The following is a 72,089-nucleotide window of genomic DNA, read 5'->3' on the forward strand; positions in this document are numbered from 1 at the left end:
TATCTTCACCAGAGATTCTGCTTCATAGATAGTTAAGGCTTGTGTCAAGGAGTGAAGTGTGTTTCTCTGACCTGGATTTTCGCTTTATAAGTTCAAGGATATGATTCTAAAAACAGTTTAAGCTATCATATTATTTAACTGAATAATGTAATGCCTTTGGTTTTTGTTTCATTACCATCTACCAAAGTAATCAAACACATGTTTGATCCATATCTTTTAGAGGTATATCTTGCAAGTAGCAAGAGTCTCTCTTACTTTTGTTAACAAAATTTTCTAAGATTGCTTCTACAGTCTACTAGATGCTGAGAAATATCTTGTCCCCAAGCTTAATTCTCAGCAGTCTAAAGGAGCTTCAGCCCCTGAGCTCAGTGAGATTGTTTTGAAAGTTCCTACAATCTTGAGGAAGGAAAGGAAGGGGACAAAACTATCAGCAGATAACAGTTCCAAGTTAGAAAAGTCGTTAAAAGGTTATGCTTTGGGGCAGAAGATCTATGGGAATGTTCAAGAAGTGGCCTTCCTTTATGGACTAATCAAAGAGGAGATCCTCAGTATTCAAGAATTTTCCGCAATGCATTGGTGATTCAGAGCATAACTCCATAGAAACATTTCCAGAACTAGGATTCAGTAGAGATGATTTTCAAGCGCTATCCTCAGTGCACAGGATATTCTGCATTTGGTGAAGAACAAGAGAGATATTCTGCACAGGATATTCTGCATTTGGTGGAGAAAACGAAATGGCCACTAAGGTTGTGGTTTCAAACCCTGCATTACTCTGATACAGTTTGGAGAAGAGAACTATCCTAAAGTGTAAACTAATCAAACCTCTCATAGTGTCATGTCCAAAACTCCCTTCAATTGGGTCTTTTTGGTATGTACCAATGTGATGTTCGTAGCAATATTTTTAAGATAGTCGCAAATCTTGCTACATAGAGAATGCTTTTCCAATGGTAGCTTCTTTTCTGTCAATAACATATTGGGAAAATCTCGTAAACAGCAATTGTTTAGTTTTTGCCACCAAATAACATTTGAATGAGAAAAATCTCAATACTAAATTACCATACATCTTAAACCCTAAATCTAGTCTCTCTCACTGAATATTAATCTCTAGTCAGTAAACCCTAAACCCAAATATATAAATATTGGTTGTAGATATTTTTTAAATAAAACATGTGATTGAATGGGATGTTGGATTGCTGGAAAATTATGTGGTCTCTGAAGACATACTTCTCATAAGAAGTTTAGCCATAAGCTCTACTCATAGACGTGACACTTTCTGTTGGAATTACACGAAGAATGGTCTGTACACGGTTAAATCAGGATACTGGGTAGCTCGTAATTTATTGCGACGTGAGGAAGAGAAAGAGATATTAGAACCCAATATAACCAAGCTCCAGGCCTTTGCTTGGAAGATAAAAGCTCCACAGAAAATTCGCCATCTTATATGGCAATTGATAACATGTCATGTGGCAGTAACAAAAAACTTGATAAGACGTAACATGAGATGCGATAACTACTGTCCAAGATGTGGGGAACCAGAAGAATATGTTACTCATGCAATATTTGAGTGTCCGCCTGCTCTACAAGTTTGGGCCTTATCTTCAACGCCAACGAGTTCAGATATTTTCCCTGTCTCAAGTATCTATGCTAATCCTCTTCTGGAGGAAGAGCAGCATTGTCGGGCCAGAATTAGATATGGATCCATACCCCTGAATAATCTGGTTTATCTGGAAGGCCATGAATGATAAACTCTTTAGGGGCATAGACAGAGACCCTATGGAGTTAGTTCGCTATGCAGAGAGTGAGTGTCAAGCCTGGTTCGATGCAAACAAAATGACTCCACCGACTATACATGAGCGTAGTAGTGACCAATCTCAAGTCATACGCTTGAGTAATGTTTGTCTAATAGATGGATCATGGACATCTACATCACAGCTCAACGGGAGTGGATGGGTTTGGATGGACAATTTGGGGGAGGCTCAACTTATGGGGACACAGAATTATATTCGACGAGAGTCTCCTCTGCACACAAAAGTAGAAGCACTAAGATGGGCGATGGAGAGCATGCTACAATACCCGATATGTCAGAGCTTTGGAAAGACTGCAAGGATCTGATCGCCATGATTAAGGAACCACAAGCTTGGCCAAGTTTTGCAACATAATTGGAGAGGATAGAGACTTTGCAGATATGCTTCCCGGAATTCAATATTATCCATGTTCCACAAGCACAAAATCGGATCTTTGACTTCCTAGCCAGGACGGCAAGATCTTTCCATTGAGATCTTTATTTTGTTGGTTGTTCTATTCTGGTCTGGTTACCCAGACCATCTCAAGTTTGAGTAATAGAATTGTCTTTCGATGTTAAAAAAAAATGTGAGATATGTGATGTATATACAAAATAATTATTTTATATCAATTAAAAAAACTTTCTATTAATAATAAAAATATAAATAATCAAAAATTTATTATTATTTAATATAATATTAAAATGACATTTATGTTATTAAGAAATTAAATTTTATAATTTTGTTCAATAAAACATGTGAGATATGTGATGTATGTACAAAATAATTATGTATATCAATTAAAATACTTTATTAATAATAAATTTTAATATTATTTAATATAATATATAAATAAGATTTATGTTATTTAGAAATTAAAATTTCATTAATTTATTCAAAATTAAATAAATATTATGTATAAGTTTTTAAAAAATAATATAAAAAACGTTAATATCTATGTAATAATAAATTTTACTTACAATTCTATAACTTGTTTAATATTATACATAATTGTTTCATTTTATAGATCCTGAAATCTAAATGATTTTTGGCTAACATACATAAGGAAAATGTTTTCTTTATATTTTTTCTGTAGCTTTAGAAATAAAACTAAATCATGACTGACGAAAGTTAGTAAAGTTTTGATGTATAAACTTTAAAACTAAAGCTAAATCATGCTTGTTAAGAATTGATGATTTAAAAATAAATAAAGGAAAAAAGCGAGATAAAGTCCAACCAGTCACTCATTTTATCTCTAATTGTCTACTTTATATTTTATTCACAGAAATTTTTTAAATATATTCTATTTCTATTTTTGATTTTTATATATTATTTATAAAAATTACAACTTGATCGCATATATTTTATTTTTAACAAAATTTTAATAAATTATGTATTTTATATAACCATTTATTATATCAAAAATTACATTACATCATATTAAACGCATAATATATTTTAACCTAAGCATTATCATTAGTGTATCTTTTTCACACATGTTCAATTAATGCATTTTGAAGTGGAAATACGTTTCTTTTCTAATCTTTGATTTCTCTTAATCGACCAAGAACTCTTTAAACAGAATATTATCATTCTATGGTATTTGGACCTCTAGAGGTGGAGCTTTTCTTCCCACTAAAATTGGTTCTTTAAGATCACGTTTATCCCCAATTATTATATTATGTAAGATTATACATGTAGTCATTATGTAGTATAACACATTTTCCCGAAAATGAACTGATTTCCTTTCACAATAGCAAACGCGACTGGTGAACTTCGGATGAACGTTCTACATCTTTTTTACAAGCTTATTTTTGTGTAGCAAAATAGTTTTTCTACATCCTATATTATACTCTTTTTCTTGAATGATATAACGGACAGGAGAAGCAATATCTTGCTCGAGATTGGAGAAGAGGTGAGAAGATTCCAACACATTTATATAATTATTTGTGCATGACATTTTAAAATATGCATGCCATCGTAATCTATCATAGATTAAAGAATTATAGTAGGTGCAAACTACGACCAGCAAATCTATCCAAACAAGTATTCTTGGAAAAACTTGTTTTTCACCAATGCATAGATTCTCCTCCAAGAAGCCACGATTCAAACCGCAAGGAAGATGTCATAATAGGGTACCGTAATAAAGGATGTGGTACCTACCAATTACAGACATATTGAAAAGATTGTACCAATCTGAGCAGACTGCTGGAGGGATGAGATGGCATGCCGAGCATACTCAGACGGATGGTGAGATGACTCATCCATGCAAGAGCTTGGAAACATTTTACAAAGTACATCCAGATTTTGCTAGCAATAGCCGGAATGTATCTTGGATTAAGCACATATGGATTTAGTTTATTTGGAATGTCAGTGAGATAACATTCATTGTGGCCAGTCTTTCTTACGCCATACAACCTGCCACCGGAGATGTGCATGAAAAGGGAGTTTTTATTATTGACCATATTAATACCTGGTCCGAAAAATCCAAAAAGCTCTCTAGATGTTGTTCTACAACCACTGATAAAATAGTTGAAAGATTTGTGGTCAATAAGGGTGAGGACGTGTGATTGTTCAACGAAGACGAATTTTACGATGCGAGCGATGCTTTTGTGAACCATAAGTAACTTTCATGCTTATGTGATGTTGTCTGGATGAACTACACATGGGATATTATCTTGTCCATATTGTAATGAAATGACATATGCGTTTCAATTGAAAAATGGTAGGAAGACGAGTTGGTTCGATTGTCACCATCGATTTCTTCCCATTAACCATCCGTACTGAAGAAACAAGACATTGTTTAGGCACAAAAGGGTTGTGAGAGACAATCCTCCTCCATATTTAACAGGAGAACAAATTGAAGCGTAAATCGATTACTACGGAGCTCAAGAAACAGTTTGTCAAGGTGGTAATTGGCATGTTCCCGGTAATATGCCTGATTTTTATGGAGTTCATCACAACTAGCATAAGATGAGTATATTTTGGGAGTAGCCATATTGGAAGGATCTTCTTTTCCGCCACAACCTCGATGTGATGCATATAGAGAACAATGTTTTTGAGAACATCCTGAATACAATATTGAATGTCTCAGGGAAGACAAAAGACAGCAAAAAATCAAGGTTGGACTTACATGATATTTGCTAAAGAAGCGAGTTACATATAAAAAGCAATAGACAAGTTCCCGTTCTATCAGATTTTCATCAGAACAAAAGTAGGTGTTGTTCAACTGGGTGGCATCATAAAAGAAATTTCCCGATGGGTATATTTCAAATCTCTTTAGATGTGTTGAAAAAGGTCAAAAGTTCTCTGGGATGAAGAGTCATGATTGTCTTGTCTTTATGCAAAGACTACTTCCCTTTGCATTTGCGGAGCTACTTCCAACAAAAGTACATAAAGCACTTGCATGTAATATATTACACATTAATTTCTTTATTACTTTATAATATGCACAAATAAATAATATGACTACTAATGTGTTTAATTGTTTTTGGAATATACAAGGTATTGGAGTATTTTTTTAGGGATATGAGAACACGCACTCTTAAAGAGGATGTCGTAGAACAACTTCATGAGAACATTCTCATCTTATTGTACAACTTAGAGAAGATATTTCCCCTAGCATTTTTTTACGTCATAGAGCCTCTAGTTGTCCATCTCCCGTATGAAGCATTGCTTCATTGACATATACATTACGGATGGATGTATCAGTATGAGCGGTGTGGGAACCGAAATTCGCACTGTCGATTTCCGTTTAAATTAGGAAAGTAGGAGAACCCTAGTTTCCCAGAGGTCCCGGATATCTGCTAATACCACACACCAAGCAATCAGAACACGAGATAACAATGATAAAGTATAAGGAATCGTAAAAAGAGAGCAAAGAGAAGTCTTATTCCGAATTTGCGTATGAGCGTTTACAACAAGGTATTAGCCTGGGCTCAAGAGCTGTTGGCGAGATTCCCAGTTCTAAAAACCCTAAGGCGGCTAAACCTAATTGAGTCGCAGCTCGAAATAACAAAAATGGAAAGTTGCCTAATTGCTCTAAGTGCTAAGTTTTTTTTCCAAAAAAGTCCTCCCTTGTGCCTCTCGCCTAGGACTCCTTATATACTCGCTCCTAGGTCGGTTTACGCTTTTCCTCTTCTGCCCTTAAACCGTCATAGCTTAAAAATGGAGATATTCCGTTTTTCCTGATCTTCGTAATTATCTTCGAAAACTTCATATTTATCCGTGGAAACTTGACATTTATCTTTCCTTGCGAACCAAGCATAAACCGTCCTACAGGTTATAGGCTTTTGGTTAAGAAATCGTAAGTGGGTTTCAAGTCACGTCTTAGGTCTCTTTGGGCCGTCTTTTGACTCGAAACGTTTATTACGGCTTCTTTCGATAAAAATAAACTTTCCGCGGTTTTTATCGTAAAGTTCGATTGATGACTTCAAATGATGAGAAACATGAAATGGGTTTGCTATGGTCTTCGGGAGATAGCATTAAAGAGTAGACGAGAATGCATGGATTCGTGTCGTATCGATGTTTTAAGAAAGCACGGTTGCTACGTAGCGACCGAGCTCTCACGACCAGCTTGTGCGCTGGTTGCTACGCGGCAACCTTGTCTGAGTCTTTCTCCGATTTTTCGTGAATGTGTTTTCTCCGCAAGATTCTTCGTAAAAATAAATCTTTTTCGAAGATTTATTTTTCGTAAAAACGTTCTTGCTGATTTTACGGAGATTTGGATGTTAACTTCGTCGTGACCGTTTTTTTGATCCCAACAAGTGGGCCATGAAATATTTGAAGGGGAAAGCGAAAAACCTCGCAAAAGTTGAAGGTTCTATAACTGCTGCAAGTTTTACGGAAGAAACATCTCACTTCACATCGTACTATTTTGCACTCTAAGTACGTACTCGGAACAGAACTCCAAGAAGATATGATGATGGTGGCGCCAACGTACGTGGTTGATGGTGTTCCATACATCTTTAGCCAAATTGGGCGACTAGGTGAGAAATTGAAAGAGGTTTGGTGGTCGAGTGATGAAGACGTCCATAGTGCACACACTTATATTCTACTCAATTGCGAGGATGCATTGATGCGTTATTTTGAAAGGTAACATATATGTAAACTTCTGAACACATTCACACACACACACACACACAGATATATATATATATATATAAATTATATAATTTTCAATTGATTAATTAACAGAAAATGTGATTTTACAGCTTATTTGTTACTCAAGTCGAAAAAGCAATCCCATGTATAACCACAAGTGAGGTACATAGAAGGAAAAATCAACACTTTATTAAGTGGTTGAGGAGTCATGTATTAAGTTAAATTTTTATGGCATACATATCTATTCGCCGTTAGTATGATTAATTTCAATGTTCTCTTTATTTTTGTAGGTTGATTATGACGATCTAGATTACCCCACATGGTTTCACGAATTAGTTCAAGGTCCACTTGCAAAGATCACCACATCACCGATGTATTTCACACGAGACTTTATTTTTCATACATATGAGTATGGTAGACGGCATGCGACAAGTAAACTATGGAATATGTGTGAAAGGCGAAACAAATTTCTACGAGATCTTGCAGAAGATTATTGAAGTGGAATTCCCAGGGTTATTAAGGCTAAAATGCGTCCTCTTCAAATGTGACTGGTTCGACCCCGTCGTCAAAAGAAGTGTTCGGTTTAACAAATTCGGTATAGTTGATGTCAATGTTGGACGAAGCTACAAAAAATTCAAGCCTTTCATATTAGCTTCGCAAGCAGACCAAGTTAGCTTCATTCCATACCGTCGCATGAAAGACTCAGTAATAAATTGGTTAGCTGTTATCAAAGTTACACCTCGTGGACGAATAATCGGTGGAGAAGAACCACCTTTGCAAGAAGAACACATCAATGAAGTCGAGGAAGCTGAACAACAAACTGATGACATCCTTCTCATTGATTCGCATAATCGTGAATACAAAGATCTTCCCGACGATACCACAGACGAAGCTGTTGAAGACAAGTTTAATGAAAATGATGATGTTTCCAGTGATGACCAGAATGTCAATGATGTATCCGAATGATGATGTAATTTTTTTAATATGTTTGACTTTCAGATATAATGCATGTGTTTAGTTTGTTTAATTATGAATATTAAATTAATAAATTGATTTTGGGTTAGGCAAAATCAGTTTAGGGATTTGTGGATTGAGGGTTTAGGAAGTAGAGATTGAGGTTATAAGTTAAGGAACTTAGGGTTTCAGGTTTCGGGTTTGGGGTTTTAGAGATTTAAAATAGATTCTCGTTATTTCCCCGTAAAAGAGAAATACGGTTCTAAGATTTCATCGTAAACTACTCGTAAAAAGAAAATGCGGGCCTAGTTATTTCCATGTAAGCCATTTCGTCGTAAAGTACTTGTGGTTAAAAAACGCGGGCCTGGTTAATTTTTCGTAAATTATCAAGGATTTTACGAGAAAACCAAAATTCCTTAATATGTCCGAGCCATCTCATTTCTCATTTCGTAGCTGCTTCCTCTCATTCTCCAAACAAGGTACTCCTCTCTACTTCCTCTCTAGTTTAGCTTAGGTGGTTAGTTTAGGGTGATTAGGGTTGATTAGGTGGTTTAGTGTAGGGAATTTTTAGAAAAGTTTATGGAATTTATTGATAATATAGGATAATGATTTTAAATGTTAATAATATATTTATGTTTTTTTCAAATGGTTAATAATATAATTAATTTTTTTTAAAGATTGTTAGAAAGAACAAGCTTACTGCTCATTACCGAGACCTGTTCGGTGTGCCTGGTAGTCGAGCAGACGCATCATCTTCTTCAACTCCCGGTTCTTCGGTTCCGGATACTGTCCCCGACTCTCAGCCTTCTTAGAGAGTCTCCCAGTCACCTCCTTTTGCTGTACCACCGGTTCCTCCGTTTGCTGCACCACCCACACATCACGATCGTGTTCCAGAGGAGGTGCTTCCTGCTCATGCGGCCGGGATTCATCCCAATTTTCTGGTGACGTCGAGTGCTCCTTATGCTATGTATACTGTCAAGGACTTTCTCGCTCAGCCAGGCAGAGAAGATTTACCAGTTTTAGACCCCGGCCGACCGGAAAATACTTTCTGGTACGTTATATTTTTAAAAGTTTTTTATTTATAACAACATTCAATAATTTATACTTTTAATTTGTTTTTTCAGGTTTAGGGTTGACGGTTGTGTCGCTCGGACAGTAATCGAGGCGAACAAAGGCTTCTTCTCTGAGCCACATCCAAACTGGAAATGACGCCGGACCACTTCAAAAAGACGTGGTTCAAAATGTTTGTAGTAAGTTACTATTAAATATATAAATTTTATTTTTTTTTAGTATTAAGATTTTTTATTATTTTTAACTAATTATTAATCTAATATTTTTCTGTTACAACAAAAATGACTTTGGTCCATAGGGGTGAACTAGAAGGTGAAGAAAGCGTTTGTCGCAAAGGCGAAAGGTCGATTGTTGGCTTATTCTATTTCTCTTGTTCTTTTACTCCGGATACGTTTCACGTATCAGAAGACAACATTTCTATGTTCGTGGTTTGTGCGACCGCTAACATAGAGTTGTTTTAGGTACCGATTACAACTAAGATTGAGCCCAATTGCAGTGTTAGTGGAACAAGTTAGTAGCCGTTAATACGCCAACAATCACAGGTTTTAAGTGTAGGGTTCAAGCTAGGTGGCGTTTATTCATAGACTTGGTCGTTAGGATATTTTACAAAGGCTTATTCATTTGTTATCTTCTTTGAACAAGAAGACCAGTCATTATTTGAAAATAGTATATTTGTTTCGCTCATCCCCAAAATTTACAGTATATGCCGAGTTATCCGTGTCCCAACCTTCAATTTCTCCAGTTAAGACTTTGATGTGGAAGATGTTGGCAATTGTTCAGGAAGTGTCCTGTCTCTCTTGCATGAAACATTTATAGGCCGAGGATTCAACAGAGATGATTTTCTGATGATGGTCAAATGTCTTCCTCCATGCATTGGGTTATCTGCAGAGATAGTGCAGAATAAGACTGACTTTCTGGTTAATCTCTTAGCACAGAACAAGTTTCAGCATAACTTATCAAGAAGATATCCATGAAATTCGAAAAATTTCCATTTGGTGTAGAGAAAGATCACAACAGGCATTCAATTAAGTTATTGAAGTCAATAGCGAGAGGAAAGGGACCAGACAGAACTTTGTCATCGAAGTAATATAAAATTATACACAAAACAAGAAATCCATTTTACATCCCATAAATGATAAACCATTACAACAGAGAATAAAAATAGACAGGAGTCAACGAGGGATAGGAGCAATTGTAGTGCTTGTGTTCACTTCGTTGGAACTCTTCGAGCTTACGTCTTGACTATTTCCTCTTCTAGATTTCTCATACATTAGACACTCGTTTAGCTCATGAACAACTTGAGCCATGTTTGGTCTTTCTGCTGAAGAAAGTCTCGAACACGACATTGCTAGTTCAAGAACTTTCCAGGCAGAGTCAGAGCCATAGTCTCCTTTGAGGTCTGGATCCATAACACTTTCGATATCTCCTGACGTAAGAAGAAACCTTACCCATTCTGCTATGTGAGGATTTTCGCGGGTTTGATCAATCACGAGTTGGTTTGTAATTATCTCTAATAATACGATACCAAAACTGTAGACATCACTCTTTTCAGACAACCTATGTGTTTGGTAATATCTGCAAGATGGTTTATAAAAAAAAATTTATAATTAACTAAAGAATTGGAATACCAAGCCGTGGAAGTCAAGAATGCTTACTCAGGATCAAGGAATCCAGGAGTTCCAACAACAACAGTAGAGACATGAGTTTCACTCCCAATAGGGAAAGATCTTGAAAGACCAAAATCGCCAAGTTTTGCCTGAAAGTCTTCATTCAACAATACATTTGTGCTTTTTACATCTCTATGATACATAGGCGGTTTGCATCCGGTGTGCAAATAATTTAATCCTACACGGTAATACGATTGGTTAGTTACAAATTTAAAGGAAAATTGACAAGTTAAAGGGAATATGGACACAGCTCCAAAGTGGTTTGTTCACAAACCAAGTGCAGTTTCTGCAGCTATTCTTAGTCTAGATTGCCAGTCCAAGAATGAGGAGCCTTCTTTTCCTCTAGTAGACAATATATATCAACATCCAAAAGATAATACGTAAAGCCTATAGTTGTTTAAAAAAAAAAAAACTAAAGCCTATAGTTAAGTGGTCTGGAGTTATATTTACCTGAGAGATGCTCTTTTAAGTCTCTATTAGCCATGTATTCATAGGCCAGCGCCAAATGATCTCTTTCATCACAATATCCAGCAAGGCTTACCAAGTTTATATGATGAACTCTCATTAAAAGTTCGACCTAACAACCAATTTTGGTCACATGGAAAACATCAAAGCCCGTACAATAATGATTTTAAAAGAATCACTTGGGTGTTATATTTGTGTGAGGAGTATATATCAAACAGACCTCAGCCTTGAACTGTTTATATCCTTGAGATGATGATTGAGACAGTACTTTAACAGCTACTTGCTCGATACCGTTCAGATAACCTTGATAGATGATCCCAAAACCTCCTTCACCAAGGATCTTCTGGAAATTGTTTGTCATTGCCATCACCTCTGAATAACTGAATCTTCTCTTTAAGGTTTCGATTGATGGTCGTAGGGCTGCAAGAAAGATTCTACAAACTATGTGAGAACTTATATTTTTTATGGTACTTACATAGAGTCTCCAAAATCAATGAGTTTACTGCGAATCCCTTACCCTCTCTTCTTGATTGCTTTCTGCGTAGGCCAATGAAAAGGACAACAATCACAATCAAGAGAATTGCAACGGAAGCAACTGACGCAACAAACTGCTACTGGAATTTTTTTTTTTTTGGATAAAGTAACCTCATGAATTTTTGGGTTTCCCTGAAGGCTACATATATATCGCAAGCATTTCTACAGTTACTTATAACACAAATTTTGGTTGGATTAAGGGAATCAGCATGAAATCACAAGAGATATTTACTTTAAGGCCAGTCCTTCATTTTTTCTATCAAGAAGAGCTTGTGGAACCGGACCACTTAAACTATTATTGCTTAAGTCTCTGTTATGGAAAGGAAGATTTCGTCAAGATTAGCAGGATTTGCAGAAGTAACACTGGCGTTTACAAGTTTGGTGTCTTTCTTGAGTGACTTACATGAAAACAAGGAATCCATATTGGCTAAAAATCCAAGCACTCCTCCGGTCAACCTGTTTCCTGACAAGTCCCTACGAATAACAGAGAAATACTATTACTGGATAGTTTGACCCTTAGTGAACGAGCATAGAGGCAATACTTACAGAACTTAAAGCTTTGTCAGATTTTGAATGGTAGGTGATATGATACCAGATAGTCCATTTGAGGGTAAATTTCTGTTTACAAGATGAGAAACTCATTTCAAGCTCAAGAAGTATTTTAATGAGGACTGTGTGTGTTTTATATTGAATCAATAGTGTGACAAAATACACCTACAGGGAAATGATTCGCAGTGGTTCGGATGTATCCTTGTTATTGCTGCATTTGATATAATGGTATGGTGTAGGGAAGCACGGATCCCGTTGCTTAATGCATATTCATCTCGAATCTTCTCAATCGCAATGACTGAAACATAATCCAGCGAATGCCAGGGAATAGAAAAAAATAAATGCCTGATATGAGAGACTATAAAGAATTAAGTTGGCTTACAATCATTGTCATATGTTTCCGACTCTGGAAACTCAATTAACTTGAAAATCTCAATGGCTTTAATTAGAGGTGGAAGAGTTGAATCGCTAGTTTTTCTTAGTTCGAAGCTGCATTCCGGATCATTGCATTTTAGAGGTAGCATGGTGGTGTATTGTTTCTTGGGAAAATTCGTAAAAATGAACATTTTGAACTTTTATTTATTATTATAAGACTTTTGATATTTTGGGCAATTCTGGACATATTTTATCTTTTTTTTATGGAAAAAATAATAAACTGAATTTTAAATTTTTTTAAAAATATGAAAACTATTAGAAACATAAATATGACAATATATATATTTAAATGTTTTTTTTAAATTGAAATCATATTTTATTTTATCTTCTGGCTACAGTTAGAATACTCATTCTGGTTATCTACTTAGTCTAGAAATCGGATACTAACTTTTATACATGATATATTTTGGATATACAACGTAACCTAGCTTTCTTATATATTTTAATAAAGCTATATTTCGAAACGTTATAATCAAGAAAGATGTATTCAGTATACCTACACTTGATAAGGACATATAGCCACAACGCAGTGATATACGTTATCTATATTGTATGTCATAACCTTTTCTACCTTTTACCTTATGTGGCACTTAAGAAAGAATATGTTTCTCATCTACTGTGAGAACTGAAATTCGCACTGTCGATTTTCGTTTAAATTAGGAAACTAGGAAAACCCTAATTTTCCAGAGGTCCCGGATCTCTGCGAGAGCCAACAGCAAGTGACCAAATATGTGCGGAAATCATGAAAAGATAACAAACGAGTTTAGAGAAAACAATAGATCTTATTTCGAGTCCGCGTGAGAGCTATGTGATCATTACAAGAGATCATAAAAGCTTTGGCCGCAAAGGCTGTCAGCGAGTTACCTAATTCTAGCGGCCTAAAAGTTCAAACCTAGTTGACTCGCAGCTCGATAACAAAAGACGAAGAAAATACAGAAAAGGCTTTTGATTGATTTCGGACTGAACCTTATGAAAGGCTGCCTACATACCCCTTTCGAGGATCAAGCCAAACGTAGATCAAGAGTGAACCAAGAGATCGAACTGCTTATGCACGTTCATCTGGTAATCGGGTGCCAGTCATGAAAACAGAGCATGCCGAGAATAATGCCTCAGAGTTTCTAAGTGCCGAGAGTTCTGAGTCTAAAAAGCTATCCCTCGTGCCTCTCGCCTAGGACTCCTTATATACTTGCTCCTTGGTCGGTTTACGCTTTTCTCCTTCTACCCTTAAACCGTCATAGCTTAAAAATGGAGATATTCCGTTTTTTCCGATCTTCGTGATTATCTTTGGAAACTTCACATTTATCTGCGGAAACTTGACATTTATCTTGCCATAAAAACCAAGCATAAACCGTCATACGGCTTATGGGCTTTTGGTTAAGAAATCGTAAGTGGGCTTCGAGCTTCGTCTTAGGTCTCTAAGGGTCGTCTTTGGCTCGAAACGTTTATTACGTTTCTTCGATAAAAGCAAACTTCCCGCAGTTTTTATCGTAAAGTTTGACTGATGACTTCGCGTGACGGGAAACACAGAATGATTTAGCCACAGTCTACGGGAGATAACATTTAAAGAGTAGACGAGAATGCATGGATTTGTGTCGTATCGACGTTTTGGGAGAGCTCGGTTGCTACGTAGCGACCGAGCGGAACGGACGCTCGGTCGCTACGTAGTGACCGAGCGGAACGAACGCTCAGTCGCTACGCAGCGACCGAGCTTGGTTTCGAGCTTGGTCGCTACGTAGCGACCGAGCGGAATGGACGCTCGGTCGCTACGTAGCGACCAAGCTTGGCTTCGAGCTGGGTTGCTACATAGCAACCGAGCGGAACGGACGTTCGATCGTTACGTAGCGACCGAGCTTGGCCCGAGCTCGGACGCTCAGTCGCTACGTAGCGACCGGGCTTGGCTCGAGCGGCTCGAGTTCGGTCGCTACGTAGCGACCTATTTCGAGCTCTTGTCCGATGTCTCGTGGATGCGTTTTCTCCTCAAGATTCTTTGTAAAAATAAATCTTTTTCGAAGATTTATTTTTCGTAAAAACGTTCATGCCGATTTTTACGGACTTTCAGACATTGATTCCGTCGTGACCGATTTTGACCCCAACAGTTAGCCCCCCAGCTCGTTAGAACCATGAGCTTATAGCGTGAGGTTCTAGCGAGTTGCTTGGCAAGTTAGGCAAGTTAGGTGAGTTAGGCGGAATTAATGGTCGAAGAAGTCTGTGGTAAGTGGTCTTCTCGCTCTTCTAAAAGTAGAACGCGATAAGATTGGGGCTGCGCCTTATGACGGCTGCCTACGTACCCTTGTTGAAGGGATCAAGCCTTTCGTAGTTCGTCCTTGAGTTAAGGTTTGTATGACTAGTTTTCCAGCGAGACCTTTACGGTCTGGTTTTTATGTAGAGGTTATCAGGCGTGTTGCTGCCGATGGCATTTTATATGGGTGTAGAAGGAAGACTACGAGTTGTCATCTCGTAATCTAACTCTGTGTGAACTGCTATATCCGTGATCTATTTCGAGAGTTTTCCGCAGTGTGTAAATTGCGGGATTTCTGAAGACGCTCGAATATTGGCAAAGAGACAAATTTTGGGATCTCGTATCAAGGTTTTTGATACTATGCCTAGAGATGTTAGAGACCAGTGTGCTGGGTTTAGGGCAAGACCTAGGTTCACTCCTGGTTTTAGAGGGTGCGATGACTAATTCGACTTACGTATCCCGTTTCAGTTTCATCCTGATTCCATACCGATTTAAAGTCCGCGATAGGTTCTCGGCTCATACGACTTGTATGGTTGGAACCGAGCATCTCTCCAAGGACAATTTTTAAGCCTCCTGGAAGTGCTGACCAAAAAGTTTGGGTTTCTTTTATAGCGCTATTATCCTTGTGTCGGATGTACTAGAGTCATCTCTACAAGATGGCTAAGTCTGTTTAGGACGTTAAGAGTTTGTTGTGATCAGCAACAAACATAATGGTTAAAATTACCGTTTCGAGTCTTCGCGAATGATATGTTTTGAGAAGATGTTAGTGCGTATGACTGTATGGTCTTCCAAGAAAGTGTTTTTATCGAGGAAGGAAATTTCGTCAAAGAACGAATCTTCAGGCGTCTGCGACGTCTCGCGCTGCTGAAGATTTGTTATTCTTTCGTATGCTGCGTTTCGTGCTTGAAATGTTCGCGGGCTTAAAGATGTTTCGCGATGTTGCAAGGGATTAGTCTTAGCCATGCGTTTGGGAAACATTCTGGTTTGACTACGGATGTTCGCAGCCAGAATTGTTGTTCATATTTGGATTTGATTTGCGGTCGAGGAGTTAGGACCAAGGGGTTGCGTAAATTTGTCCCCGGAAAGAGGCATCCTCCTATATCGTGCTTTGTGTGGTGTTGGCCTTCCGAGATTTCTTTCATGTCTATTTGAGGATGTTCCGTATAGCTATAGGAGCTCTGTTACGAGTTTTCCTTACATGCCGCATTTTATGAGTAAAACACAGCGGGCTTAAAGTGAATCATAGTGTATGGAACTTGGTCGATTTTTTGATAAGTGGAACCTTTCTGTTAACTGTTTGGTTGTTAGGACTGAGTTTTGTTATGACGAATTTACCGTATGATTCCCATTTTTGGGTGATACGATAATTGTTTGTGTAATCGTTACTTGGCGTTTCAAGACAAATTCCGGATTACTGTTTAGCCGTCAAGTTATTGGAGCGGTGGTCGCTCAATTGTTTTGGCTTTGCATGAAGGTTGTGCTCAGCTTTATAGCCAAGGACGTTGTTGCCAAAGGATTAGACCATGACAATTTCGTGTTGTCAATAAGGTCAAGTCGGTTAGAATCGTCCCTAAAGAGGATGCTGTAACCTAGTTCGGCTTCGAAGGAAAGGCGTAATTGGGCAAGTGACGAATTGCGTTTATCGAGATTGATAGGCCGAGTATGAACATGGTGGTAGAAAACGTTTTTCCACTTTAGGGTTAATTTATACGATGAAAGTTTCGTATAATGTTTCCTTTATTCGTATGGAAGTTGTTTCCTTTGTTTCCGAGGGAGATAAAGCCTAAGAATCTCGATACAGAACCCGTGCGGAGTCAGTTGCGGGGTGATTTCCTGCTCGGACTAGACCAAGCGGAATGAGAGCGGATGCCAGTGAGTCGCGGGGATAAAGAATGAGACCTTTCAGATCTTGGTACGAGGAAGTAAAGTTTATATTGGTCATCCAATGTCGGATCATACAGCTTGGTTTTTTGCTATAAGGAAAGTACTTTTTCATAAAACCTGTTACGTTTACTTTCGAAAGTTACTTCGTATGACATGATCTGATTATACGAAGGATTTTTTGCGTAAGTAACGGGCGACCGGTTTTTACGAATTTATTAAATTGACGCGACATATGGAAATGTCAAAATAACGATGTTTCCGCAGATTTTTGAGAAACGTTTTCGCTTTTTTTTTTATTCTTCGGTGAAAGTTTCTCTGAGTCACTCATGGAGTTTTACCAAATGTTATTTCACCGAGATGTAGTCGCGAAACTTTTTTGCAGGTTTCATGAATGAATCAGTTAAACAGCGATAGACTTAGTCGACGAACGGGGAGGACGTGTTATCTTTGTCGTATTTTCTGTTACTTTTGTTCTTGATTTTGTTTTGTCGCAAAGGTTTTTGATGTTTTTCCGTGAGTCGGTTGGTTCAACGGAAAATGAGAGTGATGCTTTGATCCCTGAAAATTTCTCGTATAATGATTCTTATACGAAACTCGTTTTATCAAATCGGAAAAGATCTTTATGACTTCAGAAAATCATCGACTTTCATTCTGAAGTTTGGCAGAGGTTTTCTAAACGAATGATTGCGATGATAGATGCTGTATAGTCTTTGAGAATTTTTCCAACATGGTTTGGATCAGTTCCTAGCGTTTAGACGAATCTCAGATTGTCGTTTGCTTTTAGGATGATCTTGACGAGACATCGCATTGTATGAATATTTTTCCGCATATTTCTACGAGAGTTTGCTTTGTCGAAAGTAATTTCTTGTCGAAAGCGTTTTCTTGATCTTGACGAGACATCGCATTGTTTGAATATGTTTTTGAAGTATGGGAGCATACGAGTATAGTATACGCACCTACTCCGTCCCTTTTTTCTCGAGGAATAGAATGATCGATAGTCCGAGTCGGTTTGAAGACGACGCTTTGACTGTGATTTGGTTGTTTCCAGGTTGAAGACTTGGAATATGTCGGTTCCGAGAGAATTGCCAGAAACGAATCGGTTTTAAGACGACGTTCATGTCTCTAGTTTTTTTCTCTCCTTAGGAAGCGAGCTTGATATGCGTGGCGATCGTTTCTCGATTTTCGGTGAGTAGATTGGTTTGCAAGATCAAGACAAGAAAAATAACCTAAGACTTAGTTCGCTAGACTATCCACCTAGGTTTTACGTTCCCTAAAGTTCTACGGCAGTCTCAAAGGCGTTATTATTTCTTAGTAATTTCCTATGAAAACTCCAAGTCTGATTTCAAAAATTTCAAGTCGCAAATACCTTAGTTCTCTCGAAGATGCAGTTTTATCTCTTTTTAGTTTTGCTTGCTCATTTCCTCTTCCTCTTCTCGTGTATGTTTGCCTTTTTTGGTATTGGTGTTTATCCTTTGAAACTTGACATTTATCTTCCGAATTTGACTGATACGACGTCAAAAAAGGTTCAACGTAATCGTATAGTTGAGGCGGATAAGGTGTTAAGTTAACCGTTGCCGATTTATACGATTAATCTGAATCCACACGAGAAAACAAGTCTTTGCGTTTTTTTTTTATCGTAAAGTTTCAATGGTAACTGCAATCGAGACGAAACAAGAGACGTTTCGATCGAGATTTGAAGGAGAACACAAAGATGAAGGTAAGGGCGAGTAGGAGCAAGCAAAGGAGTTTAGACGAGTCTTACTTGTTTTCATCGTAAAATCTCAACGGAAACTCCGATTGAGATGAAACGAAAAGCGTTTCGATCAGGACTCAAAAGAGAACAGAAAGGAGGAGCTTTTTGAGACCTGACAGGTCGCTATGTAGCGAGCTGGAGGCCTGACAGGTCGCTATGTAGCGAGTAGAAGTAAGCCAAGAAGAGTCCTACTTGTTTTGGTAGTAAAATCTCAACGGAAACTCCAATTGAGACGAAACGAAAAGGGTTTCGATGAGGATTCAAAAGAGAACGCAAAGGAGGACTTTTCTGAGGCCAGACAGGTCGCTATGTAGCGAGTGGAGGTCTGACAGGTCGCTACGTAGCGAATGGAGAGTTGGCTTGAGCTCGGCCGCTACGTAGCGGCCGAGCCGCGTACGTTCTCGGTCGCTACATAGCGACCGAGCTGTGTGCGTGCTCGGTCGCTACGTAGCGACCGAGCTGTGTGCGTGCTCGGTCGCTACGTAGCGACCGAGCTGTGTGCGTGCTGGGTCGCTACGTAGCGACCGAGCTGTGTGCGTGCTGGGTCGCTACGTAGCGACCGAGCTGTGTAATCGATTTTTTGCGCTTCCGTTTTCCGCGATTAACCTAGGGGTTTTCTGCGGTTTTTGGGAGAACAAGTTTTACCCTTCTGAAAGGTTTTCGGAAAACGTGTTTTGGTAAAACCCTTACGCATTGGGATTTCTATTGTTCGGTAATGAGCCAAACTTACGGGGTTTGATAAGATTTATCGTTGCCCTTTATGTTTAAAAAGTGAAATCGCGACCTAGTTCTTACGGGGTTTGATAAGATTTATCGTTGCGATTATTACAAGAGATCATATATCCTTGGCCGCAAAGGCTGTCAGCGAGTTACCTAGTTCTAGCGGCCTAAAAGCTCAAACCTAGTTGACTCGCAGCTCGATAACAAAAGACGAAGAAAATACAGAAAAGGTTTTTGATTGATTTCAGACTGAACCTTATGAAAGTCTGTCTACGTACCCCTTTCGAGGATCAAGCCGAACGTAGTTCAAGAGTGAACGAAGAGATCGAACTGCTTGTGCATGTTAATCTGGTAATCGGGTGCCAGTCATGGAAACAGAGCATGTCGAGAATAATGCCTCAGAGTTTCTAAGTGCTGAGAGTTCTTAGTCTAAAAAGTTGTCCCTCGCGCCTCTCGCCTAGGACTCCTTATATACCTGCTCCTAGGTCGGTTTACGATTTTCCCCTTCTGCCCTTAAACTGTCATAGCTTAAATATGGAGATATTCCATTTTTCCCGATCTTCGTGATTATCTTCGGAAACTTCACATTTATCCGCGGAAACTTGACATTTATCTTGCCTTACAAACCAAGCGTAAACCGTCATACGGCTTATGGGCTTTTGGTTAAGAAATCATAAGTGGGCTTCGAGATTCGTCTTAGGTCTCTTTGGGTCGTCTTTGGCTCGAAACGTTTTTTACGGTTTCTTCGATAAAGGCAAACTTCCCGCAGTTTTTATCGTAAAGTTTGACTGATGACTTCGCGTGACGGGAAACATAGAATGATTTAGCCATGGTCTTCGGGAGATAGCATTTAAAGAGTAGACGAGAATGCATGAATTTGTGTCGTATCGACGTTTTGGGAGAGCTCGGTTGCTACGTAGCGACTGAGCGGAACGGACGCTCGGTCGCCACGTAGCGACCGAGCGGAACGGACGCTCGGTCGCTACGCAGCGACCAAGCTTGGCTCGAACTCGGTCGCTACGTAGCGACCGAACGGAACGGACGCTACGTAGCGACCGAACGGAACGGACGCTACGTAGCGACCGAACGGAACGGACGCTCGGTCGCTACGTAGCGACCGGGCTTTTCTCGAGCTCATTCGCTACGTAGCGACCGAGCGGAACGGACGCTCGGTCGTTACGTAGCGACCGAGTTTGGCTTGAGCTCGGTCGCTACGTAGCGACCAAGCGGAACGGACGCTCGGTCGCTACGTAACGACCGAGCTTGGCTCGAGCTCGGTCGCTACGAAGCGACCGAGTGGAACGGACGCTCGGTCGCTGCGTAGCTACCAGGCTTGGCTCGAGCTTGGTCGCTACGTAACGACCGAGCTTGGCTCGAGCTCGGTCGCTACGTAGCGACCAAGCGGAACGGACGCTCGGTCGCTGCGTAGCTACCGGGATTGGCTCGAGCTCGATCGCTACGAAGCGGCCGAGCGGAACGGACGCTCTGTCGCTGCGTAGCTACCGGGCTTGGCTCGAGCTTGGTCGCTATGTAGCGACCGAGCGGAACGGATGCTCGGTCGCTACGTAGCGACCGAGCTTGGCTTGTTTTTCGAGCTCTTGTTCGATGTCTCGTGAATGCGTTTTCTCGCAAGATTCTTCGTAAAAATAAATCTTTTTCGAAGATTTATTTTTCGTAAAAACGTTCATGCCAATTTTTACGGACTTTCAGACATTGATTCCGTCGTGACTGATTTTGACCCCAACATCTACTCTACTCTGTTGTGCATAGGCTAGGATACATATTCTAGGAAGATCCGAAAAATATGGAAACTTCCATATTCGGTTAAAGATGTTTCCTAAATCTAAACTAAATCTTCCCTAAATATTTCCTAGAATATTTTCTCCACGTTTTTCTCCTTCTCCCACGATTTTTCCTCTTCGTTCTTTGTGTTTCTCTCTTCTTCATCGACATAATCATCTCTCTTTTTTTCTATCAATACAACATGGTTCTAATCTATGTTAAATCTGGTGAATGGATGTCTAGTTGCAGTGACGAGTGGATTTCGTGGTAGACAAAGAAAGGCGTGGTCGAATGGTAACATTGGAAACTACTACTACGTTGAAGCACTTGTGTGTCACGTTCTCTGTTTCTGATGTAAATCAAAAGGAACGAGTCAATATGACGAATCCGGAGAAAGCCTCCTGCTATGCTTAATAGTGATTTTAACTGGCTCATAGAGAACAAACACATCTTCCACAAAAAGTTGAATTGTTCGACCACCTTTATTTGAATTTACTATTTCACTTTTACAAATTATACTTTAACAAACTCTTTGTTTCTATAAGAAGAGATTGAAGTTTTCATACTGCGAATTATTGTTATATATGCAACGTTGGAACATCAAGGTGAACAAGAATAGAATCGTTTTAAACCTTCGTCTTCTCCCTATATACATTGAAGCTTATCTAACATGTCCTTCTCTACAAAGAGCATCTAACAAAATCTCAAGCATAATCCACAATGACTTTCTTCTCCATTCTTTCAACTCCCCACTGATTTACGTAGTTCCTCATACGTTGTGAACTGAATCGCACCATGAGAAATCTGCTAAAAGAAACTAAATCAAAATCAAACCCACCCTAAAATGAAAAAAAGAAGTAAATCATTCGATCTCCCAACTTAATGGTAGCTTCATGAGCTGATACGATAAGAGAAGAAAAAAAAACAAAATAGTAAACTAACCAGTACAAGAAAGGGACAATACCCTTGTATAGATGATGACTAATCGACCCCTAGAACTAATTATAATTGAAAAGATATACAAATCAAATCTTAAAAATTAGGGTTTTACGAATCTAGAGAATGAAACACCTACCGTATGTGAAGAATCGTAGAATTTTGATGCAATTGATGACGAAGTACATAACTGAGTCGACACAACATAACGACGAAGAACAAATACGAGGAAGAAGTACAGAGAGCAAATAAGAGGAAACAGAGAACGAAGACGAGACTATTTTACCGTGTGATGAAGAAGAAGAAAAAAGTAACCATTAAGAAGAAAAGAAAGCTCGATAGAAGAGGGTTAAAATTAGGTTAACGTGTGTTTCCCGTTTTTATATTTTACCTTTCCTTAAAATATGTAAAATTGTATTTACTACATAATTAACAAATATTGTATTATGTATTTTATTTAATTTAAATTTTGATTACTCTGAGGGTATAATCGTATTAACGATAATTAAAATCCTAATTAGACAAAAAATTTAGACAAAGTACTATGGAGATAAACTCAAGTTCTAAGTGTCCATTTTTTCCAATTATCTCTTCTTTCTATCCATGACTCCAAAGGACTATAATCCGTAACAGTAATATTTCTATTGACCTCAATGTCAAACTCCCTAGTCTCATTGGCCCATAATACTTGTACTTCAAGAAAGTGAAGGTAGATGTAGATCTGTTAAGAGTGGTTTATGATTGGTCCGGTTCTGTGAAGATCTCGTTGGATATTGAGTTGGTTGTGATAAGTACAATGTATTATGGTAAGGCTTAGGCAGTTGTAAATATAGCCAAATCTTCGGCAAGAGATATTGTAATCATGTATATGTACTCGACGTATGTGAATAACAATAACAACACTTTCCGTAACACAGTCTCTTTTACATGGTATCAGAGCCAGTGTGAAAGATCAAAATAAAATTGTAAAAGGAGAGATTGTGAGATATGACAAAAGGAGAGATTACGACTGCAAGTAGCAGCAAAAACATCAGTATGACATCTCCTTATTTCCTGTCACACTCCAACAATCCTGGAGTGTCAATCACCCCGGTCACATTGACTGGAGAGAACTATGCTGAGTGGGCATCGAAGTTGGAGAACGCACTTCGTGCGAAGCGTAAGATAGGTTTCATCAACAGAACCTTGTTGATGCCTGATGAGAATGAGAAACCAGCGGAGGTCGAGTTGTGGAAGACGGTCAATTCCATGATTGTAGGATGGATACGAGCCTCAATCTCGTCTACGGTGCGATCGACAGTGACATTCATACCAGACGCATTCAAGATGTGGAGTGACCTAAAGAGAAGGTTTTCGATTGGAAACGCTGTGCGTGTTCATCAACTCAAAGCAGAGCTGGCAGCTTGTAAACAAGACGGATCGACTGTCTTGGACTATTTTGGCCGGCTTTCATCAAAGTGGGAAGAGCTGTTGAGCTATAAACCACTTTCGACATGTACCTGTGGAGCTTCTGAGAAGAATACCAAGGATTATGAAGAGGAGAAGGTCCATATGTTTCTCATGGGACTCGGCGATGCAAGGTTTGGCAACGTCTGCACCAACATCATTGGGATGGATCCATTGCCAGACCTGAACTCAGTCTACCAAAGAGTTGTGCGAGAAGAAAGAAGACTTCTGAGTCTCGTGTGGAGAAAAAACAGGATGCAGTTGGCTTTATGACCAGGTTTGAGGCGACGCAAGGAGACAACGCCTACATGACTGGACCGACTGCTGCTGCTGCCACAAGGAGCCGTGGAGGCGTAGTCTGTTCTCACTGTGGAAGAACAGGACACGAAAAAAAAGAATGTTGGCAAATCATTGGGTTTCCTGATTGGTGGACAGAAAGGAACCAAGGAGGAGATCGAAATGGATGTGGAAGAGGAAGCAGGGGTCGTGGACGTGGTCAAGCACGATCAAATGCAATGCAGGCTCACGCTTCAAGTGGTCAGGCTCTGGCAGCAGAACAATGGGCATCGCTAACGGCGTTACTGGAAAGGCAAAAGCCAAACCCAATTCCGGAGAAGCTTAATGGTAAGAAACAAACCGAAGATGTTATCCTAGACACTGGAGCATCACACCACATGACTGGTGATGCTAGATTCCTCAGCGATATGAATGACGTGGTGGGGTGTCCAGTGCGGTTCGCTGATGGAAGTTAGGTGCAAGCCACACGAAATGGTGTACTGCGACTTTCAGAGAAGATAACATTGACTCATGTCTTTTAGTCCCTGACTTGAATTGCACGTTATTGTCTGTAGCAAAGTTGCTGAAACAGACAGGCTGTCTTGCTATGTTTTCTGACACATTGTGTGTTTTGCAGGACCGTTTTACGAGGATCCTGATTGGAACCGGTGAAGAACGGGACGGTGTGTATGTTTATCGGGATGTACAGTTCGGCGAGGTCTCAGAGTTAAGGGAGCAGAGGACAAGGCTTTGTGGCATCGTAGACTGGGGCATCCATCTTTTGGTGTTTTGAGTTGTTTACCTTTTGTTTCGTGTGTTTCGAATCACTCCGACAAGTTTGGAGGATGTGATATCTGTTTTAAATCAAACCAAACTCGTGGTGTGTTTTCAAAAAGTTATAATAAAGCTTCAGTTCCTTTTGAATTAATACATGTTGACTTATGGGGACCTTATAGAGAACCAGCGTCATGCAGAGCCGTTTACTTTCTGATGATAGTCGACGACTGCGCACGTGCTGTCTGGATTCATTTGCTGTTGGAGAAATCCAATTAAAAATACTGTTGCCGAACTTCTGTTCTTTTGCTCAGCGACAGTTTGGACGTCCCGTTCAAGTAGTTCGTAGTGACAATGGGACAGAGTTCTTGTGTCTGTCGAAATACTTTGCAGAAAACGGCATTGTACATCACACCTCCTTCGTAGTGACACCACAACAGAACGGTAGAGTAGAGAGGAAGCACCGGCATATTCTCAATGTGTCAAGATCGATCATGTTTCAGGCGAACCTTCCCATTAAGTTCTGGGGTGAGAGTGTACTAACCGCAGCACACCTCATCAATCAAACTCCCTCCAGTCTCTTAAATGGGAAATCTCCGTATGAGTATCTGTATGGAAAGCCTCCGTCGTATGATAGAATCAAAATGTTTGGTTGTCTCTGTTACGCACACAAATCATCTCGCGACAAAGACAAGTTCAAAGCAAGGAGTAGAAGATGCATCTTTGTCGGGTATCCATTTGGTAAGAAAGTATGGAGGTTGTATGATCTGGAGAACGACGAATTCTTTGTGTCATGGGACGTGGAGTTCGCTGAGTCGTCGTTCCCATACCTAGATGATCAAACCAGCGTGCCTGTGAAGTCACCATCTCAGTCTCCAATCGTGGAAGTTCACGATAATATCGAGCCAGTTCTGGAGTCTAGGGGGAGTAATTCTGAATCGATGGAAGAGACGCAGGGAGATGCAGAACATACAGAGCCTGCAGCAGAGACAGTGGAGTCTGCAGGTCCAGAAACCGAGCTCGCAAGTCCAGAAGCAGAGCATACTTCAGAGGTTCTGGTTGCAGAAACAGAGCAACCTGCAGTAGCTGAAACATAACATAATCTTGGCAGGGGTCATCGTGTTCCGGTGCCTTCAGTGAAGCTTCGTGACTACTTCACATACAATGCGCATTGTAGTCCTGATAAACACAACACACTCCCAGTTCATCCCGCTTCGTCTCGGCACTCGGAAGCGAGTGCAGGTAAAACAGCTTCTTCCTATCCCATTACGGCTTATGTCACTGATGCGGTGTTCTCAGAAAGACATCAAGCCTTTCTTGCAGCGATCTCCTCAGGTGTGGAGCCGCAAAATTGGATAGAAGCAATGCTCGATCCTATATGGAACGGAGCTATGTCAACAGAAGTGGGTGCCTTGGAAGAACAGAGAACTTGGGACGTTACAGAGTTGCCTAAAGGTAAGAAGGCACTGGCATGCCAATGGGTGTATAAGTACAAGTACAACGCAGGCGGGACAGTGGAGAGGCCCAAGGCATGACTTGTTGTATGCGGTAACAGGCAAGTAGAAGGAGAAGATTATGGCGAAACGTTCGCGCCTGTGGCGAAGATAACGACAATCCGCACACTGTTGGAAGTGGCTGTTGCGAGGAACTGGGAGGTGCATCAGATGGATGTGCACAATGCTTTCCTGCACGGAAACTTGGAAGAAGAAGTATATATGAAGATGCCCCAAGGTTTCTATGGCGACAGTCCTACGAAAGTGTGTAAGCTGAGAAAATCATTTTATGGCTTGAAGCAGGCACCGCGCTGCTGGTTCGCTAAGCTCACGTCTGCTCTTAAGAAGTTTGGATTCAAAAAATCATACTCTGATTATTCCCTATTTACGCACATCAAAGGTGGCCGAAGTCTACGCGTTCTCATCTATGTAGATGATCTGATAATCGCTGGTGATGACTTGAACATGATGTCGATGTTCAAGGGTTACTTGAGTGAGTGGTTCAAGATGAAGGATCTCGGTAAAGCAAAGTACTTCCTTGGTATCGAAATAGCACGAGGGCCGATGGGAATGTTTCTTTCGCAGAGGAAGTACGCTCTCGACATAGTGGCAGAATCGGGGCTGATGGGTTGAAAGCCAGTAGCAACGCCTATTGAGCAGAATCATAAGTTGTTGGCGGACAAGGGACCCTTCTATCGTAACCCGGTGAGGTTCAGGATAATTGTTGGTCGACTGGTGTATCTCGCGATCTCAAGACCTGAACTGAGCTACGCAATCCATGTCTTGTCACAAGTAATGCATAAGCCAAGAGAGGCTCATTGGGACGCAGTGGTGCGTGTTCTCAAGTATCTTAAGGGATGTCCAGAACAAGGAATTATGTTGAAGGCGGTCAGTGATCTGCGTATAAGAGCTTTCTGCGATTCGGATTGGGCTTCATGTCCGTTGTCGAGAAGGTCACTGTCTGCATTTGTTGTGTTGTTGGGAGACTCACCTATTTCCTGGAAGACCAAGAAGAAGGACACTGTGTCTCATTCCTCTGCAGAAGCAGAGTATAGGGCGATGGCGGCGACACTGCAAGAGTTGAAGTGGTTGAAACGGTTGAAACGTATGTTGGGAGATTTTGGAGTGAAACACAGTTATCCTATGCAAATGTTTTGCGATAGTAAATCGGCCTCATACATAGCTACGAATCCCGTGTTTCATGAGAGGACGAAACACATCGAGTCAGACTGTCATAGTGTTCACGATGCAGTTAAGGATCGGTTGATCACATTTCATCATGTGCAGACAACGGAGCAACTGGCCGACATAATGACAAAGGCCTTAGGGAGTTCATCGTTTCACTATCTACTGAACAAGTTGGGCGTTCGTAACTTGCACGCACTAACTTGAGGGGGAGTGTTAAGAGTGGTTTAGGATTGGTACGGTTCTGTGAAGATCTCGTTGGATATTGAGTTGGTTGTGATAAGTACAATGTATTATGATAAGGCTTAGGTAGTTGTAGATATAGCCAAATCTTCGTCAACAGATATTGTAATCATGTATATGTACTCGACGTATGTGAATAACAATAACAACATTTTCCGTAACACATTCTCTCTGAGTTTACATGTATCTGTTCTACTTGATTGTAATAGAGCCTGTCAATTTTCAGAGGGGAAATGGCATTCCTTGGTATGGAAGCCGTCATAATTGCAGCTTGCGGCAGTCCGAAAGGATTAGAAACATCTAGATTGAGAGTATTGTTTATAGTTGTCCAGTTTGGATGGGAGTAAGAGTACCATATACGATCATGGACATCATCAGGATACCTGACATCGGCAAGAGCTTGTATCAAGAATATAAAAACTTTTCATTTATTATAACGGTTAATGGAATAAAAGGTCAAAATCTGATATGCAAATCTACCACTGAATTGTCGACAAATAAAGATAAGTCATATGGTCAGTGAACTTACCGTACTTCTTCATAAGAGTCTCTAAGAAGCGCTCGGTAAATTGACACCAGGGAGCCGTTTTTGGTACCATATATATTCTTACTCAATGGCCGAAGTTCTAAGGCTGATATGAATGGCGTTGTTGTGTCTGTCTTAACAAGAAAAACCTTCAAAGTGTTTGGTTTTGCGGTGTGAATGATTTCTTTTTCCAAAATGACTCCTTTTACCGATGAATACATTGATTCCCAATTTTTATCAGGTTCATCTTGATCGGATACTGTTACCCACAGAGTCCTATCGATAAACAGATCGAATTTTGGGTGAGTCTCCTGACCATCGTAGTTTCCATATAAGAACACAGCTCTGATCAGATACCGATTTTCTTGCATGACATTTAGGTTATAGCAGTTTCGTTTCTTGATTGGAAAGTATCTTAGAGTTTAATACGGCTTGAGCGTCTCTGCCTCATCTTTATGGATTCTACCACTTATCCCACCCTCAACGAAATATTCATCAGACGAGAATGTTATTCCGGTTCTTGATTCTGTATAAGAAGGCTCGTTAGCAGATAACCCACAGTCCAAGCTGAAGAATCCTGGTTAAAGTAGAAACTAGAGTTCATACTGATTCCGAGTGAAAGCAATATATTAAGGTGAGAAAATTATAAATATTACCTTCTGGACCCTGACCAAGAACAAGCTGTAAAATGGCAAACAACCCTAGCAACGATGATAAGAGTTGATGACTATTCATCCTCTGTTTGCTTCCTAGATGTAAGGAACTCTTTTTGTGGACAATGCACCTAAGACCATCTCCGTTGGGGGTCTTTTAAAAGAGGTTCTAAACAGAAGTGAAAAAAAAAAATGAAAAAGCCCAAAAAAGAAGAACAGCCGCTTAACTTGGGCCTTTTAGAGCTGGTAAGAATCCCTAACGTGTCAGTTTGGTATTGGACAGCCCCCACCGACTTCGTCAGCTTCGGCGAGATGCTCATCGACTTCGTCCCCACCGAGTCCGGCGTCTCCCTCGCCGAGGCTCCAGTTTTCCTCAAAGCTCCCGGCGGCGCTCCGGCTATCGTCGCCATCGCCGTTTCTCGCTTCGGTGGACAATCCGCCTTCGGCGGAAAACTCGGCGACAACGAGTTCGGCCACATGTTGGCTGGGATCCTGAGGAAAAACGGCGTCGCTGATCAGGAGTTTAACTTCGATACCGGAGCCAGAACCGCCTTGGCGTTCGTGACGTTGAAGGCCGACGGTGATCGGGAATTTGTGTTTTACTGGAATCATAGCGCCGATATGTTGCTCCGTCCCGATGAACTCAACCTCGAGCTCATCAGATCGGTACGTAAATCTCTTCTCTCTCTATCCCTCATGATATTCAAGAGATCCAGATGGAAGTAGAGATTCATAGTGTAGTTTTTTTTAATTTTTGTATAGAGTTAAAGAGATGTGTAAGTATATGGAATCGGTGATTATTGATTGCTCTGAATAACGTAGAAGATGATCTCACTCACTCTAATGGGATATGTATCAATTAATGCTAACTAACGGTGACTTTTGTTATCTTCCTCTTGAGGTTATGATGAAGATCAGAAGAGAGAAGCTTCAAGAGAAAGCAAGGATGGAGGAAAGGATGAAACTCAGATGGTAGTATCTGAATTTAGCTTCACATGATCACACCAATTCTACTTGGTTTAGCCTTTTATCTGATCTAGCAGAAGTCTCTGTTTTGAAGGAACTTGACTTTTACTCATGCACCGTTTTGACTTGTTAGTAGTGTTCGAGTTATGGGTTTGAGTTCAAGTCTTCTCCTAGTACAATGATCTTTTTATTGTTTGACTCTTGGTTTTTGTGTTGCCACGTTTCATCAGCTCTGATTCCGTTGAGTGAGTTCTCGGAAGCTGCAGTGATGAAGAAGTATGGAGTGCAGCCAGATGCTGAAACCCTTGACATTCCCAACACTGCCGCTAGGCAGAAATCTGTAAGCTTCTTCTTTCCCTTTTTTTTTGGATGGATGAATCTCTCTTCAAAGCCTTGTCAAACGGTAACCGTGGCCTTGGTGGTCTTAAGAGGTAAAAAGATTCCTCCTCTTTCTCCAATTCCTCAACATCTCAAGCTTGGTTTACACATATTGATAAGTATGTCAAAATCTTACCTTTTTATTTGCAGGATGATAATGGGAAGCGTAAGCAACCATGTTGTGAACAACGTCGCATGCCATGTTACCGCCGTGAAGGCTCACCACTGAGCTCTGTTTTGATATTGCTCGGGGAACCTGATAACCGGTGTATGTCCTAAGATTTTTGTATCGTAATCTGTATTCTCAACTCTTGTGTGACTTGTATGTTGTTTAAATTGTGCATCATTGTGCATAAAAAATAAAGTTTTTAAGAACCTCAAAGAGGTTCTGCCATTAGACCATGGAAAAATTAATTATACTAACAAGGGTTCTAAACTTCTCAAATCACAAAATTAACTACTGAATTATTCATCAGAACCCTTAATGGGTTCTGATACAAGCCTAAGCTGACAAAGGCTAGATCACAAGGCAACAAGAGTTGTCAAGCTTGAATGGGTCGATTGTCGCCACAAAGGGTTGCGGAAGTATCCCTTTGATAAGACCAGAAGCCTGCGCCTATGTGAATCCACACAAAGACAAAGACCTACACTTGTATCCTAGAATGAATCCACAAACTAAGGAGACAAGCAAACGAACAAGAAATCTAAAGGAATCCACCTAAAGACTAATTGAACAAAACAAAGACAAACTTTGTAAACTGAATAATACTTTATTAATTTCGTGCAAGGGTGATTTACAAATGAGACTAAGCTCAGTTTAAAAAGAAAAGAACACAAATGCCTTAAAGAATAACTTGGAAAGAAATAATAAGTGAAAAACTAGCCGTTGGACTTAGTTGGTGCAGAATCTGTCCATGTATGGAAGTTGTCTTCTCTCCTTGTATCTTGTGAGTTTGGGCAGAAAGAAATGCATCCTTGTTGGGGTCGAAAACGGTTGCGACGAAGTTAACGTCCAAATCCCCGCAAAATACAAGTATGTCTTTTCACAACAAATCATTTTCGGTCAAGAGAACGTCACAACGTATGTTCCGCTCGGTCGCTGCGCGTGTTTCGCTCGGTCGCTACGTAGCGACCGAGCTCGAGCCGAAGCTCGGTCGCTATGTTGCGTCCGAGCGTTCGTTCCGCTGGGTCTCTACGTAGCGACCGAACGTTCATCCACTCAGTCGCTACGTAGCGGCCGGCTCGAGCCGAAGCTCGGTCTTTACGTAGCGACCGAGCTCTTCCGAAACATCGATACGACATTAGTCCATGCATTTTCGTCTACCTTTCGATGCTATCTCCCGAAGACCGTAGCGAACCCATTTCATGTTTCCCGCCATTCTAAGTCATCGATCAAACTTTACGGTAAAAACCGCGGAAAGTTCACTCTTTATCGATAGAAGCCGTAATAAACGCTTCGAGTCAGAAGACGGCCCAAAGGGACCTAAGACATGACTCGAGGCCCAACTTACGATTTCTTAACCAACAGCCCGTAAGCCGCATGACGGTTTACGCTTGGTTCGCAAGGAAAGATAAAAGTCAAGTTTCCGCGGATAAATACGAAATTTTGAAGATAATTACGAAGATCGGAAAAAATGGAATATCTCCATTTTTATGCTATGGCGGCTTAAGGGCAGAAGAGGAAAAGCGTAAACCGACCTAGGAGCCAGTATATAAGGAGTCCTAGGCGAGAGGCATGGGGGGAGACTTTTCTCAGAGCAAACTTAGCACTTAGAGTAATTAGGCATATTTTTGTTTTGGTTATTCGAGCTGCGACTCAACTAGGTTATTGTCGTCTTAGGGTTTTAGAACTAGGAATCTCGCCGACAGCTCTCGTAGCCCAGGCTCTTACCTTGTTGTAACGCTCAAATGCGAATTCGGAATAAGATATACTTTGCTCTCTTTTCGATTTCTTATACTTTATCGTTGTTATTCTTGTGTTCTGATTGCTTGGCGTGTGGTATTAGCAGATATCCGGGACCTCTGGAAAATTAGGGTTTTCCTAGTTTCCTTATTTAAATGGAAATCGACAGTGCGAATTTTGGTTCCCACAGTTTGGCGCTAGATGGAGGGGGGGGGGGGTACGGATCAATCTAACTCTCAACCACATCACGCTCAACCAGACATGTCAACTGACGACGCGGATAACGTGCAGACTCCTCTTAACGGAAGCAGTGGCACTGATCTCCACACTCCCGCAGCAGATGTATCCGCGGCCAACGCTCCAGCCAACGCCGCGGTGCTCGAGGAGTTTAAAAAGATGTTCGCCACCTACGAAAAAAGGTCGGAAGAACATGATAAGCTCGTGAGCACCTTGACCAAACAAGTTGAAACTTTAACGGCAAGGACTCGAGCAATCCGCCCCCGCGGAACCACTAAAATCCGCGGGAAAAGACTCGACTTCGCAACCCCACTCGACAGGCCTGGAGCCGCGCAGGAACGACCTTCGGGTCAAAACCCTAGTGGGAAATCTCCCATCGAAAAGGGAAACCCTGAAAGTCCTCCGCCTCCCGCGAAGGATTCGGAGGATAACAAAGTCGAGCAAGTCGACCTGGATCCTAGCGATGTCTCCAACGATACTGATGAGGACGTCGACATACATCCAAGGAGGACCAGAAGCCGATTCGCTCGGGAAAGCTCTCCGTTCGACAAACCAATGAAAGAAGAGGAGGAAATCCTCTGTTGGAACGAACAAGAAGAGATGGCTGAAAAGCAAACCGAGCTCACTCGCAGTAAACACCGACAGGCACGGAAATCTGCTGGCGAGACATCGGATATCCGCGATCTTCGCGACTATATCACCAAGACTGCGGCAGAAGTAAGAGCCGTGAAATCTCAAATCTATCACGCTACCAGCACGGCCCCCGAGATCGACAGGCTGCTGGAAGGGGCTCGGAAGACCCCCTTTACCACTCGCATCTCAGATATGAGGGTATCTGATCCGGGAAAAATTAAAGTACCGGAGTATGATGGTACGACCGATCCGAGAGGGCACCTTCAGGCTTTCCACATCACGATGGGAAGAGCGAGGCTGAAGGACGGCGAAAAAGATGCCGGCTACTGCCGCCTGTTCGTCGAGAATCTTGAAGGAGCAGCCCTCGAATGGTTCGCACGCCTTAAGTGAAACTCTATCGGAAGTTTCCGACAGCTCGCATCGGAATTTCTCAAGCAATACTCTATGTTCATAGATAGAGAAACTTCTGATTTCGATCTCTGGAGTCTGTCCCAGAGGGAAGACGAACCCCTCCGCGAGTTCATCAGCCGATTCAAGTTGGTAATGTCCAGGGTCAGCGGGATAAGCGACAAGGTGGCCATTGATGCGCTCAGAAAGACGCTCTAGTACAAGTCGAAATTCAGAAAATGGATATCCCTCGTCAAACCGCGGACGATCCAGGACGCCTTCCACAAGGCGACGGACTACATCATGATCGAGGAAGAAACGAAAGTCTTATCGCAAAAACATAAGTCGACGAGATCATCCTCGAGCGCACAATTACGCGATCGGCTCGGACCAGGGCCGAACCACGGGTAATACGTGGACTCGCAATCAAGGATATGATGAAAACACCTTCTGCGAGTTTCACCAGTCCCGAGGACACTCCACGACTAACTGCAAAGTCTTGGGAGCAAGGCTGGCCGCAAAGCTACTAGCTGGAGAGCTCTCGGAAGTGACCAGCGTGAAAGATCTCATCCTGGAAACCGATCGCCCTTCGAAGCCGGACAGAAATCCTCCCAATGAGAGATCTCCTCAAAGAAACCAATCTAGGATAAACGCAGCAGAAAGTCAGACGACAAGGGGAACGATAACAATTGTCGCAGAGTGAACATGATCATTGGAGGATCGCAATTCTGCAACGATACTGTTTCGTCCATCAAGGCATACCAGCGGAAGGCGGAGTCGAGCGCAAACTGGCCTACATGGTCTCCTACCCGAGATGATCAGAATTGCTCAATCACCTTCACGAAGGAGGAAGCCGGCGGGATCGATCAACCTCACTGCGATCCGCTCATCATAGATCTCCTCATACGAGATATGGAAGTCGGAAGAGTACTCATTAACACGGGAAGCACGGTCAATGTAATCTTCTGCGACACTCTCAATCGGATGAGCATCGAACTCGGAGAAGTAACTCCAACGCCAAAACCGCTCACAGACTTTTCAGGCGAAGTATCGATGACCCTCGGGTCGATTCAGCTACCAGTCATGGCCAAGGAGATCACAAAAATCGTCGAATTCGCGGTAGTCGATCATCCTGCCATCTACAACGTGATCATTGGAACCCCATGGCTCAACGCCATGCAAGCCGTTCCATCGACGTACCACCTGGGTGTCAAATTCCCGACCCCAAACGGAGTCGCAGCTATCTGGGGATGTAAGAAACCGTCGCGACTGTGCTTCCTCGCGGAGCACAAGTTAAGGCAGATGACGACCTCTGCAACGGTAAATCGCAAACGCACGAAGATAGATAAATCTTCGACCAAAAACGTTTCAAGAAAAGACGATTTAACATCGTCTGCTGACGCAAACGCTTCGGGTGTCGAAACTCAGCACGAGTCCGAAGCCAACACTACGACTCAACCGGAACATCTGGAAGAGAACACTGGCCCGACCACGGTCATCACGGTCAAGGCGGTCAGCACGGCGACAATCGCCGAGTGAAAACGCTCGCGGCATAAGATAGAAGTACGAGATGGCTTGATCCTCAAAAGAGGTACGTAGGCAGCTCGTCGAAAGACGAGTTCAGCTATCCCCCTCTCTAAAAAGGGGGGGGGGAGTGGGTGCGTATACTCGTATACTCCCACACAGGAAAAGAGGCGTTATTGTAATCGAATTTTTTAGAGATTTCGAACATTTTCACTACAATATGCGTCGCTCCTTTTTAAGACACTTGCGCTTAAACGCAAAAATCTCAGAACACGCTTAGAAAATCTACAAACGTTAAGACTCTTGTCAGCAGCCTCACACGGCCCAAAATCGCGAAATAATCTCGCCTCAGCACCGAAAATATACGTATAGTCTTCAAAATAACTGCGAGATGTCGCCAAGTTAAAAGTCGAGACGATATGAAAAAAATGTCCGAACGCGACCAAAAAAAATCTTACACTCCGTTCGTCGATTGGCCCCGACGAACACATCAGCCGTCTTAAACAAACACAACTTGATCACTCTTTTGATCTTCGAACGTCCAACACAAGGACAAAAGCGCGCTACAAAAAAAATACGAAATTTTGGTCTAGCACTTCCAGTTGGCTTAAAAATTGTCTCTGGAAAGATGCTCGATTCGTACCATACAAGTCGTATAAGCCGAGAACCTATCGCGGACTTTAAATCGGTACGAATCAGGTAGAAATCGCAATAGGAAAACCGATAGCCGGCTAGTCACCGCACAAACCTTAAAACCGAGAGTAAACCTAGGTCTTGCCCTAAACCCATCGCATTGGTCTCAGACATCTCAAAGACATGATATCTAAACGATACGAGATCCTAAAACATGTCTCTCCGTTCATATCTCAACGTTCCCGAAAGATCGTAAGAATAAATAATTTTTACGAAAACTCACGTCTCGAACAAACCAACTGATTGAACTCCTCAACGAAGTTAAATATGAGACGACAACTCATGTTTACTTCAAACCCACTCGAAACAAATTAACTCAAACAAACATCCATTATATATAAACCGAATAGCGGTAGGGGTTCAAAGCCACCAACGGCCAGTCCCGATAAAAATAAAAGCGGCCAACACAGGCCCATACAAAGTTCAAAGGCCACACTTGGCCGCAAAATACTAGATAAGGGAAAAACTTCTTCCCGTCAAACACTCACAGATCAAAGTTAAAATTCCTGGACAAGGAAGCTCCGAATGCATCCGCGGGATAGTTCACTTCTTCATCGTCACCGGCAAAACCAGTCGTGGTTTCTACGGTATCAGGAGAAACCGGGATGGGATCCCAGAATCCCTGAATCTTCCCATCGATCGGAGAAATGAGCGTCTCAGCATGAGCATGATCCTTCATGCCACCCTTCATTAACTTCATCTCCCTCTCGAAAACGTAGTCATCCGCCCGCGTCTTCCAAAGGCTCCCGACTGAGCCGCGACACTCACGGAAGTCGCCCAGCGAGTTGAAAGCATCTTTGAGGTTCCCGTACTCAACCTGGAATTGAGAGGCGCGAGTCTTCATCACCTTGACAATTTCCCTCTTGCCCTTCCGTTCCGCCCTACGAACAGCCCTGGCATGATCACGAGCGAGTTGAGCATCTCGCGCCAACATCTCGTCTCGCATGCGAGCAAGATCCTTTTCCGCCTTCTCCGCTTTAAAGCAATAGATCATGGCCTCTCTATGGCTCGCCTCAATAGCCGATCCAAGCAAGTTCAAGCCCTGTAAAACCGATTGACACGTTATAAGCAAAAAAATAATAATAATAAATAAATAACGATCGTCAAAATTCTTAAAGCTTATACCCCGTTGATGATACGAGATCCTTCCATGACGAATTTAGGCCTCCCCGACTCGTTCGTGGCCGGAGGAGCATCGAAGCCCGACGGAAGACCAGCGAAGAAATCATCAAAGTCCGGAATAGGGACCTCGCTCGTACCGCTTCCATCGCCGCAAGCAAGGTCCGGATCCCATCCTCGAAGCATGCAATCGTCCACCGAAAACTCCAGGTCACCGAGGTCGATATTTTTCCCCTTCGAAGAATTCAGCCCCGTCACAATCGTGGGAGCAGCGTCGGGACCTTGGTCATCAGGCTCGGAATCACTCCTTGTTTCTCCGCCCAAAGCAGGACTAGGATGCACAAACCTCAACGTCTTTCGAACTCTCTTCAGCGTAAAGGAAATCCAGAAAAAAGGACCGTTCCTGAGCAGATCCCTCACCACAATAATGTCCTTAGGAAACGGAGCAAGAAGATTGATGAAGGGACGATCGTTCGGCAACCTCCGGAACAATGGGATACAACTCTCCTCAACGGACGCGGCTTCTTCACGAACGAAGAAGAAAAACTTCTTCCACGAGTTGAAACCCCTTAACCACCGACATGAAGTTCCGAGGAACCAGCCTGTACGTGTCTGTATCCTTGATGATCTGTAACCGAAGAAGCGCTTCGAAGTGATAGACTGTAAGGGAGAGACCATGCTCGTAGCTCAGGATCAGGACTCCAATGAGGTGCTAGATGCCAAGAGGATTCAGTTGGCTTATCGCCACCCCGGAACTATCCAACACACGGACGATAATTTCGGAAATCGGGAACCACAAACGACAGCGCACTAAGAATGCTTCGTAACAAGTAAAGTAACCCTCCGGGGGACTACTAGCGCGCTCTCCTTGACGAGGAACCCTGAACTCCACCGCATCCGAAATATGGTAGAACGACCGCATGACCTCGAGGAATTCGCTAGTACTCCTACTTGGTGCACCTTCCTCCACCGGGCGACGGTTCATGACCGGGAACGATTTCTCTTTGGGAGGCGTGATCGAACCATAACACGCCACCCACCATGCCTCGTTCTCGGCCGGGTCCACCGAATGAGGAACAAATTCCATCTTTGGCACACAGAGCTCTTCAGAAACGTTCGCGGGCAAGGACCCTTTCTTCGAACTCCTCTTCTTACTCGACATCTCGTGTTTTTCTTTTTTTTATCAAGAAGGAAATGATAGAGAGAAAGAGAAAGAAGAAAGAATTTTTCAAGAAACCTCTCTATGAGAATGAGTAAGTGTAAAGATTGTGAAGAAATTACCTCCCTTCTTATAGGCATGAGAAATTACTATTTACTTGCGGATTTTCTGACACGAACTTCGCCCAAATACACCAATCTCGTCCGAAATCACCATACCGCACGTTGGGATCTCACTAGAAATCCACGATCCTAACGAGCTGGGGGCTAACTGTTGGGGTCGAAAACGGTTGCGATGAAGTCAACGTCCAAATCCCCGCAAAATACAAGTATGTCTTTTCACAACAAATCATTCTCGGTCAATAGAACGTCACAACGTATGTTCCCGAGATAAATCTTCGTTCGAATTCTATTTAGATCAAGCATAAGCCATCGGAAACATGCCCAGACCGGTTATGGATACGACGAAGTTAACGATCAAAACGTCCGAAGAAGAAAACGAAAAACCTTCTTTGACAAATACTTTTTCGAAATAGATTCTTCCTTACGAAAAGCTTTGCGGAGGAAACACGAGACATCGGACAAGAACTCGAAAAGGGTCGCTACGCAGCGACCGAACGCGTGTTCCGCTCGGTCGCTACGTAGCGACCGAGCGTTCGTCCGCTCGGTCGCTACGTAGCGGCCGAGCTCGAGCCGAAGCTCGGTCGCTACGTAGCGACCGAGCTCTTCTGAAACGTAGATACGACATTAGTCCATGCATTCTCGTCTACCCTTCGATGCTATCTCCCGAAGACTATAGTGAACCCATTTCATGTTTCCCGCCATTCTAAGTCATCGATCAAACTTTACGGTAAAAACCGCGGAAAGTTCACTCTTTATCGAATGAAGCCGTAATAAATGCTTCGAGTCAGAAGACGGCCCAAAGGGACCTAAGACATGACTCGAGGCCCAACTTACGATTTCTTAACCAACAGCCCGTAAGCTGCATGACGATTTACGCTTGGTTCGCAAGGAAAGATAAAAGTCAAGTTTCCGCGGATAAATACGAAATTTTGAAGATAATTACGAAGATCGGAAAAAATTGAATTTCTCCATTTTTATGCTATGGCGGCTTAAGGGCAGAAGAGGAAAAGCGTAAACCGACCCAGGAGCCAGTATATAAGGAGTCCTAGGCGAGAGGCATGTGGGGGAGACTTTTCTCAGAGCAAACTTAGCACTTAGAGCAATTAGGCATATTTCCGTTTTTGTTATTCGAGCTGCGACTCAACTAGGTTATTGCCGTCTTAGGGTTTTAGAACTAGGAATCTCGCCGACAGCTCTCGTAGCCCAGGCTCTTACCTTGTTGTAGCGCTCAAACGAATTCGGAATAAGATCTACTTTGCTCTCTTTTCGATTTCTTATATTTTATCGTTGTTATTCTTGTGTTCTGATTGCTTGGCGTGTGGTATTAGCAGATATCCGGGACCTCTGGGAAATTAGGGTTTTCCTAGTTTTCTTATTTAAACGAAAATCGACAGTGCGAATTTCGGTTCCCACAATCCTTGGGATCTCCTTTGATGTCTGGATAGTCTCTAAGTCGTGCCTGAACAGAAGGGGAAAGAGCCGTTGGTATTCAATAACTCCAAGTGTGAATGCATCCATGTAAGGTAAGTTGACAAATAAGGGATTCATCTTGATCATGTGGCTGCTGGTGCATGGTAGAAACTCTCCCACTGCTCTTAGATGTAATGAATGATCTCCTGGTTTCCACACGTGAGTTTGAGTTGCACACTCCTTAAGCAAAGAATTACTTTCCTTAATTAGAACCAATTCGGATGCAGTGTAGATAGTCTGACTTGTAATTGGCATATCTCCTAAATAATTACTCCTTTTGGTATGAAACCAATTCGCTGCGTGCTCTGGTTGAGTTGAGAATATATAGCAACTGGTTTCACGGTTAAATTCCTCATGGTTGTAACGATATCCTTCTTTGAGTGCACCTATGTCGCTGCTGGCTCCAATGTAGCTTGTATGGTTGATCTCATAAGTTGGTGGTCCAGCTACTGACTTGAGGTCCTCATCATTCCCTCCTTCTTCAAAAGTTTTTGTCCTCAAAACCAATTTACCTTCACCAAGATAGAGCAAGTTAGGTTTCATTCTAATTTGGGAGGCTAGGGTCTTACCTTGGTATATGGACGGTTTTGTGATGCATTGTCCAACTGGTGGTTCTTCTTTGATCAGTAGGGAAGCTATGACCCCTTTACATGGTCGGTCTATGATTTCCCTTGGCAGGAACGTGGTCTCCTTTTTGAAATCTCCTATTTCACACTTGGTTTCTCCATTGACCACTGCTTGGGTGTAAGGTTGTGAGTTTGGTTCTGGATGCTTCTCTATTGTACCTATATCTGAATCATCACTTATGGGCAAGAGCAAATGTTTCATACTTGAAGTGGAGGATTCAAAAAAATAGTATTGAGTAAGATTTAGAGCTTCACTTACCGGGTTATCGTGCATTGATTCGGCTTTGGTATTTGCTACCTCTAAAGCATGATCAGCTGGTGTAGAGGTCTCTAAGGTAGATTGCTCATTATTCTCTTGTTGTTGAGCTTCTGGACGTGTCTCCTCATTACCTAGACCTTCATCAACATTCTGGACAGAGTACAAGTGCATCATACCAGTGTTTTGATAGTTAAGATTAATCACATTAAGTTCAGAAATGACCTTATCATTAGTTGGGACTTGAGAATTTTCAAGTGTTGAACTTGCTTGCGCAGCAAGGTTGGGTTCTTGTTCCTTGATTTCCATGTTAGTACCTGAAACGTTTTCAACCTTTTGGGCACTTGCCTCCAAGTTAGTTTATTTTGCTTCATGTAGTGCCATCTTCACAGCTCGTTTTGTGGGGCAATCTTTTGCAAGATGACCCTGGCCTTGACACCTATAACAAATAACCTCAGGTGGTTTTAAAGATTTAGAGTACTCACCTTGGTCGTGCTTTACATGAGGTGTATGCACTGGTTTTGAGCTTTGCCTCTGGTTTGCAGGCTGCAAGAGTTGGGGTTGTACTACTCTCTTTGTAGACACCTTCTGAGCGTGTTGTGTAGGGATGTAAGGTGAAAATCTATCCCTCATGACCCCTTTGAATTTCTGCCAAGTGCGTATAGGAGGCTCTTGAAATTGTTCCCTATACTTCTCTTCTCTTTTCCAATACCGTTGAGCCTTTTCAGTGAGCTGTCCTAGACCATAGGACAAGTATTCTCCTTTTGGAATGGAGTTTCACTTGAAGTATCTTTCCATGTCCTCTTCCCACTGAAGATAGTTTCTAGGGTCTTCACCTTTTCCTGAAAACTTATACAAACGAAACTGATCATATGAATTATAGTGAGAACTTAAAGTTACCTCACGCTCATGTAGTTGTCTCGGTTTAAGTTTAACAAAACGTTTAGGACATGTTCTAGGGGGTAATTTCCTCATCTCGAAATGTTCATACATCAGCTCTTTGACATATGCCCAATGTGGAGTTGGTTCCTTGAAGTAGATGCGACATTCTTCCTCTTGAAGCCACCATTGGTAAGCTTCTCCTACAAGGGTGTCTAAGGCTATGGACAGCTTTTTATGTTCAGGAACTTTGTACTCCCAAAAATAATTTTCCATGTCTTCCTCCCATCTGGAGTAGTTCTCTTTTCCTGAAAAATACACAAGTGTTTTGGTGAAAACTGTTGGACTATAGTCATAAAATTTATCAGAAAATTTTATCCAAGGTTTAGAATAGCTCTTGTTGATGGTATGGTTCTTGTAGTGGTCCTGTGGCTTGGAATCAAGCTCCCCACGACATGGTTCTTCCTCATATCCATCTTCAGCCCTTGACTCTCTACACTGGTCGTCTTCTTCAGAGCCATCTCCATAGTTTTGATCTTCCCATGAGTATCCCGGTTCTTCACCCCAATCAACTTCAGAAATATTGTACTCATCAGCTTCTTCTTCAGTCGCCATGTCTACCAAGTTTTAAGGATTAAATATCTCAAGAAGAAGAAGAAAGTATTCTGAATCAAGTGATTAAACAAGAAAACGTGACTAGCAAAGTTAAAGGAAAGAAGAAAAAAGACTAAACACTAAACAAAAATGGGCAATTTCTGATTTCCTCTTTTTTTTTTTAATAAACTGTAAAATAATAATAATAATAATAATAATAAAACTACTTAAAACTTTTTTTTTTTTTTGGTTTATAATGGTCGAAATAAGCAAAAGGGAAATAAAGTTTGCAAGTAAACAAAAATCTTTTGGAAAGGAATAAATTTGGGTTGCCAGAAGAAGGAAAACTTTCAAAAACTCCACCAAAATTTGGAAACTTGGATACTAACTTAATTCTAACAGCTATTACGATTTTTTTTTTTTTTTGAAAAGATATAGAATAAGAAACATTAAAATCGACAGGATGAAGAACAAATGAAGAACACAACTTTTTATGGGTTTTTATATTTTTGACAGAAATAAACAACTAAATGCAACAAATGAAAAAAAAAATTATTTTTATGGTTTTATGAAATAGAAACAAGATAAACAAGATGCAACAGAAACAAATAAGACTTTTTATAGGTTTTATATGATTATGCAAAACAAAACTAAATGAAACAAAGAACAAACGATTTTTATAGTTTTTTTTTTAAGTAATGAAACAAAATGCAAAACAAAATTAAAAGAGATAAAGGTTGGATGAACACAACCTGGGGATAGGAGCTTTAAGCTCTGATACCAGAAATGATACAAGGCTAAGCTGACAAAGGCTAGATCACAAGGCAACAAGAGTTGTCAAGCTTGAATGGGTCGATTGTCGCCACAAAGGGTTGCGGAAGTATACCTTTGATAAGACCAGAAGCCTGCGCCTATGTGAATCCACACAAAGACAGAGACCTAAACTTGTATCCTAGAATGAATCCACACACAAAGACAGAGACCTAAACTTGTATCCTAGAATGAATCCACAAACTAAGGAGACAAGCAAACAAACAAGAAATCTAAAGGAATCCACCTAAAGACTAATTGAACAAAACAAAGACAAACTTTGTAAATTGAATAATACTTTATTAATTTCGTGCAAGGGTGATTTACAAATGAGACTTAGCTCAGTTTAAATAGAAAAGAACACAAATGCCTAAAAGAATAACTTGGAAAGAAATAATAAGTGAAAAACTAGCCGTTGGACTTAGTTGGTGCAGAATCTGTCCATGTATGGAAGTTGTCTTCTCTCCTTGTATCTTGTGAGTTTGGGCAGAAAGAAATGCATCCTTGGGATCTCCTTTGATGTCTGGATAGTCTCTAAGTCGTGCCTGAACAGAAGGGGAAAGAGCCGTTGGTCTTCAATAACTCCAAGTGTGAATGCATCCATGTAAGGTAAGTTGACAAATAAGGGATTCATCTTGATCATGTGGCTGCTGGTGCATGGTAGAAACTCTCCCACTGCTCTTAGATGTAATGAATGATCTCCTGGTTTCCACACGTGAGTTTGAGTTGCACACTCCTTAAGCAAAGAATTACTTTCCTTAATTAGAACCAATTCGGATGCAGTGTAGATAGTCTGACTTGTAACTGGCATATCTCCTAAATCATTACTCCTTTTGGTTTGAAACCAATTCGGTTCGTGCTATGGTTGAGTTGAGAATCTATAGCAACTGGTTTCACGGTTAAATTCCTCATGGTTGCAAAGGTATCCTTCTTTGAGTGCACCTATGTCGCTGCTGGCTCCAATGTAGCTTTTATGGTTGATCTCATGAGTTGGTGGTCCAGCTACTGACTTGAGGTCTTCATCAGGTTCTTACCAATGGAGTTGCTCTAACAAACTCCAAGTGCCACCGTCCAATATAAAAATTATTAATAGTATATAATAATTAAAAATATTTCTTTATCAAATGTAAATAAAGAACAGGTCAATCATAACAACAACATGCTGGCCTTAATGTTCAATGTGAAGGAGAAATATTCATGAAACAACGTGTACACAACACACCGCCAATGGTTCTGGCACACAGATAGTATATATAGTAATAAATCAACTGCTTCTGGTACGGAATGGTTGAAGCGGCAGTACCGACAAGATGTGACTGGGTCACAAATACGATTGCCCGCGGACATATAAATTTTGAAGGGGAAATGCACGATTTTTCTGATGGAACAGTGTTGAAAACATTTTAATGAGATATATTCTAATTTAGTTGTGAAAAGTCATAATATTTATCTAGGATTAGCAACTATATAGATTTAATCAGTTGGTACGAGTGAAGCCCACTCGGTCTGGCCAGCAATCTTAACTCCGTGTACCTTCTTACCTCTCGATATGTATGAAAAAAAAATATTTCTTTACTAGTTTCATGGCCAAGAAATACAAAGAAAAGCATTGATATATATTCACAACCGTTAATTGAAAAATTACAAAGTTTGGGGAGTAACTGGATAGAAGCATATGATATCCGGAGGAATCAAAATTTCACGATGCGAGGCACATTAATGTGGATAATTAATGACTTTCTTGCTTATGGCATAATGTCAGGTTGGAAAACTCAAGGTCATTTAACTTGTCTATGCTGTCTAGATGTTAAGAAGTCATTTTAGTTACAGCATAGTTGGTTTGACTGTCATCGAATGTTTATGCCTATGAATCATTTTTAGAGTAGAAATTTCCAAGTGTTTGGAGGGGGGAAAGACAAAAGCGATCATATCCTGCCTAAATATTCAAAGGGTCCTTTTTTGAAACCCGAATAACCGAAACCGAACCTGGCCCGCACCGAAAACCGAATTAGTATTCGTACAGATCCAAAAACATATATATATAATATTGATTATAATTATAATTATAACAATATTAAAATTCTAAAATTATAAATCAAATATATTACTTATTTTGAGTAATTGTAGATAAAATTGGATGTTTTGGATACAAAAATACCCAAATAACATTGTATTCATGGTTACTTTAGGACAAAATAACAAATTTGAACAATATATATTGATTATCTTTGATTTTTTTAGTTATTTTCAGATAATTTGAAAAGTTTATATATAAAATATCCGAGTCAAATCGAGTAATTTGGTTATTTTGGGTAATAACCAAATCCATTTGGACTCGGAAGGTACGACTCAAATCCGATCTTTTTTTCTATAATACCCGAATAGGACTATTTTTTTAACCTTTAAAACAAATACACGAATGGATTGTATCCATATCCGAAAGGGTGTCCAAAGGCCTAGACTTAGTTGTAATCCCCTATATATTAATCATGAAGCTTTAAAACATGTTATCATTGCCACGTGTCATCACTAGGATTATTCTTAGAATCCTTAGAAAAATAAGTTGGTACATATAAATATATATATTATTATACTTTTTATTAAACTAAACTATCAAATTGATTAGTACACTACAGGAAATGTGGGTATTAATAGCATCGCAGCATAGCGTTTTTGGTATTTCTGCTATTGTATACCAACACTGGCCTTTATAATAGCGTTTATAAAATTTAAAAGCTATGTTTGTAATCGCGGGAAAACAGAATAATTCAGCCGCGTTAATTTGGTAAGTGGAGGCGCCTTACCATTGCAAATCAAAAAATAAATGCTATCGTATATGAAAAAATATATTAAAAAGTACTTACGTTAAAATCGAAACCATTTTCTCTTCACTCTCTTCACTCTCTTCACTCTCTTCACTCTCTTCACATTCCACTAGAATCGAAAATTTTTGTTCTTCATAGTTTCGAAGAAAATCCCGAGAGTTCTCTCGAATCGAAGCTTCAATTGGTATGAGTCTCGATTTGATTCTGAGTTTAGATTAGAAAGTTTCCTCCATGATTTTGATTGGTATCTCTTCGATTTGATTCTATGTTTGTGTGAACATGCATGTCGATTGGTATCTCTTCGATTCAAATCTCTTTTGATTTTAGGTTTCGATTTTGATTGTGGGTTTCGATTTTGATTCATGTGAAAGTTTGTGATTTTGCCAATTTTGATTTTGGGTTTCTATTCTTATTTTCTGTTAACACATGCATGTCCAAGTTTGTGATGTTCGGTTTAGATTTTGATTTTGATTTTGGGTTTTCATTTTACTTTGATCGAATTTGTTCTTTGTTTATCAGTTTCAGAAATGGCAAAGACAAGAGGAGGATGACAAGTTGGTTCTCGTCGGAGCAGACGTAATCAAGGCTTGAAGGTAGTAGACCAAACTCCACAAGTTGCTTCGGCAACAACACTAAAAGTGAAGAAAAGAACAACAAAGAAAACGACTTCCCCAAAAAAGAATTTAGTTCTAACGCCAACGAGAAGAAGTAGTAGAATCAAGAAAGTGGCTGCTCAAGATGATGAGGTAGAAGATGTAACTCTTGATGAAGATGATGAGGTAGAAGATGTAACACCTGCTCAAGATGCTGAGGTAGAAGATGAGGCTGATCAGGCTGAGAAGGCAATGTCTGAAGATGATATAGACGATGCTAGGATAGAAGGAGAGGATGAAGAAGATGGAGTACTCAATGAGAAAGAAAATGAAGAAGAAGCGGCCAATATGAAAGATGATGGAGTTCTCAATGAGAAAGGGAACGAAGAAGAAGCTCTCGATATGGAAGAAGATGGAGTTAGCAATGAGAAAGGGAACGAAGAAGAAGCTCTCAATATGGGAGAAGATGGAGTTAGCAATGCTCAAGATGATGAGATTCCTAGTACTGAAGGAGTTGAGCTAGCAGGGGATGAAGTGAAAGAAAAAAATAAAAGAGGACCAACAAAGATGCGTAGAGTGGCTGAAAATCCCAATGAAAAGATTATGGTCACATTCAATGACTTTGGTGATCATATTTGACCTGGTTCAGTAACACTATCGTCTTTTCTTGGTCCTCTTGTGAGGGAACATGTTCTGGTTACACTTGCTGATTGGAGAAATCTTGATGCAGCGACTAAAGCAACACTGTGGGAAGAAATTCAGGTTTGTATATATATATTTATATATTTTGTTGAACCGCAAATTGAAATTAAAACATGTTTGACCTTTGCTTATTGTGATGCATGGGAGGTTTAACTTGCAAGAAGAGTGGCAGAAAGCTGTTGTGTTCAAGCAGCTGGGAAATTTGTGGAGGGCTGGGAAGTCGAGGCTAGTGTCACAAGTACGTGCTGCAAAGACTGCAGCTGAGAGAATAGATTTAAAACCGAGCAACATCCCATCCATTCAAGTGTGGAACTCTTGGGTTAAGAGCAAAACTACCAAAACTTTCACGGTAATTTATCTACGACTAAGTAACTTTCATCCTTAAAGGTCATGTCTTATAGATTTAATCACTGTCATATTTATATTGTAGGAAGTGAGTAACAAGTACAGAGAGATGAGAAGAAATCAGATTCCTCACACCACCAGCCGCAAAGGAATGCTTCGTTTGGCTGAAGATATGGTAAAAGAGTAGTCAAACATCTATATATTGTACAGCTTGTTAGATTAAAATGGTACTGAGATATGTCTGTTTTTATATAGAAAAAAAAAGAGTAAAGACCCAAGTAAAGTGAGTAGGAGTAAGGTATGGATTGCGGGACACACTCATGCTGATGGTAGGCTTGTGAAGCCCCAGTTTGCTGAGACTATTGTAATAATTATGGAGGTCGTATATTGTGCATAATTAATAGATTATGACAGTGAATTACTTTGTGTTTAAATGAATGTATCAGGAACAAATACAGTCACTTGATAGTCAGATGGACTCAACATCAGCTGCTGATAACATAAGGGAAGATGATGTGAGCAAGGTTTTGGGAAAAGACAAACCTGGACGAGTAAGGGGGTTTGGTAGAGGGATTATGTTGGGGTCAAAAACGGTTACGACGGAATTACCACCCGAAAATCCTCGGAGATCGTATTTCCGAAAGAGATAGTAAAAAGGAAGATGTACCTTTCGTAAAATATAACCAAACACGAAGTTTTTACGAAGAAGTATCCTTGAAGATTCAAACCAAACTAACCAAGCTCGACCGTTGCGTAATTACCACGCATACACGCTGTCCGGTCGCTGCATAGCAACCAAGTCCGAGCCAAAGCTCGTTCGCTACAAAGCGACCAAGCTCGAGTCAAATCTTGGTCGCTACGTAGCGACCGAGCGCTCGTCCAGCTCGTTCGCTACGTAGCGACCGAGCTTGAGCCAAAGCTCGGTCGCTACGTAGCGACCGAGTGCTCGTCCCGTTCGGTCGCTACGTAGCGACCGACCGATCGTCCCGCTTGGTCGCTACGTAGCGACCGAGCTCGAGCCAAAGCTCGGTCGCTCATAGCGACCGAGCTATCGCCCCGCTTGGTCGCTACGTAGTGACCGAGCTCGAGCCGAAGCTCGGTCGCTACGTAGCGACCGAGCGATCATCCCGCTCGGTCGCTACGTAGCGACCGAGCACTCGTCCCGCTCGGTCGCTGCGTAGCAACCGGGCTCGAGCCGAAGTTCAGTCGCTGTGTAGCGATTGAACCCTTCCGAACATCGATACGACATCAATCCATGCATTCTCGTCAAACCTTCGAATGATATCTCCCGAAGACCGTAGCAAGCTCAGTCCATGTTTTCCGCTATTCAAATTCATCAATCAAACTTCGCGGATTAGAAACCGCGGAAAGTTCGTTCTTTATCAAAAAGAATTCGTAGTAAACGTGTCGAGTCAGAAGACGGCCCAAAGGGATCTAAAACACGACTCGAGGCCCATCCTACGATTTCTTAACCAAAAGCCCGTAAACCGCAGCACGGTTTACGCTTGGTCCACAAGGAAGGATAAATGTCAAGTTTCCGCGGATAAATACGGAAATTTTGAAGTCATGTGTATAAGGATACTATAGATTAAGGTACACATGACTTTTGAAGTACACATGACTTTTGAAGTCATGACACATGACACATGACTTTTGAAGTCATGAATCTATAGTATCCTTATACAAAGTCATTGTCCCTTAATCTATAGTATCCTTATACAAAGTCATGTGTCATGAGTTTGATTCTTGGTTGACAATGTTGTTGTTACTTTGCTAGTTTGGATTCGAACTTTAGCACATGATGTTTACAAGGTAGTCAAGTAACAAATGATATGGTTACTTTTGACAACTTGAGTCAGGAAGTGTGGTATCTAGTCGATTCTTTAGCATTTAATACGTTTTTCTTGAGACCGATCAAATCAGCCTATATGGCGTATGATGTGTACTGTTTTTGACACATTCTGACAATATTTTATAAAGTATTTGTGAATTTATGGAGTCTTCTGTCTTTGTTGAGTCATTTCGGTCTAGAGTTGGTTTAGATGGAATATAGATCACTTGAAGCAAAACACACAGAAAAGAGTGCATTTTGGAGATTTTCATGCGGAGCACCCGAGTTATCAAAGGAGTAACCGGTCCTGAGACCCAAATTTTTTTAAGCAAGTTTCCAAATATTTCAGGATTTTACCTAGACTCTATTTTTCACCTAGGAGCCGCCTCTCAAACCTGCAACTTATCATATTTCACTTTATTCTTTGGAACAAAAATATTTTGGAGATTTTTATTATAAATTTGAGGAAGAATAGTTTCTATATCGTTGGAAGAAAATTTCTAAACCTTAGTTGCTTATTATTATTGATTCATACATGATTTATTCATTCTCTATTGTTGTGATTTTTGATGTCATGTATGAGTAGTCTTCTTGTTAGGTGTAGAGATTTCAAAGTATTCATGAATCACTGAACTAAACATAGATATGGATTTATCTTCGAGTTTCTTTCCTTTTGTTAAACTTAATGTTGAGAATGAATTGACAACTTATTCTCTGATTTTAGGTTGAATCTATTCATCAAAAGTGTAATAGGTTGCTTGAAAGACCATAGGTGAGCGATTTGTTCTCCACCAATGAAATCTGATGTTGAAGCAAATTGTTAACATATCAAACCCGCTCATTATTACTTGTCTAGAATTATACGTTCAAACAACATTTTTTTATTTCTACGTTGTTAGACAAAGTCATCGGTGTCAAGACATTGGATTACTTGTAATTGATGTTTGAGGTCGAGACTTGCTCGTTAATAGTTCTCTGAATAATTGGTTGGTTCATAACCTCTGAATTCCTACGATATACTCTTAACCTAACACCTCGTTTATTTGTTTTCATATCGATTTGCATTCTTGTTTATTTACTGTTTTCACAAACAAACCGAACTTTTTTCTTCTTAGCTTTATTTCACACTAAAAGAACCGTACTATAACCGTTGATCTCTCTAGATTCGATCATAAAATGCTACTTCGCTATATTATTCAACTGTGGTAGTATGCATATTAGGCTAATTGGTGTATTGCAATATCAGAATATTAAAACAAAATGTATGTACAATATGATTCATATCACTTAGATAAGATGTCTTACCCCCTCTCATCGTTTATGTGAATTTCTAGAAGTATGGATCGACCAAAAATTATATTGATACGAGATGTTATGAAGTAAAATCATTTTTATAAAGAAAAAAAATTATAATCTTTCTTCTAGTTTTTGGTTAGTATTTAACCCAACATCCATGTTTCATTTCCGTACGAAACAGGAGATGGGAGATGAGTTCCAGACCTGAGGACGCGAATAAATTTGTGATTCTTGAGGGCTTTAGTTAGTGTTCGATAACTTAAAAAATATCCAGAGGAGGACGTGTACTTGTTGCATGTAAAAAGAGGCTGCATAGATCTGTGCTGTAGATACATAAGAGAACACGCGTTCCGAAACTCATTGGAGACATTACGTACGCAACAAAAACATGCATTATCTTACGGGTAAGCCTATATCATTCAAGGCATGACCGGTTTCCCCGCTACCACCCGCAAACGCAGCTTTTGCGGTTGGTGGCAGTTGTTGGCGTTTTGCAATAATCACTCAAATCGCTTTACACCGTTTCAAACCGCTCTAAACTTCTTAAATTCAAAAGCTGGTTCCAGCTACCGTTTGCGGTTGCGGACGGTTGTGGAAGAGTAAATTTTTTTATTCCTTTTTTTTATACAATAGAAATTTAAAATAAAAATAAAAATAAAAATTTTAAATTGAAGTAATAGAAATACCAAAATATATCTATTATATTTTAATTTATATTATAAATTTTCAAAAAATATAAAAATATAATTTTATAATATAATTTTTATATTTATTATAATATTATGATGTATAATATTTTTTAATTATATAAAATGTAAATATTGGTAATTTATTATTGAACCACTGTTGTATTTGGTGGTTAACCAGTTATAAGTATCCGGATTTTTAACGTTAAAACTCCTCAACTAAGTTTGTTTTGGGTAAAAACCCCCAAACTAAGTATTTAATGAAAAAACCCTCAAACTAACATTATTTAATGAATTAAACCCTAACAGGTCATAATTACCATTACTACTGGTAAATTTTTAATTTAGGGGTTTCTACATTAAGTAAACATAATTGAGGGGTTTTACCATTAAAATTTAAAAAAACAAAAAAAAAATCAAAATTTTATAATATTATTTAAAAATTAGTAACTTTTTTTGACAACATAAGCGAGAACTAAGTAATTGGACCGCGCGATTCAGAAAGCCAAACCGAAAGTATTGAATCTACATATAACATAGCTGAAGGAGAAATCCTCGAACCATTTGCAAGCTTGCCCGCCATAGTATTTTGTGCTCTTGGAATATGTCTGATCCGGAAGTTAGGGAAGAAAGTCTTACTGCGTCTAAATTCTTTATATAATTTTTGTTATATTTTCTCGGTTTTTACATTTTTAATTTATACATATATAATGTTTATGTTAAAAACACATCAAACTCATATATTTACAAAAAAATGAGTTAAAAATGCTAATTTTGAAAATTTAAGTACTAATTTTTAGATAATATTATAAAATTTTGATTTTTTTTATTTTTAATGGTAAAACCCCTCAACTATGTTTATTTAATGTAGAAACCCCTAAACTAAAGATTTACCGGTAGTATTGGTAATTATGACTTGTTAGGGTTTACTTCATTAAATAAATTTAGTTTGGGACCTTTTACGTTAAATACTTAGTTTGGGGGTTTTTACCCAAAACAAACATAGTTGAGGGGTTTTAACGTTAAAAATCCTAAGTATCCCGCAAATTCACCAATTTCTAACCGCAATACAAGTCGTACAAATATCTCAAAACCGATTAAAACCGCAACCACCCGCAACCGCAAACTCTCGCAACCGCAATTGCTACGATTACACCAGTCATACCCTTAGATACAGGCATGAAAACAAACCAGGGCGTATATTTTGTCATCCATCGGTAGCCATTCATGTATAAACACATACGCATTTTTTTTTTTTTTGAAAAAACACATACTCATATAATTTATTGCATTTATTTCGTATACCATAGTGAAAAAAGGGTAAACTCATATACCATAGTAGACATTACACATAAAGAGCAACATTATATTATAACTGATAGAGGTGACAATCTCTAGTTTTATTTATGAATACAAAAGAGATTGTTAATTTTGTAGAGTATTATTGATATACGCGGAGATTTAAGCATATGATCACAAATTGTTCAAGGGCTACTGTTGCCAATGCTGCCACGCGCATTGGTGGAGGCAGATCCGGTACCAAATCCATTACCGTTGGTGGTGGCAGTTTTGGGAATAGTAATGCCTAATTTGGTGTCTTTGGACACTATACCTACACCATTCTCAACACCTACTCCTTTTGTTGCAGAGACTGCTTCACCTGATTCAGTGGTAGGTGGTGATAGTGGTAGTGGTAGTTGTAGTTGTAGTGGTAGTGGTGACAGCGGCGGAACCATTAGAAGCGGCGGAAAATTTACTTTCTGATCCATCAATTCTTTGGACACTTTTTGGAGCTTCCTTGCGCCTACATCAGCACAAACAACTCCAATGAACATAATCATCACAAGAAACTTAGTAGCGTTTGTCATTTTTCTTTAATTTGTAATATGTTTCTAAGATGTTTTTTTCTTATTTGTATGCTTTAGTGTTCCCAACATCATGGCCTATATATAGTCATACACCTAAACGTATTTGACAATAACTTTAATACGTCAGTATATATGTGTATTTTGTTAATTGTTACTGTGAAATAATTAAATGCGAAAATGATTTCATATAATTTAGGTCTCTGAACTACTCGAAAGTATTTAACCTGGCGTATTGGTAAAAACAAGATCCAGCCTATGAAAGGACGAGTTTGTGTGTGGAATAGAAACCTAAATAATCACTTCTTTGCGGAAATCTTAAAGTGATGTTTTTATAGAATTAAGTTTTTATCATTATGGAGATGATAATGATGGTATGATGATGATGTTAAGAAAAAACATTATTTTAGTGTGATAATAAATTAATAATGATAAGATGATGGAGCGTTACGATGATGTAGTTAAAAAATAAAGTGTTCCGATGTGTCATGGTAATGATGTGTGATTATAGTGTTATAATGATCACGTTGCAAGAAAACAAACTGTTCTCTAGGGAGAATTTCGTCCAAAATTCGTTAGAAAATCCATTCCGACGAATTTTTGACGAACAGATTCGATGGTTTTATTTCTTTGGAAAACAAAAAAAAATGTCTGAATTTCTTCGTGCTTAATTCATCGAAAAAATTTATTCCCGACAAATTTCCAATGAAAAATTTCGTGAGTTCTATTTTTTTTCAAGAAAAAATTGTGCAGATTTCTTTGGGTTATCTAAAGCATTTCTGATGAACTCCGACGAACAAATTTCCAATGAAATACAGAAAAATATTTTTCGTCAAAATGTTTTACAAAAGTAATCATAGGAAATTTTTGACAGATGATATTTCGTCGGAAATTTAATTTCTATTCAAAAGAATAAAATAAAAGTTATTTAAAATATATTATTTAAGTTAATGCATTATTTTAACAAAAAAAATTTAGAATTGTTAGTTTTAAATAAGTTTCAAGTTGTTTATATACAAATATATAAAATTTTAAAATTTAAAAACATTTATAATAATACAACAATTTGGAAATGTTGATAATAATAATACAACTATTTGAAAAAAGGAAATATTTATAAAATTATAAAAACAACTTTAAACACTTTATAAAGTGAAAATATTTTAAAAAGGTGAAAAACGCTTTTAATTAAAACAAACAAAAAAACAGAAAATGTTTATAAATGGAAAATATTTTTTTAAGTGAAAAACGTTTTAATAAATTCTAGAAAAACACAAAAACTTTTTGTAAATTTAAAACGTTTTTGAAAAAGTGAGAAACATTTTATAAATTCTAAAAACAAAACATAAAAACGTTTTAAAACTTGAAAACATTTTTTTTAAAAGTGAAAAACGTTGTTATACACTTTAAAACATAAAAAAGTTTCATAAATTACAAAAAACATAACTTTGTTTTATTAAAACTTAAAAACAATTTATAAATGCTTAAACGTTTTAAGACTACAAAGAAATAATAAAACATCAAAATCATAAATTAAGTTTACAAATCCTAAATCTAACATGTAAAATCCTACAAATAACAATTCTAACACAAATCTAATATATTAAATCCTAACTAACCTAACTCATTTCTAACATTCCAATCCCTAAAATTCTAACATGTAAAATCCTAAAATTAACAATTCTTACACAAATTTAATATATTAAATCCTAACTAACCTAACTCATTTCTAACATTCCAATCCCTAAAATTCATTAATTCTAACCTATCACATATACAAACTAACATATATAAATATTGAGAGGATAATAGATGACTAACATACAACCGTCTTTGGTCGTTCACATGGATGCATAGTTCTCGGTTTGGTTTACAAAGTTAATATGAGTGTTTAAGTTGATGACAAAAAAAAAATGACTAACATGTTTTTAGGGGTTTTTTTTAAAGAAGGATTTACAGCTGCTCTTTGGGTGAGAGTGACAGATTAGAGAGAGTTTAGAGAAAGATAGAGTTGAAATGAAAAAGAAGCAAACTTTCCGGTTTTTATGTTAAACAATTCTTACTGATAAAGTTCTTCGAGAATCCATCATAATATTTTTTTGGCACTTCATGAAAAACCAGGTGGTTCTCTCTCCTGAGCAAATTTTAATTTCCGACAAATATACCATTTTTCATCAAAATTCATCGAAATATATCATTTTTGTCAGAAGTTAATATATCATGAAGTATGAAGGGGTTTCGAAAAATATTAAAAATTGACCGACAGTAACCATTGATAATATAATGATGATTTTAAGGGTTTTTATTCTTCAAAATGTTTGAAAATATTTGAAAACATACAATTTCCTTATTCATCTCTGTAAACTCCATACTCATCTGGTGACAATTCATGGATCTTCCTTCTAGGAGGACTGGCGGCTTCAACCAAAAAACTTTCTCAAAACTCTGGATTCGCATGAGTGTCGATAGACACTTTGCCGTCATCTTCACGCTCTGCACCAGAATCAGAATAATATACTATCACAAATCGTGGATCATCTCGTATCTCTATGTAGGGCGTATGTCTATTGACCACTCTAATCGGATCATAGAAAACGTTCTTGTCTATGAGTGTCAGGAATATCTGATTAGTCTGCATGTTGCAAATTGCTCCTATAATAGCCTTAAAGGCTCTCACAAGTAGTACAGAATAATTCCAGTCTATATGAATATCCATGACATGAAAATCAGTTAGGAACTAGGGCATTACCGATTTGTACCTAGAGCTTTCTGACAATTCCTCCTGAATTGAACTAGAGAAATCCACAAGAGTGAATGAATCTCCTAGGCCTGCAATTTCGGGTATTCGGGTCGGTTCCGGGTAGGATCTGTTCGGTTCCGGGTCAATCGGTTAAATAGATTTTGTATCCAAATAGTAATTGACATGCCTTCCGTTCGGTTTCGGACCGGTTCCTATCAGTTCCGGGTCGGATCGGTTTAAAATGTTTTTAACCGTTTGTATACCTGAAACAAATGGGTAACATTCGGTTTCGGTTATATAGTACCCGAAATTGAACAAAACCCAAAGATACTCAGATTATCCGAAACATACTTATATTATCCGACTGAAACATTGAAAATTCGAAAACAAGAAATGAGAATTGAGAAATGAGTATGTTTGTTGCTGACAAAAAAAAACGAGAGAAAAAAAGAAATGAGAATTGAGAAAGCAAACACACAATGCAAAGAAAACAACCACATTAGAAATGTAGAAAACAAACACATTAGAAATGTAGGAAACAAACACACAAAGCAAAGAAATCAAACACACAACACAATGAAAGTCTTCTGGAACTTCAAATGAGACAGACACTTGCCACTCCTTCCTCAAGTCTACGGTAATTCTTAGGCGTTGAATTCAGGTTCATTCGCTACAAAAATATAATAACATCAGTTTTCAAATTAAACATCAAGAAACAGAATCGAAAGAGTTCACATCTGGTAAATTTTACCTCTTGTGAGATCATCTTCTAACTCCACAGCTTCAAGTAGTTGTTCAATAGTAGGAATGCCTTTCTCATTCATAGGCACCTCTGTTTTCAACCATTGCTGAGTGAAAATCAACACCTCAACCATTAAGTGTGTCAAGCAGCTCCTATAGGTGTCTAGGACTCTCCCACTAGTGCTAAACGCACTCTCCGATGCTACAGATGATACTTGAACAGCAAGAATATCAGCAGCAACTCGAGACAAAATTGGGTTCAAACTGTTTCTTCTCCACCATGATAGAACGAACATCAAACTCGGTTCCAAGCATAGTCTTTGTCTTCTCGACTTTCTCTTTCAGATACAATTCTAACTCATTACTAGAATCCTCTGTACCTGTTTCTTCTATGAGCTCCTCATATATGTTATCCATTCTTTCATATCCAATGCCACTACCAAGAACTCTCGACTCAAAAACTGCACCACCATCTTGATCTTGGGTCTGAGAAGATGATCCTCCTTGCGACTGTGATCCAGCTGACCCTCCACCACTTTTTCTAGCCACAGGACTGTACTCATCATAAAGCTTCTTCAAGATATCCAAAATCGATTCAGAGAGCAGAGTATACTCGATGCTTTCTTTACCATACAACTTCTCAAAGCAGAGGTTAGCAAAGTTCATCTTCTTTCTCGGGTCAAAGACTGATGCAACTATAATGAGCTTTGACACTTCTTAGGCTTACTCTTGTCAGCTTCATCTCCCTCCCAAAACGGATTCCAGTATTTCCTTAACTTCCCCATCATAGAAAACGCTTTGTACCTTAATGACTCATCAAGACCTGGTGCGCTGCTTATCTTACTAACATTCCTTGTGATGGTGACTATCTCATTGTAGATCTTGTGAAAAGTGATGGATTTCGGAGCTGAGAGTATCAAAATAGAATTGTAGAAGATAACCATAAAGTGAACCAACCTCTCAACCTCTTCCCAATCTGTTTTCGATGGTGGTCCAATCCTCTTTTTCCCATCTGTGAGCTCCATGAAATAGTCATTGTACGGCTTGTCTTCAGACTCTATCTTCTCAAATGCTAGCCGGAACTTCAAAGCTTGGTCTAACATGAGATATGTCGAGTTCCATCTGGTTCACATCTAATGGCAGACTTTCTCTAGTCATCTTCCCAGTTTCAACCCAAAATTCGAAGGACTTGAGACGATTTGTTGAAGATCTCACATACTGAATAGCATTCCGGAAGGCAATAATACTATCATCGATCTCCTTTAAGCCTTCCTTGACAATCAGATTCAAGATGTGTGTTGCACACCTGACGTGCAAGAATTATCCACTGTGATGCAAAAGACTCTTTTGATATCCCATTCAGCTAAACAATCAATCAGAACTTTAGAAATAGTAGACCCTTTGTGATCATCAACATTCTTGAACCCGATGATCATATTCCTAAGCTTTCAACTTGCATCAACAAAATGAGCAGTGATCACCATGTAGCTTGCTGAAGTGTACGGAACAACCCAGATGTCTGTCGTCAGAGATAACTGTTGTTTGTTCAGTCCAAGAACTTTCTTCATTTGAGCTTTCCTTGCTGCATACATGGCCACAATGTCCTTTGTAGATGTCTTCCTACAAACCGGCGGATGCAGCTGAACTTTTAAGCAGAAATGTCTCCAAGCCAAGCTTTCAATAAAGGCCAAAGGAAACTCGCCTAATACAATCAACTCATTGGTTGCCTCTTTGAAAACATCTTCAGACACCTTATACAAAGTGATATTGCCTTCTTCATCAGGAGTTAACTCTGTCTGTCTACCCTTCCCTTCAAATGCTTTTGCGGCCTTCCATGCGAGGAATGCCTTACATCCAAGTACATGCTTCCTGAGGTTGAAGGTCCCAGACTTGGTTGGACAACTCATCTCTTTCCCACAATAACGGCATTTGCATATGTCGTAGTTGTCTTTCTATCTGGTGACATGTTTCCAGACAAAAGACCTGCTTTTCTTCTTTGACCCTAAACCAGAACTACCAACACCATCTTCCTCTCTCTCGTTCCTTTTGTCGTTTCTACTCGGTGTTTCCATGTCCTCATCAGAACAAAATTCTTAATCCATTGGTTGATTGTCGTTGTCTTGTTGATGAGTGTCAGAAGAAGCCATCTGCATAAACAGCCAAACAATATCCTGTCAAACAATCAATTAAGCAAATTCAAGACACATGAACAACATTACAACAACAAAAGAACCAACTACTCTGACAATGATATGAACAAACAATCGAATTCATTAACCAAAACTCAAAACAAACAATCGAATTCATTAACCAAAATTCAATCACTTAAGATTAATAACTAAGAAAAATGATACATGAACAGAGAGAACAATCAAAAATAAATCGATTTTAAGATTAAGAACTAAGAAATGATGCATACCTCCGATTGAATTCTTGATGATGCAGATGATGGAGATGGGAAACAATTGTCGATTCTCTGAAAGTATTCCAGGTTTGTGGTAGAAACTAACATGAGTTTCCCTTTTTGTAGAGTCATTTTCACGATTCTCGAGCTCTAATGGGGGAAATGAATCGAAAAGCTAGGTTTTGGTTTGAGAATTGGGGATGAATTCGAAGAGACGACTAGTAAAGTGTTAAGACACAATTACACATGCAATGGTACAAAGAACATGCGTATTAAATGATTCGGGTTGAATTGGGTATCTGAAATAAACCGGGTAAAAACCGGAACCAACCCGTTATCCATGGTTAAAATTAATTTTATCCAATGGTTACTTTTGGCAATACCGAAACAGATCCGAACCGGTCCATTTCGGTCGGATCCGGTTCGGGTAATCGGATCCGGTTCGGGTAATCGGATCCGGTTAAAAAGCCGCAGGGCTAGAATCTCCAGAAGGTTCTATCTTCAAACTCACCTGATCTGCCATCACCCTTGGCATGATAAATACTGGAGAACATGTATTACATAGTGCATTCGGGTGGCTATGACCTCCAATCATGCAAGGAACCAAAACTTCCAAGGTTAATCCTTTGCTTCATCTTCTCTCTGATCTGATGGAACATGCGCTCAATGTTCTCTTGTGTCCCTCTGCTCTCTCTGTAAAACATCCAAAGCATGTGGGCCAATAAGAATCATCGAATGGTACATCCACAGTGGTCCTCAGTATCATCTTGGTAAAAATATCCATCTTCTTCTCGTTAGCCTTTCTCCTTAGAGGCTTGGGAACCTTGTTCTTATTTCTCTTAGAAATATGTCTCTAAGGTTCTTGCTAAATGATCATAAGCTCTGGCGCGTATTCAGGTTGCTGAGTGGTGTTCACTGTTGGCTTTGTTGAAATCCAAGATTGGTATTGAGTCGCATTCAATCATTGTTTGGTAAATGCACTAGATATGTTATAGGTGGGTGTCGATCGACATTAGTGTGGTGTCAATCGACACTTTCCATCTCATAAGATCCTACGGATTCAGCAAGGGGTGACGCTAGTAATGTATGGCAAAGTAGGTATTGTTGTATTTATAGGTCCAGTATTGTTGGCTATGATGCCTATAATAGGGCCAATGATGTTCCCAATAATATTGTCGATGTCTTCAGGCTGCAACTTTTGATCCATGAGTTTGGTATCATTGTGCATACCTCTGAGCACCAACACTATCACACAAAGTTGCAATGAAGACCACCACAAGTAACTTGGTTATATTCATCTTTGGTTTTTAATTACTTTTTATCTAAAATATACTAAGTGTTTTCTTGCACCATGTGCAGCAATAAAATTTTAAATTTAACTTATATTTAAAAATAAAAATTTGTTAATGTTTTAAATTTTATTATTTTAGACCAATATTTTAATTTATATACTAATTTAGTTAAAAATAAAATTAAGATAAAATAAATAATTATATTTAATTAAAATTATATTTAAGTTATATTTAAAATCATAATTTAGATAGATGTTTATTTATTTATTTTGGTTAAAATTATATTAAATTAACTTGTTTAAAATAAAATAAAGTTGATATATTTTTTAAAAAATTATCAAAATATAAAACTAAACAGAATTTCTAAAATTTGTAGATATAAAAAAAAATAACAAATGATATTACGATTAAAACTTTAATTTTTTTTAAAAAATATTGTATAACATTTCAAAATATTTTTAATAATAAAAATTGTATGATTGTAAAACTATACTTAAATAAATTTTCAAAAAATTTAAAATATTTCATATTTCTATTATCATATTTTTTTTAATGACATATTTGAATAGATTTTGTTTAATGATGATTTATGAATTATTACCATATTATCAAAAGTTACCAAAAATTAAAATTAACACTAAATGTAGTATGACATATCATATTCAACCACAAGCCATGTCATCAATTCTAATATGCCATATCACATTTTTTGTTGAAAATGATTATAGAGATGACATTTGTGAAATCACTTTACAAATAATGTCTAGCGGATGATTATGGAGATGACATGTGTGAAATCATTTCACAAATAATGTCTAGCCGATAGTAAAGTTCTGTTCCCAATGCCAATGCCACAAGTATATATATATATGACAAGTTTTTCGTATTTGTTATGAAGAACTAAATAAATGTGATAGAGATTTGGATTTAAGGTCATATCTATTACTTGAAGTGAGTTAAGAAGAGATTTGGATCTAGTTGTAGTATTGGATATTCTTACCATGTGTTTTTCATTTGAATTTACCAGCCAGTCAATCAGATATTGTGAAAAGAACAAGCAAGTAAAGAAGTTTTATTAAGCAACAATATTTACAAAATTTCATATATCTTTTGAAAATTTGTATACTTGTAACTCGTGTGTCTTGTTTTGATGAATTTCCCAACGTATGTAACTGTCAAAAACCAACATAAATGGTTAGTATCGTGGAAAGGTAACTTTCTTTTAAAACCAAGATAGGGATTGCCATAACTCGTGTAACCAAATATCTATCTATGTTTTCAACCAACTTTCATGATTTTTACCTTGAGTAAAGAAGTTCAATGATAAAAGAAATTCCTAAATATGGATATATTCATTTTTCGTAAGACCATCGGTTAAGTTTTAAGGTATGTTGCTAATAATCTAAGATGGAGTTTTTTTTTGTCATCAATCTAAGATGAAGTTGATTCGTATAGTTTAAGCCTTAAAAGTAAGCATTGTGAAGGTAATATCATATCTGGCGAGTAAAAAATGGCTCTTCAACTTCTTGAAACACACATTTTGATTTCTTGATTTCATTATTCTTATGATAAGATATGACCTTGATACTTAGCTTTGTACTCGTTGTTACTTGCCCCGTACTCGCCTTGAAAAACCAAGTATTTGACGTTGTCAAGTCAATTAGCAAGTCAACAAATTTTATTACTTGCAAGTTCGAATCAGGTATCAAGTACCCTTTTTTTTTTATTACTTGCCTTGCTACTTGTTCCAATACTTGTTAATTATTCGTTACTTATTTTTTAAAAAAAAATTGTTACTCACTAGAAAATACTTGTTACTCTTTCAAAAATATTTACTACTCCTCGAAACGTACTTAGTAATTGTTAAGAAATATTTGTTTCTTGTAAAAAGAAATACTTGTTACTCGTTAAGAAATACTTGTTTCATGTAATTTTATTTTAAAAACTTGCAAGTTATCAAGTATTTATAAACTTGTTTTTGATTTTGGCAAGTAACAAGGCAAGTCAAGTAACTTGCAATTATTATTTTTTTCTCCTAGTACTTGATTGAGCGAATGAATACTTTATTCAAACAAGCCAAGTACAAGTACTAATTCAAACTACTCCAACCAAGTCAAGTAGCAAGTACCTGAAAAATAGTAAATACTTGCTCTGTGCCTAGCCCTAGTTTAGCTTGCTTCTCACAGAATATTGAAGAAATGTCAGAATATACACTAGGATAAACTGTACAATAGTAACAAGAATAAGTTTTGTGTAACAGCGTGGAATTATGTACCTTTCAAACTTTGGGGTGACAATTATCAAATTTTCCGAACGAATGTGTTATCACTGTTTTGTTCTTAAAATTTAAATGTAGCTGATAACAAATATTATTAAGGAACGTGAAAATGGACGTATGAAAACTGGAATACAAATGATATAGAACTGGAAAAGAGCAAGAAACATTAAGGGATTAGAGGAGTTCAAAACCTTAATGGTGTGCCCTGATTTAAAAATGGAACCTCGCATCCCTGTAAGATCTAATCTTGATTCTAAACATGCTATGGTGTCATATGCTAAATCTCTACTGAAAGCCTTAAAACATAGGGCCCATGTGCCAAATCCATGATTCCATTCGAGTATATTACATCTAACACAGGAAAAAGGAAGATGATGCAAACAACAGCTAATAGACAATGATTTAGTCGAAAAACCTTTAGAACCATCTCATTCCCATCTAAAGATTTACAAACATTAACACTATGTCGCAATGCAAATTTTGATCAAAAACAACACACGTATGTACTCCAGACTGGGATACTAGTAGGGATAATAATAAAGAAGATCTATTAAGAGGCCTGCCTCACTATGTAGCTTTTATTAGAGTAAGAATAATGAAACCGAAACCGCCATTGATAGAAGAAGATGGAAGCAACGAGAGCAGAGAGACCATAGAACAAGTAGCTGAAGAGTTCAGAATAATGAAAGAGTGCTATACAACAGAGTAGACAAACGGCCATTGAAATTCCAAAAATCTTTATCCAGATCCAAAACCTTTCCAATTTATAACGTATTGTTATTCAGTTTGCTCATCTATTATTGTTTTGTGTTTTGCTGCAAATAGAAGTATTCTTTGTACCATATGGCGCTAAAAGGTTCCTACACAACATAACGCAGCCACAAAAATTCGGGGTTCGGTTAACATAACATGGAGAAACATCTTGTCATCGCTCGTTGCTGAAAAAAATATGGCGAAGACAAGACTGTTAGTCCTTGTAGAACACAAGGAACTCCCTCAAGTGCCGATATTAGGAGCACAAGTCGAAAATGGTTGTCCATACGAGTATCTCCACTGACCACAAGCCTTGCATTTCTCCAGCTTCATCTCGTTTTCAAGCGTGCAGAACTTGCAAGACCACACTTTGTGCCTCATCTCCCTTTCCTTTGGGTTTGCTGCACTGCATAGCTCGCATACAGGAGCCAACAACTGCTCCAAGAACACAACACAGAAATGACTTTAACGGAATAGATAAGCAGGAAGCTTCAAAAACAAACAATCTAAGAGGAAGTAATATTTACAAGACTCACGGGGTTCAATCTAAGATGAAGTAATATTGAGATCTTAATATTTTAATTTTAAAATTTTTATGAAAAATTTCACATTAAAAGTTTTTTGAGTAACGGTTTAAATTTTTGTTACAAAATATAGAAATGTTAATAAAATCATATGAGTAGAAAGTGTCAATAATATATATTTATATTAAAATATACTATATATATATCTATATAAGTATCACTAAAGTTTAATAATATACCATAGAAAGTAAATAAAATATTGCTTTGATTTATTTACCAAAAACATGATTGTAAATTAACAAAAGGTATTGATTTGATTTATGTGTTTACTCTAATGTATATACATTTATGTATACAAATTATTTTTAAATATGTGGTTTATAATACGTTATTTGATCTTGACAATCCCAAAAATACACTTCTTCAAATCGAAAAGATTTTTATATTGTAAGCACTATATTTATATTATTTCATTCAGATTAAATAATTTAGTCTTGATTTTTATTCATAAAAAGCTTTTATTGAAATATCATGACAAGATTCCAATCAATTCTTTTTGAGTTTGTTCGAAGAATGAGAGATTTGATCATTCGTCTAATATTGATTTCTCTCTAATACCCTATCTAGCTATTATAATTGTAAGAATGAGAGATTTGAATTATTTATTATAAGTTTTTTGGTTTATCATTTAATAAATCAAACAGTTTTTAGTTTATACATAGTTTACATGCTAGAATGATAGTATTATATTTATTTTCTATCGGTATACTCTTAAGTAACTATATTTCAAAAGCATAGGTTAATAAAATAAGTAATTTTTTTTGCTGTTCTAGAATTAGATGTTTTTTAGACCAACCTGGTGAAAATATACTAGACATACATTTATATTTCGAGTCTGCACTTATATTCTATAATAGCTTGATATATTAGATTTCAACACTAACCTGTGAATAGAGTTTGCCAGTGATTTTTCTTCAAAATTTTGATTCCTAGATATGTATCTGGAGTGAAACTAATTTTTACAGATGTCCATCTTTTTTAATTGACACCTATGTGATTCACCGAATTCATAGCAGAAGTTAAAAAAAAAACTCATATCAATGAAATAAAAACGAGAACGAAATCACAATTTTATAGAGGTAGAAAATGAAATCACTTATGGAGAGTCAATAGTAAACAAATCAAGAGCATAAAACCTAATCCTCTTTCGTCATTTCACAATCGATATTGCCTATCTGGTTTTGGTGATTTGTGTCAGCCGTAAAACTTAATATCCTTTTGTGCATATGAAGTCTTCAAAATAATTAAAATGAATTGTAATGTGTTAACTCTTCAACAATGATGATACCTTTAAGAGACAAACATTTGTATTCGTCATTTTATAATCGATAAAGATTGTAGTATTGCAAAATGTTAAAACTATTTAATGAACAGATGGAAGTATAAAAAAACTCACCCCGCGCATGAGCGCAGGTTATAGTTTAGTTGTTATTATCTAGTTGTCATATATATGTTAATCATATTATGTTATTTCGTAGCTTTTATTTAAGCAAAGAAAGAATATTCTTTTGTACACTACCACTACAGGAAATGTGGGTAGTAATAGCGGACGGAAAACGCTATGAGTCATGTAAAATAGTGTTTCCGTGTCCGCTCTGACAGCGCCCGTTATAATAGGTCCGACCCTTTTAATAGCGGTTTTTCTTTGTGCTATAATTAAGGGTACAACAATAGCGCGTTTATGTTCGCAATTGTTAATATTTATAATAACGTTGCACAAATGTTATTAAAACCTAATAATTGGATTTTCCCAATAACAAAGATAGCAAATGTTTCATGTTATTAATTAGTTTTTAAATTATCTTAAAATTTATTAATAATAATTATGAATTGATTTTTTGTGATAATTAATTTGAAAATTTGTAATAAAAAGAATTTAAATTATTAAAAAATCAAAAAAAACTATATAATTATTTAAAAACCCATAACACAGCATTATCACATTCATACAAACCATCACACAAACATACAATCTATCAATCTACCACTAATAAACCTTCACAATCATCCCTAACATAAACACTATCATCATCTGAAGCTTCATCACCCATATCATCAACTTCTTAGACAGGCAAAGGTGCACCACCTAAATCCTCTTCTGTTTCCAACGTAACTCATGATAACCTCTAGGTGGTGCTCTCATAACAACATACCAATTTGAATGATCATCCTCCCTAGAGTAGAAAACCTGTTTCGCTTGAGAAGGTAGAATGAATGGATTTTTCAAATAGGCTGCTTGGTTCATATGAAGGTTAACAAGAGTGAAGCCATCTTCTTCCTTCACACCATTCCCTGTGTTTGCCCAGTTGCATCTAAACAGTGGCACTTTGAACATGTGATAGTCGATGAGTAAAATCTCATTTATCACTCCATAGTATGTAAGCATATCAGCGACCTGTCTCATATCTCGAACACTTGATCTACACATGCTAAAGGCTTCATAAGTTACTCCACTGTTTTGTGTCTTCAGCTTGACCGCATCAGTATGAAACAGTTGCCCATTAATGATGAATCCTTAATGTGCTAAAGCAACATTTCTTGGTCCAAATGCCAACCACCTTATCTCCTTAGAATGACTATCTGTTGAGTCTGAATGAATCTGCCGCAGGAAATCAGAACATGATCATCAAGCCAGAGGTAGTAAAATGATAATCAAAACATGATAATATGTACCACGAAACCAATCATCAATCTACAAGCTAACCAGTCATCAAAATACTAAAATCCAGACAGGTTCATCAAGCTACAAGCTAATCAGTCATCAAGACACAAGCTAGCCAGTCATCAAAATACTAAAATCTGGACATGTTCTTCAATCTACAAGCTAGCCAGTCATCAAGATACAAGCTAACTAGTCATCAAAATACAAGCTAACCAGTATTTACAATAATAATCAAGAAAAGAAGATGGAGTTGGAAACCTTATTTTTAAGCCATTCTACAAAGTGCTCAGTATGATGTTTCCATAACAAAGTTTCATTTCTAGCAAATCGAGCATCCTTAGCTTGTAACTCTTCCAAATGCATCATGATTTTAAATTAAAAAACAGTATATGAAAATGAAATTATAAGTAAAACTAGTAGATGAAACATAGAGAATAACTTACTCAAGAAAGGGATCCAAAGATGCCATGTTCATTAGCACGTAGCGATGTGCAATGTCTCTATCTTTATCTGAAAGGGCAACCTCTATACCCTTCTGCAGAGGTCGGCCTTCAACCACCATTCTGTCAGCCTCAACATCTTCATTACGATTAACTGCTTCTTGAACTGGTACTGAATCTTTAAGGAACTCTAAACAAAATGCAACGCATTCTCCAGCTAAATACGCCTCAGCCATACATGCTTCTGGCCTTGCATAATTCTTAACAAAAGCCTTTAGTGTTTTCATGTATCTATAACTCAGTCAGGAAATATGAATTAGTCAAACATCATTGCGGGAAATACATATATTAAAGCAAATGAGTACATCAAACCTTTCGAAGGAATACATCCAGCGGAAGTGTACTGGTCCTCCCAAGCGTGCCTCTTTTGATAGATGTATTGGAAGGTGGAACATGATATCAAAATGGGCTGGAGGGAAGAAGCGCTCCAGTTGACACATTGTTTCCACAAAATCCGTCTCCGTGGATACAAGTTTCTCCGGGTCAATGATGCGCTGACACAACCTGTTGAAGTAACTGCATAATCTATTTATGGCTATCCTAGGACCCCTATGTAACAACCTTCTTAATGCAGCTGGTAACAAGTTCTGTACTAGGAAATGATGTTCATGCGACTTTAAACTACCAATATTTGGAGGGTTAACTGAAACACTATTCGCAATATTGCCACAATAACCATCAGGACCTCTAAACTTAGCTAACCTTTGGCGGAAAATTGTCTTCTCTTTCTTCGATAACCAGTAGGCAGCTGAAGGTAAGTATGTTTTCTTTCCCCTCACCTCTGTGTGCAAGTGCTTTCTGATTCCAATATCTTCTAAGTCTTTTCTTGATTTCAACCCATTTTTTGACTTTGCACTTTGCATCAAGAGAGACAATATAGCATCCGACACATTCTTTTCTATGTGCATAACATCAATATTGTGACAAACAGGCAACTCCTACCACATTAAACAAGAAACTGTTAGGCATATTCAATTATTCATATACAACAATCACATAATATAGGTCAGTTAATTACTATACTTTACCTTCCAGTAAGGTAGTTCAAAGAATATTGATCTCTTCTTCCATCTAAGGAGAGTAATGGAAACACTTGGGATCAGTATACACCAAGAGAAAGGGACCAGTACACTTGAGGCGAGTCCTCACCAGTCCACTCCATCTACTGAAGTTGATACTGATGTGATTGAGATTCCTCACCTTGATCCTGAGGGGGACAATCAAGCTGTACATAATAAAGAGGATTCAGCAAGTCATGATCAATCTGAGAATCATACACAAGAGGAGCAGGATCATCACACTACTCAAGAGGAGCCAGTAGTGATTGCAAGCCAGCCTCAGCCTAATAGTGATCAAGTAGCAACTGAGGAAAGTAGTTCACAGCCGGCTCTAAGAAGAAGTTCTAGGATCAGAAAGCCGGTTGATCAAAATTGGAAGAACAACAGGGTCTACTTCAATGCTCAAGCTGTGGCCCATCCTATACAAGGAGTGTGCTCTCTAGCTCTTTATCCCCAAGAACATGTGGTGTTTATTGGAGAGTTGGATCAGGAATACATTCCAAGGTCTTATGAGGAAGCTATGGAGCATGAGGAATGGAAAGAATCAGTGGGCAGTGAGACTAATGCTATGATCATCAATGATACATGGTATGAAGCTGAACTACCTAAAGGCAAGAGACCTGTAACAAGCCGCTGGATCTTCACCATCAAGTACAATGCTGATGGGACAGTAGAAAGGCGCAAGACAAGACTAGTAGCAAGGGGCTTGACTCAAACATATGGAGAGGATTACCTAGATACCTTTGCACCAGTTGCTAAACTTCACAACATAAGGATAATCCTATCTTTGGCTGTCAACTTATAGTGGGATCTATGGCAAATGGATGTGAAGAACTTTCCTACAAGGAGAACTAGAAGATGAAGTCTATATGAGGCAACCTCCTGGCCTAGAACACCTAGTAAAACCTGGAAATGTTCTTAGAGTCAAGAAGGCTATCTACGGATTAAAACAATCACTTAGGGTCTGGTACCACAAGCTCAGCACCACACTCAATGGAAGGAGCTTTGTGAAATCTGAGGCAGATCATACTCTCTTTACACTCACCAGCAAGCAAGGGATTGTTATGATCTTAGTATATGTTGATGATATCATCATCACCGGGAGTTACAAAGAAGGTATACTCCTAACTAAAGCTTTCCTTAGATCATCTTTTGATATCAAAGACTTGAGAGAGTTAAAGTACTTTCTAGGGATTGAGATGTGCCGATCCAAGGATGGGGTATTCTTATCACAAAGGAAGTACACACTTAATCTTCTGAATGAGGCAGGCGATCTAGGAGGAAGAGCAGCCAAGACTCCACTAGACGATGGGTATAAGGTGCTACATGAGGGTGAGATTGAAGACAAGCCCTATGCTGATGTTAAACACTATAGGAGAATGGTGGAAAAGCTGATATACCTCACCATCACTAGGCCTGATGTATGCTTTGCAGTTAACCAAGTAAGCCAGCATATGCAGGCTCCCAAGATACACCATTGGAACATGGTTCAAAGGATCCTAAGATGCTTAAGAGAGGCGCCAGGGCAAGGAGTGTGGATGGGATGCAACAAAAGTACAGAGATAGTTGGGTATTGTGATGCTGATTGGGCAGGAGACAGAGTGGATAGGAGAACCACCACAGGCTATTGTACATTTATTGGAGGCAATCTTGTCACTTGGAAGAGCAAGAAACAGAAGATAGTGTCATGCTCAAGTGTTGAAGCTGAATATAGGGCAATGAGGAAGCTCACTAGTGAGTTGATCTGGATCAGAAACCTACTTCAAGACTTGGGTATAGAGACATCAACTCCAATCACCATGCATTGTGATAATCAAGCTGCAATACACATAGCTTCCAACAGTGTGTTCCATGAGAGGACTAAACACATTGAGGTGGATTGTCATAAAGTTAGGCAAACAGTGGAACAAAGGATCATCTTACCTTGCTACACAAGAAGTAAGGATCAACTAGATGACATCTTCACCAAGGCTGCAAGCACCAAGGTTTGCGAGTTCATACATTCCAAGTTAGGACTCGTAGATCTTTCATCACACTGATCCTCTTAGCCATGAAGTGTTCTACTCTTTTTCCTTGGCTTGGTTTTTATCCCATGAGGTTTTTCCAAGCTAAAGGTTTTAATGAGGGAATGCTTCATGGTTTCCAAGCTTGACCAGTCCCTATGGTCAAGCTTGAGGGGGAGTGTGAAGATGAAGCAATGAGATATGGAAATGAAGCAATAAGAAACAAGAGGGAACCAGGCGAGTTTAAAACAAGCATGAGCTGAGTTACCTTGTGTTCCAAGTCTGTCCATACAACCTAAGACCTAGAGTGAAGTGCAAGACAAAGAGAGGAAGCTTAATCACAATAAGGATGATCAGAAGAAGATGTCTTGTGCTGTAGACCGTTGGAGGATCAGATCACAGGGGTTGGTTAAGGTTTCAAGTCAATGGAGACATTTAGGACATGTCGCTATCTGGGACCAGCCTGCACAGATCAGCCTTGTCTAGTTCTTCTCTTGTTTATTATTTGTCTAGGATTCTACTAGTTTATTATATCTCATCTGTTACCATGTACTTGTAACCTCTTTATCTATGGGATGTTCCCATAAACAAATTAAGTAAGGGAATAAGAGATTCCTCCTTCTTACTCTCTCACTTTGCAACAATCTGTCTCTTTCTTATTCTTATGGTTCTAACTTAATCTCCTTAATTTATACACACAACCATCTCATAAATCACTAAAACTCACATGGGATAAAAACCTCATATTGTGAGAGTCTGTTGACCGTAAACTCTATGGACTTGTGAGAGAGAATACTGAAGACTTCCGAGGATAGTTTCGGCAGTGATTGCATAGGAGTGTTAACAGGTTTCGCATCAGCCATGTTGAGCTTATGAAGGAGATCATTGATGTACTTCTTTTGCATTAGGTGAAGTCTCTTTGGTGATCTGATAGCCTCAATACCCAGAAAGTAACTCAATTCTCCAAGGTCTTTAAGTGAAAATCGAACACTAAGAGAGGCAATGGCCGCTTTGACCGATGTAGAGTCTCCTGCAATTAGTATATCATCTACATATACCAGTATGTAAATGCAGCTGTTGCCTTGGTTGTAGATGAACAGAGAGGTGTCAGCTAGAGAGTTGGTGAAACCAGATTGCAGGAGAAAGTTACGCAGCTCATTGTACCATGCGCGAGGCGCTTGTTTGAGGCCATAGAGTGCCTTGTTCAAGCGACAAACATGATGAGGACGATCACTATCAATGAACCCCGCTGGCTGATAGACATAAACTTCATCCATCAAGGTTCCTGGAAGAAAAGCATGATTGATATCGAGCTGATGAATGCTCCAGTTCTTTTTCACAGCAACATCAAGAACCATGCGAACTGTAGTCGGTTTTATGACCGAACTGAAGGTCTCAGAGTAGTCCAGGCGGCCATATTGTTGATGAAAGCCCCTTGCGACAAGTCGCACTTTGTACCTTTCAATGAAACCATCTGCATGATATTTAATTGTAAAAATCGACTTACAAGTAATAATATTTTGCAATGTTGTTTGTTCTGTCAAGTCCCATGTGTGGTTCTTTATTTGAGCATTATACTCTTCACACATTGCATTGCATCAATTGGGATCATTGAGAGCCTCAGCCACAGTCATTGGGATCTTGGGGTTGGATTTTTGTATAGTTGCCGTGAGGGTAAGTTTTGATTTGGGTGTGAAGATGAAGCAATGAGATATGGAAATGAAGCAATAAGAAACAAGAGGGAACCAGGCGAGTTTAAATCAAGCATGAGCTGAGTTACCTTGTGTTCCAAGTCTGTCCATACAACCTAAGACCTAGAGTGAATTGCAAGACAAAGAAAGGAAGCTGAATCACAATAAGGATGATCAGAAGAAGATGTCTTGTGCTGTAGACCGTTGGAGGATCAGATCACAAGGGTTGGTTAAGGTTTCAAGTCAATGGAGACATTTAGGACAAGTCACTATCCAGGACCAGCCTGCACAGATCAGCCTTGTCTAGTTCTTCTCTTGTTTATTATTTGTCTAGGATTCTACTAGTTTATTATATCTCATCTGTCACCATGTACTTGTAACCTATTTATATATGGGATGTTCCCATAAACAAATTAAGTAAGGGAATAAGAGATTCCTCCTTCTTACTCTCTCACTTTGCAACAATCTCTCTCTTTCTTATTCTTATGGTTCTAACTTAATCTCCTTAATCTATACACACAACCATCTCATAAATCACTAAAACTCACATTGGGTTTGGTGATCTGGTTTTTAGCGCGAGTGCCATGGGATGGATGTTTTGTGGTTGGTTGGTTTGTGTGTTTAGGTTGGTTTCTGATGTAGGTAAAGGTGGTTGAAGAGGAGAAGATTGTGGTTGTGTGGGATTTGTGTTTTGGGAAGTAGTATCGGGTTGTGAAGTTGAGGTTTCAGGTCTTGTTTCAGGTCTGGTAACAGGTTGAGGTGCTTCTTGTGACTGTGGCAGTGGCAGTGAAGGCGTAGCTGGAGCTGTAGGCACAACTGGAGCCGGAATTGCAGACATACCTTGTAACACCCCCGAAACGTCCTAGACATATGGTCGACCAACCGGCCAACAATCAAACAAGAACATGACCGATCGACCTTCCAACACCCAGGGTTAGAGATGAATGAGCCAACCGGCCAGCCAACAATCAAACAAGAACATGACTGACCGTCCAACCCAACACCATGGTCCGGA

General features: G+C 38.9%; 4 protein-coding genes across 20 annotated transcripts; 1 reads left to right on the top strand and 3 right to left on the bottom strand.

Annotated features, from left to right (window-relative positions):
- Positions 1-9,917: 9,917 nt before the first annotated feature.
- On the bottom strand, positions 9,918-11,531 carry LOC106393094 (receptor-like protein kinase At3g21340; the record flags this gene model as incomplete). The annotated part of the gene is made up of 5 exons (XM_048755764.1): positions 9,918-10,484; positions 10,565-10,754; positions 10,851-10,916; positions 11,027-11,153; positions 11,262-11,531. Coding segments are annotated over 5 exons (1,056 nt in total), but the record flags the coding sequence as incomplete, so codon positions are not given.
- Positions 11,532-28,510: 16,979 nt separating this feature from the next.
- On the top strand, positions 28,511-30,210 carry LOC106428977 (probable fructokinase-1). Of its 17 annotated transcripts, none has more exons than XM_048753698.1 (5): positions 28,513-29,135; positions 29,371-29,402; positions 29,437-29,486; positions 29,666-29,866; positions 29,964-30,210. In XM_048753698.1, exons 1-3 carry the CDS (start codon positions 28,662-28,664, stop codon positions 29,450-29,452), a joined length of 522 nt encoding a protein of 173 aa, XP_048609655.1. In that variant the 5' UTR covers positions 28,513-28,661; the 3' UTR covers positions 29,453-29,486; positions 29,666-29,866; positions 29,964-30,210. The 17 variants fall into 17 exon arrangements, 16 of the variants coding, with proteins under 16 accessions (XP_048609648.1, XP_048609655.1, XP_048609647.1 ...); XM_048753701.1 differs by having other exon boundaries at positions 28,514-29,135; positions 29,383-29,402; XM_048753697.1 differs by having other exon boundaries at positions 28,515-29,135; positions 29,437-29,563.
- A 21,777-nt stretch (positions 30,211-51,987) lies between these two features.
- On the bottom strand, positions 51,988-52,371 carry LOC106378850. The gene has a single exon (XM_013818913.2). The coding sequence runs from the start codon at positions 52,369-52,371 to the stop codon at positions 51,988-51,990; it is 384 nt and encodes a 127-aa protein (XP_013674367.2).
- A 4,926-nt stretch (positions 52,372-57,297) lies between these two features.
- On the bottom strand, positions 57,298-57,756 carry LOC106378849. Its single transcript, XM_013818912.2, has one exon. It carries the CDS (start codon positions 57,754-57,756, stop codon positions 57,298-57,300), a length of 459 nt encoding a protein of 152 aa, XP_013674366.2.
- Positions 57,757-72,089: the final 14,333 nt, after the last annotated feature.

Source organism: Brassica napus, chromosome C4 (assembly GCF_020379485.1).
Source record: "Brassica napus cultivar Da-Ae chromosome C4, Da-Ae, whole genome shotgun sequence".
NCBI classification, from domain to species: Eukaryota; Viridiplantae; Streptophyta; class Magnoliopsida; order Brassicales; family Brassicaceae; genus Brassica; species Brassica napus.

Excerpts from the sequence above, each read along its gene's own strand:
- LOC106428977 (XM_048753688.1), top strand. The coding sequence starts at position 28,662 with ATGAAAAAGCCCAAAAAAGAAGAACAGCCGCTTAACTTGGGCCTTTTA. Across the intron at positions 29,136-29,370 it reads ACCTCGAGCTCATCAGATCG|GTTATGATGAAGATCAGAAG; the intron begins GTACGTAAATCT and ends CTTCCTCTTGAG.
- LOC106378850 (XM_013818913.2), bottom strand. The coding sequence starts at position 52,371 with ATGACAAACGCTACTAAGTTTCTTGTGATGATTATGTTCATTGGAGTT.
- LOC106378849 (XM_013818912.2), bottom strand. The coding sequence starts at position 57,756 with ATGAGTTGTCCAACCAAGTCTGGGACCTTCAACCTCAGGAAGCATGTA.